Raw genomic sequence first — 71,675 nt, forward strand, 5'->3', positions numbered from 1 at the left:
ACTCTGTTTCACACCTTCCCTCCAAAACCTTCAAAGGGGAGGGGATTTTTAAATTAATGGTGGTGTCCTCCTGTTGTTCTTTTTAGAGTTTTGCCAGGTACCCAACAACCTTCAAGTTTATCATGTTTTCTTTAAGCTCTTTGAGTGAAGTCTTGATCTCCTTAAGGAATTGTTGGGGGTATGCTTCGTAGCCGAAGATCCTAAAGAAAGAGAACACCTTCGGAAGATTCTCTCAGGAGCATGTGCCGAAGCTATTACCTATAGAGCTTCGGCACAATGACAGATCTCAAGACGAAGGGTCGAACCGACTTAAAGATGGATTGACTTAAAGACCCATGATGTTTTGTGTCATTATTGTAGTCGATTGTAAAGGACATAAATGTAATTTTACACAGGTTGCACCCTGTGCCTATAAATAGGTGAACAGTACCCCGACACTGTTCACGGAATTCTGTAATCGCTATCACATTGCGCTGGAATTATTGTTTCCCGCCAAGACAAAGGTATAAATGTATCTAACTACTATGTTTTAATATTTAAGTTCATATAATAAAATGTTTGAATAATGTAATTCATACTCGGTATGTCTTTCTATAACGTCTTATGTTTTATATCTTATTTCATATTGTCTCTTAAGATTAACCACGAAGATATGACCTTCGTTATATTTTTGCTCATGGCCTTCGTCCGAAGCTCATTAAATCCTTGGGGAGATAATGCTTCAGCGGACGAAGGGCATTAATATTTAACATTTTATGTTGCCTTGTTTATAATTCATAGCATTCGAGAACAAGTCCCCAACAGGAATGATGACACAAATTTATTTTCATCTCTAAGTTCGTCACTAGCTTTTTCCTCTATGTCATATTTAGCACTAAGAGATTTATTCTCATGTTTTAGATTTTTTTATCTCTTGCCTTTCTTATGATTTGAGTGTATTGGTTTAAAAAGGTCATGGGCTCATCATAAGTAGGAGCGACGAATACCTTAGCACTATCACTATCACTAATATCACCATAACTTTCTACCTTCAGATCACCCTTAGACATAATGCATAGGTGTGTATAGGATGATGGTAGTGATGGTGAGGGGAAGAGAAACCCCGATAGCAAGCACAACCACCTTATCTTCTTTATCACCACTATCTCATGAAGATGAGACACTTAAACATTCAGTGTCAGAGAGCCAATCACCAACAATGTAATCCTTGGCACCTTTATTCTTATTTTGGAAGTGCTTCTTGACATATATATATTCTTGCTGGCTTGTCATTTCTCTTCTCATCATCACTTGTGTCACCTTTCTTTCTCTTGAATTTATCCTTATTTGGCTTGGAGCAATGGTGAGCAAGATGACCAAGTTCACTATAATTGAAGCAATTCATCTTCGAGATGGGATTCCTCTTACTACTACTAGTGAAGAATTCCTTTATTCTTGAATCAAATTTGATGCCTTCTTTGTTGATCTTCTTGACCATTTTGCTACCTTCTTCACCATTAGAGCTAGCTTCACATCATCATTTTCATCGTCAGTTGAGCTCTTAAGATCTTTCTTGAGTTTGGCTTTGTCCTTCTTCTCATGATTAGCTTTGAGGGCTAAGTATTTCTTCTTATTTTATGAGGAACCATCTTGAGTTGTGATGTGCATATACATCTCATGGACATTGATATTTTCCAATATTTATGTTGTGTGGTGGTGAAAATATCAACTTGATGAAGCATGGTGATAATGTGCCCATACTTGTCAATAAGGACACTTAGGATCTTACTCACAAGTCACAACATCCAAATGTGTCAATTGAGTGAGTCATGACCCATTGACTTCCTCTACAAGAACATCCAATCAAGAGTAAATGTTGTTAGCATTTTCATGAGGAAGCGTCTCAAAAGAATTTTGCTTTTTCATGACTAGATGACATTGTTTCTCAAGCTTACTCTTGGTCCCCTCATAGGGTGCATAAATGTCTGACCATAGTGCATATGTGTATTTATGATTTTGCACTCGGTTGATCACATCCTTTCAAATACCTATATAGCAGGTGTTTTAGCATTTCCATTCCATTTTTCGTAGTGTATCTCATCACCACTTAAATTAGTGGGATCCTTAGGTTTTGGGAGGTGTTGAGTGGCGTCTATACAAACTTCAATGTCCATTTACCCAAGACATGTATCCATATGGTTTTTCTAATATGAAAAGTTGCCTACCTTGAACATATAAGGGGGTCCATCCCCATGGAATATCTTTACTCTAGCGGTGAAGCCTAATCTAATGAGGATGATGCTATGATACCAATTGAAAGGATCAAGATGCCTAAGAGGGGGTGAATTAGGCTTCTCTAAAATATCTTGCACAAATAAAAGCCTATCAACAAGCCCTATTCACCCATTGCGCCTAGAAGGTTTTTAACCTTATGAACAAGTTTGCATCCTAGGTTCCAATCCTATTATATCATGAAAATTCTAGTGATTTAAATAAAATGATTGCACAAATATAAATTCTCAAAGTAAAGCAAGGAATCAGGAAGCCCTTGATATTTCCTCAAGGTATCAGAGAGTCGACACTCCCCCTAGTCCTCTCCTCATTGGAGCACCCATGCAAAGATGTCGCTCCCCTTGATCCATGCAAGGACCAAGTGCTCTCTATGGGCTAGTTCTTTGTCACTTCAATACAGTGAACCAGACATAATTATGTACACATTAAGTTGGGTTATCCACAAGCTCTCTGGGTGATCATTGAACTCTTGATCACCACCAAGCCATTTAAGCGATGCCAATCACCAAGAGTACCGAGCACTAACTATGACTTGATTAAACCAAGTCTGATTGAATGGTGGATACACACTTGCTTCTCTCAATATACTAATGAGGCCTTTAATCACGTGATAATCAACTCTCAAGTCCTTCATTAGGCAAAGGCTCTTTCTCACACTCCAAAGGGTTTCTTCAACTGAACAAGGTAAAAGACCTCAAATTGACAAAGTTGAGAGGTACAAATACCCCAAGCCAAGGAACTAGACATTGGCACTCCACTCAACTTTTACGAGTGCATAATACATGTTCAGTGCAACTTCAACAACTAATTTTATGAACTATTCGTTACTACATGAGTATCTAGTGTTTTGTTCGGTGCCACATCGAACAAGTCTTGATAGTACTCAACCTCTCATACTCACTTTGCATCCTATCTAGGTGTCCTATCCGGTGTCATGTCCAATGAGTGTTAGGCTTCAAATCCTTGTCTGTATAGCTCTTTGGGTGCCCGTGTTCTATGCACATCAAACACGTTGGTGTATATGATCTCCTAAATAGGGAAATCCCCTATCTGGTGCACATGCTTGGTGCATAGTGGGAACGCCTAGTGCCTCTATAACACCACCAACTTGATTGTTTCAAATGCTTTTCAAGTTGGGTTTGTTCTCAAACTTCTTATGGGATTTCATATGATTTACTAGCACTAGTTTTCACAAGTGTGCATCACCATTCTACACTAGACTTATCTAGTACGCATCTATGTACCATTTATAGTATAGCCAAAGAAAAAGGATGTCCAACATCTCCTTGACACTTAGAACTAGTCAATCCTTAACCTTTTTGCCCATCCTTAGAAAACTGAGAATTGGTTATGCAAAATACATGGTACTCACAAATAATCTTGTGTTTCCATTAATCACTAAAACTCAACTAGGGGCCTAGATGCTTTCATATGCCCTTTATTGAAGGTGTTGTTGTTGGAACCTACTACTATATCTCCTCTCGCCTTGCATATGCTTTTATCATCAAGGTTGCTTTGACCTTCTTGAATGGATGCTTCGCCACCATTGTTGCTAGTTTCTTGTTTCTTCTTCTCTAGGTGGATGCTTTGCCACCGTGACTTGGTACACTCTGTAGGCAACCCTTTCGCTAATGTATCTTCTTCTCGTTGGTCAGACTAGTAGGGCTTTGGGTTGTGGGTTCTTCTCCTTCACTGCTCTTTCCCTTTTTCTTTTCTTTCTCTCTTTGCTCGGCTTTAGATCACTTGCCAATCTCTTTGTGGTTTATAACCTATGGGATGAAGACTCTTTTGTAGCGTTATCATGTAAATTTACTCCTCTTAAAAAATACTAGTCAAAGAATGTTCATGAAAAACATGACACAATCAAGCATAGGAGGATATGACCACATAAATCCAATCCACCATAACATATATATCCAAAATCAAGCTCCCTACAGTTTGAGTCGACATTGTCACCACCAGATCATCAAGCAAGCCTTTCTCCCACATGAATCACCCTCGTCGTCGCTTGCATGGAACTTTTTTCTCCGATAAGAGTAAACATGCAAGTACATGCAGACGATCATGTAGACTTACTTCTTCGAACAAATGTACACGCACAACTTATCTCTATAAACACTTACAAAATACTAGATAAATAAATTTTAAGATCAACAAAATCACCATAAACACATAGTTGTATTTTTATTAAAATTTATTTAGTCGTTTATTTTTATGAAATCATATATTTTTTCATGCACAAGCAAACCAACTTGATATATAGGATGAATTAATAACACAACAATGACAAAAAGCATATACTAGTGAAACAAAATTGATCTATTTCTAGAATGTTATGTGTCATGTGTGAAAGTCGCCTAGAGGGGGTGAATAGACAAATCTAAAATTTATAAACTTTAAGCACAACTACAAGCCAGGGTTAGCGTTAGAAATATAATTAAGTCCGAAAGAGAGGATGAAAACAAATCACAAGCAAATAAGGCGGATGACACGGTGATTTATTTTACCGAGGTTCGGTTCTTGCAAACCTACTCCCCGTTGAGGTGGTCACAAAGACCGGGTCTCTTTCAACCCTTTCCCTCTCTTAAACTGTCACTTAGACCGAGTGAGCTTCTCTTCTCAATCAATTGGGACACTAAGTCCCCACAAGGACCACCACACAATTAGTGTCTCTTGCCTTAATTACAATTGAGTTGGAAACAAGAAAAAAGGAAGAAGAAAAACAATCCAAGCACAAGAACTCAAATGAACACAATTGTCACTCACACTAGTCACTATTTGATTGGAATGATCTTTGGAGGATTTGATCTCTTGTTTGTGTCTTTGAATGAAGTCTAGAGCCATTGTATGAGGTTTGAAGGCTGAAAACTTGGATGCCATGAATGGTGGGTGGTTGGGGGTATTTATAGCCCCAACCACCAAAGTGATCGTTGGTGGGGGCTTCTGTCGCATGGCGCACCGCACAGTTCGGTGCGCCACCGGACACTGTCCGGTGCGCCAGCCACGTCACCCGGCCGTTGGATTCTGACCGTTGGAGCTTCTGTCAGGTGGGCCACCGGACAGTCCGGTGGTGCACCGGACAGTCACTATTCACTGTCCGGTGCGCCTTCTAGCGCTGCTCTGACTTCTGCGCGTGCAGGCGCGCAATGTAGCGTTGCACTGTAGCGTTGCAGTCGACCGTTGGCGCTTGGAGCCGTTGCTCTGCTTGGCACAACGGACAGTCTAGTGCTACACCGGACAGACCGGTGAATTATAGCGGAGCCGCCTCCCAAATTCCCGAAGCTGAGCAGTTTGGAGTTGAGCTCCCTGGTGCACCGGACACTGTCCGATGCGCCAGACCAGGGCAGCCTTTGGGTGTCTTTTGCTCTCTTTATTTGAATCCTTTCTTGGTCTTTTTATTGGTTTGTTGTGAACCTTTGGCACCTGTAAAACTTATAATCTAGAGCAAACTAGTTAGTCCAATTATTTGTGTTGGGCAATTCAACCACCAAAATCAATTAGGAAAAGGTGTAAGCCTATTTCCCTTTCAATCTCCCCCTTTTTGGTGATTGATGCCAACACAAACCAAAGCAAATATATAAGTGCATAATCGAACTAGTTTGCATAATGTAAGTGCAAAGGTTACTTAGAATTAAACCAATATACATTTCATAAGATATGCATGGATGCTTTCTTCATATTTAAAATTTTGGACCACGCTTGCACCACTTGTTTTGTTTTTTTGCAAATTCTTTTGTAAATTCTTTTCAAAGTCTTTTTGCAAATAGTCAAAGGTAAATGAATAACATTTTGAGAAGCATTTTCAAGATTTGAAATTTTCTCCCCCTGTTTGAAATGCTTTTCCTTTGACTAAACAAAACTCCCCCTCAATAAAATCATCGTCTTAGTGTTCAAGAGGGTTTTAGATATTATTTTTGAAATGGGTCATACTAATTTGAAATTGAATCAAAAATAAGATACCAATTTGAAAACACTTCTTTAAATACAAATGGAAAGACTAAATTTTTGAAATTGGTGGTGGTGCGGTCCTTTTGCTTTGGGCTAATACTTTCTCCCCCTTTGGCATGAATCGCCAAAAACGGATACTTGTGAGTGAAATATAAGCCCTGTTTACTACTTTCTCCCCCTTGGTAAATAATATACGAGTGAAGATTATACCAAATTGGAGAGCGGTGTGGAGCGACTACGAAGGATGAATAATTCGATGGAGTGGAGTGGAAGCCTTGTCTTCGCCGAAGACTCCAATTCCCTTTCAATCTATGACTTAGCATGAAATTTACTTGAAACCACATTAGTCATATCACATGAAAGAGATATGATCAAAGGTATATAAATGAGCTATGTGTGCAAAATATCAATCAAAATTCCTAGAATCAAGAATATTTAGCTCATGCCTAAGTTTGGTAAAAGTTTGCTCATCTAATGGCTTGGTAAAGATATCGGCCAATTGTTCTTTGGTGTTAATATAAGCAATCTCGATATCCCCCTTTTGTTGGTGATCCCTTAAAAAGTGATACCGAATGGCTATGTGTTTAGTGCGGCTATGCTCAACGGGATTATCCGCCATGCGGATTGCACTCTCATTATCACATAGAAGAGGAACTTTGGTCAATTTGTAACCATAGTCCCTTAGGGTTTGCCTCATCCAAAGCAATTGCGCGCAACAATGGCCTGCGGCAATGTACTCGGCTTCGGCGGTAGAAAGAGCTACAGAATTTTGCTTCTGAGAAGCCCAAGACACCAGAGATCTTCCCAAGAACTGGCAAGTCCCTGATGTGCTCTTTCTATCAAATTTACACCCTCCCCAATCAGCATCAGAATAACCAATTAAATCAAATGTGGATCCCCTGGGGTACCAAAGGCCAAACTTAGGAGTATAAACTAAATATCTCAAGATTCGTTTTACGGCCCTAAGGTGAACTTCCTTAGGATCGGCTTGGAATCTTGCACACATGCATACAGAAAGCATAATATCCGGTCGAGATGCACATAAATAGAGTAAAGAACCTATCATCGACCGGTATACCTTTTGATCTACGGATTTACCTCCCGTGTCGAGGTTGAGATGCCCATTGGTTCCCATGGGTGTCTTGATGGGCTTGGCATCCTTCACCCCAAACTTGGTGAGTATGTCTTGAATGTACTTCGTTTGGCTAATGAAGGTGCCCTCTTGGAGTGGCTTCACTTGAAATCCTAAAAAATACTTCAACTCCCCCATCATAGACATCTCGAATTTTTGAATCATGATCCTACTAAATTCTTCACAAGTAGATTTGTTAGTAGACCCAAAAATGATATCATCAACATAAATTTGGCATACAAACAAATCATTTGCAATTGTTTTAGTGAATAGAGTAGGATCGACCTTTCCGACTTTGAAGCCATTAGCGATAAGAAAATCTCTTAGGCATTCATACCATGCTCTTGGGGCTTGCTTGAGCCCATAAAGCGCCTTAGAGAGTTTATAGACATGGTTAGGGTACTCACTATCTTCAAAGCCAGGAGGTTGCTCAACATAGACCTCCTCCTTGATTGGTCCATTGAGGAAGGCACTCTTCATGTCCATTTGATAAAGCTTGAAGCCATGGTAAGTAGCATAGGCAAGTAAAATGCGAATTGACTCAAGCCTAGCTACGGGTGCATAGGTTTCACCGAAATCCAAACCTTCGACTTGTGAATATCCCTTGGCCACAAGTCGGGCTTTGTTCCTTGTCACCACACCATGCTCATATTGTTTGTTGCGGAAGACCCACTTGGTTCCTACAACATTTTGGTTAGGACGTGGAACTGAATGCCACACCTTGTTCCTCGTGAAGTTGTTGAGCTCCTCTTGCATTGCCAACACCCAATCTGAATCCCTTAATGCATCTTCTACCCTGTATGGCTCAATAGAAGACACAAAAGAGTAATGTTCACAAAAATGAGCAACACGAGATCGAGTGGTTACCCCCTTTTGAATATCGCCTAGGATGGTGTTCACGGGGTGATCTCGTTGTATTGCTTGCTGGACTCTTGGGTGTGGTGGTCTTGGACCCTCATCGTCTTCCTTATCTTGATCATTAGCATCTCCCCCTTGATCATTGTCCTCCTCTTGAGGTGGCTCCTCTTGATCTTCATTATCATCATCTTGAGCTTGATCCTCATCTTGAGTTGGTGGAAATGCTTGCATGGAGGAAGATGGTTGATCTTGTGCTTGTGGAGGCTCTTCGGATTCCTTAGGACACACATCCCCAATGGACATGTTCCTTAGCGCGACGCATGGAGCCTCTTCATCATCTAGCTCATCAAGATCAACTTGCTCTACTTGAGAGCCGTTAGTCTCATCAAACACAATGTCACAAGAAACTTCAACTAGTCCAGTGGACTTGTTTAAGACTCTATATGCCCTTGTGTTTGAATCATAACCAAGTAAAAAGCCTTCTACAGCCTTAGGAGCAAATTTAGATTTCTACCTTTTTTAACAAGAATAAAACATTTGCTACCAAAGACTCTAAAATATGAAACATTGGGCTTTTTACCGGTTAGGAGTTCATATGATGTCTTCTTGAGGATTCGGTGAAGGTAGAGACGGTTGATGGCGTAGCAAGCGGTGTTGATTGCTTCCGCCCAAAACCGGTCCGAAGTCTTGTACTCATCAAGCATGGTCCTTGCCATGTCAAGTAGAGTTCTATTCTTCCTCTCCACTACACCATTTTGTTGTGGCATGTAGGGAGAAGGGAACTCATGCTTGATGCCCTCATCCTCAAGGAAGCCCTCTATTTGTGAGTTCTTGAAGTCCGTCCCGTTGTCGCTTCTAATCTTTTTGATCCTTAAGCCGAACTTGTTTTGAGCGTGTCTCAAGAATCCCTTTAGAGTCTCTTGGGTTTGAGATTTTTCCTGCAAAAAGAACACCCAAGTGAAGCGAGAATAGTCATCCACAATAACTAGACAGTACTTACTCCCGCCGATGCTTATGTAAGCAATCGGGCCGAATATGTCCATGTGGAGTAGCTCGAGTGGCCTGTCAGTCGTCATGATGTTCTTGTGTGGATGATGAGTACCAACTTGCTTTCCTGCTTGACATACGCTACATACCCTGTCTTTCTCAAAATGAACATTGGTTAGTCCCAAAATGTGCTCTCCCTTTAGAAGCTTATGAAGACTCTTCATCCCAACATGGGCAAGTCGGCGGTGCCATAGCCAACCCATGTTAGTCTTAGCAATTAAGCAAGTGTCGAGTTCAGCTCTATCAAAATCTACCAAGTATAGCCGACCCTCTAACACTCCCTTAAATGCTACTGAATCACTTCTTCTAAAGACAGTAACACCTATATCCGTAAAGAGACAGTTGTAGCCCATTTTGCATAATTGAGAAACAGAAAGCAAATTGTAATCTAAAGAATCTACAAGAAAAACATTGGAAATAGAGTGGTCAGGAGATATAGCAATTTTACCAAGTCCTTTGACCAAACCTTGATTTCCATCCCCGAATGTGATAGCTCTTTGGGGATCATGATTTTTCTCGTAGGAGGAGAACATCTTCTTCTCCCCTGTCATGTGGTTTGTGCACCCGCTATCGATGATCCAACTTGAACCCCCAGATGCATAAACCTACAAAACAAATTTAGGCCTTGTTCTTAGGTACCCAAATGGTCTTGGGTCCTTTCACATTAGAAACAATCACCTTGGGTACCCAAACACAAGTCTTTGAGCCCTTGTGTTTGGTCCCAACATATTTGGCAACTACTTTGTCTGATTATTAGTTAAAACATATGATGCATCAAAAGTTTTAAATGAAATACTAGGCTCATTTGATGCAATAGGAGTTTTCTTCTTAGGCAATTTAGCACAGGTTGATTTCCTAGAACTAGATGCCTCACTCTTATTGTCGGGGACCATAATTAGGGGTACCCTCAAGACTCCTAATTCTCAGCTGGTAACCCCCATCAGCACAATGCTGCAAAGGCCTGATGGGTGCGACTAAGTCAGGGATCGGTCCATTCGAGGGACTCAATCAAGCCTCGCCCGAGCCCAGCCTCGGGCAAGGGCAGCCGACCCTGGAGGATCTCCGTCTCGCCCGAGGCCCCCCTCCAGCGACGAACATACTTCCGGCTCGCCCGAGGCCCAGTCTTCGCCAAGAAGCAACCCTGGCCAAGTCGCCATGCCAACCGACCAAATTGCAGGGGCATTTAATGCAAAGGTGGACTGACACCTTTATCCTGACACACATCCTCCAGTCGACAGAGCCGAAGTGACCGCAGTCACTTTGCCGCTCCACTGACCGGCCTGACAGAAGGACAGCGCCACCTGCGCCGCTCCGACTGCTGCGCCACTCGACAAAGTGAGGCTGACAGGCAGTCAGGCCCGGCTTCAGGCACCATAGGAAACTCCGCTCCGCCCAACCCAGGGCTTGGACTCGGGCTCAGCCCCAGAAGACGGCGAACTCCGCTCCGCCCGACCCCAGGGCTCGGACTCGGGCTCAGCCCCGGAAGACGGCGAACTCCGCTCCGCCCGACCCGGGGCTCAGACTCGGGCTCAGCCCCGGAAGACGGCGAACTCCGCTCCGCCCGACCCAGGGCTCGGACTCGGGCTCAGCCCCGGAAGACGGCGAAACTCTGCTCCGCCCGACCCAGGGGCTCGGACTCGACCTCAGCCGACGGAAGACAGACTCAGCCTCGACCTCGGAGGAGCCTCCACATCGCCCAACCTAGGGCGCGGACCGACCACGTCAACAGGAGGCGCCATCATTACCCTACCCCAAGCTGACTCAGGCTACAGGGAACAAGACCGGCGTCCCATCTGGCTCGCTCCGCCAGACAAGTAATGATGGCGCCCCGCACGCTCCATGACGACGGCGGCTCTCAGCCCCCTTACGGAAGCAAGAGGACGTCAGCAAGGACTCTACAGCCCCGACAGCTGTCCCTCTGCCAGGTTCCAGCGCTCCTCCGACGGCCACGACGCCACACGAACCAGGTGCCAAGACCTCTCCGGCCGCCACGATGGTGTGTACTTAGGGCGCTAGCTCTCCTCCGCTAGACACGTAGCACTCTGCTACGCCCCCCATTGTACACCTGGATCCTCTCCTTACGCCTATAAAAGGAAGGACCAGGGCCCTCTTACAGAGGGTTGGCCGCGCGGGAGGACAAGACGACGTGTAGAGTCCCTCGCTCTCTCCCCCGCGGACGCTTGTAACCCCCTACTGCAAGCGCACCCGACCTGGGCGCAGGACAACACGAAGGCCGCGGGTTTCCCCTTTCCGCTTGTCTCCCTCTTTTGGATCCCCCTTCGTGCTCCGTCTCGCACCGACCCATCTGGGCTGGGGCACGCGGCGACAATTTACTCGTCGGTCCAGGGACCCCCCGGGGTCGAAACGTCGACAGTTGGCGCGCCAGGTAGGGGACTGCTGCGTGTTGACGAACAGCTTCCCGTCAAGCTCCAGATGGGCAGTCTTCAGCAACCTTTCCAGCCCGGGACGGTGCTCCTTTTCGGGAGTCTTGAGTTCATGTCCCTCGACGGCAGCTACGACATGATACTCCTTCCCCCAACGTGCGACAACGACAATGGCGGCCGACAGCCCGCCCGCCGGCGGCGGAATCGACGACGTCTTCCCCGCGTGGTGGAAGAACAACATTTGAGCTCACCCCGTCCTCTCCCCCGCCAACGGAGGAGGAGGCAGGGCAACCAAGGCCAAGCAGGAGGCAGCGCCTCGTCGGCTGTCGAGCGAGTCGACGGCGCCAGCGCCCCATCGGGGGGCGCGTCGGGCATCGACCTCGCGTTTGAGACGAAGACGAGCGCCGTCTCCCCGCAACACGCCAATTCCGAGCAAACGGACGACGCCAGCACGCTCGCGAAAGGCTTGTTGGGCGTCACCCTCGTACCTGAGACGACGGCGCAGTCAGTCCCTGACGTGACTTCATCACCGCCCGTCGACCAAGAGGTACCGATCGATTCCCATCTCACGCCTCTTGGATTCAGCCTCGACCCGCCAAGCGACTTCGCTTTGGCGGACGCCCTCGTAGAGGCGAGTCCAAACCCTCTGGGGTTTCGTATGCGGTCACCCTGGGACCGGCTGACGGACGTCTCGACCTACGGGCCCTCTGGGTTCGAGGAAGACGACGTGCCCGATTTCTGTTGGGATTTCTCCGGACTTGGTAACCCCAGTGCCATGCGGGACTTCATGACCGCATGCGACTTCTGCCTTTCCGACTGTTCCGACGGTAGCCGCAGCCTCGGCGACGAGGACTGCGGCCCGAGTCGCGAATGTTTCCACGTCGATCTAGGGGGTCCCTCTGAAGGCAACCATCTTGGTATGCCGGGGAACGGTGATCTCCCTAGGCCTGTGCCTCGCGTTGACATCCTACGGGAGCTAGCAATGGTCCCCGTTCAGGCGGGGGGTCATGTCCCACAGCTCGAGCAAATCCGTGGGGTGCCGGCCAGGCTCGACGAGGGAGCAGGAGCACTTGAGCCGATCCGCCGGGACGTCGGGCAGGAATGGGCGGGCCAACCTCCGGCCGGAGAAATGCGTCATCTACCCTAGGGCTTCCAGCACCGCATCGCCGACGATGTCAGGATGAGGCCACCACCCGCTTCCAGTGGGGTCGGCCAGAACCTGGCTACAGCGGCAATGCTCCTTCGCGCGATGCCGGAGCCATCCACCACCGAGGGGCGGCGAATCCAGGGAGAGCTCAAGAATCCTGGAGGACGCCGCGGTCCGACAGGCCGAAAGCTCCACCTTCCGAAGGCAGGGGTACCCCTCGGAACATCGCGCCGAGACTTCCCGATTCATGCGGGAAGCCTCGGTCCACACCGGGCGCACGCGCAACACAGCGCCTGTGGCCCCGGGTCGCCTCGGCAACGAGCACCATCACCGCGACCGTTGGGCCCACCTCGACGAGAGGGTGCGCCGAGGCTACCACCCTAGGCGTGGGGGACGCTACGACAGCGGGGAGGATCGGAGTCCCTCGCCCGAACCACCTGGTCCGCAGGCTTTCAGCCGCGCCATACGACGGGCGCCGTTCCCGACCCGGTTCCGAACCCCGACTACTATCACAAAGTACTCGGGGGAGACGAGACTGGAACTGTGGCTCGCGGACTACCGGCTGGCCTGCCAACTGGGTGGAACGGACGATGACAACCTCATCATCCGCAACCTCCCCCTGTTCCTCTCCGATACCGCTCGCGCCTGGCTAGAGCACCTGCCCCCGAGGCAGATCTCCAACTGGGACGACCTGGTCCAAGCCTTCGCCGGCAATTTCCAAGGCACGTACGTGTGCCCTGGAAACTCCTGGGACCTCCGAAGCTGTCGACAGCAGCCGGGAGAGTCTCTCCGGGACTACATCCGGCGATTCTCGAAGCAGCGCACCGAGCTGCCCAACATCACCGACTCGGATGTCATCGGCGCATTCCTCGCCAGCACCACCTACCGCGACCTGGTGAGCAAGCTGGGTCGCAAGACCCCCACCAGGGCGAGCGAGCTGATGGACATCGCCACCAAGTTCGCCTCTGGCCAGGAGGCAGTTGAGGCTATCTTCCGGAAGGACAAGCAGCCCCAGGGCCGCCCACCGGAAGATGCCCCCGAGGCGTCAACTCAGCGCGGCACCGAGAAGAAGGGCAAGAGGAAGTCGCAAGCGAAACGCGACGCCGCCTACACGGACCTTGTCGCCGACGCCGAGTACAAGAACCCTCGGAAACCCCCCGGAGGTGCCAACCTCTTCGACAAGATGCTCAAGGAGCCGTGCCCCTATCACCAGGGGGCCCGTCAAGCACACCCTTGAGGAGTCGCCATGCTTCGGCGCCACTTCCACAGGGCCGGGCTACCCGCGGAGGGTGGCAGGGCTCGCGACGATGACAAGAAGGAAGATCACCAGGCAGGAGAGTTCCCCGAGGTCCGCGACTGCTTTATGATCTACGGTGGGCAAGCGGCGAACGCCTCGGCTCGGCACCGCAAGCAAGAGCATCGGGAGGTCTGTTCGGTGAAGGTGGCGGCGCCAGTCTTCCTAGACTGGTCCGACAAGCCCATCACCTTCGACCGAGCCGACCACCACGACCACGTGCCGAGCCCGGGGAAATACCCGCTCGTTGTCGACCCCGTCATCGGCGACGTCAGACTCACCAAAGTCCTCATGGACGGAGGCAGCAGCCTCAACATCATCTACGCCGAGACCCTCGGGCTCCTGCGTGTTGATCTGTCCTCGGTCCGGGCAGGCGCTGCGCCTTTCCATGGGACCATCCCCGGGAAGCGCGTCCAGCCCCTCGGACAACTCGACCTTCCTGTCTGCTTCGGAGCACCCTCCAACTTCCGAAGGGAGACCCTCACGTTCGAGGTAGTCGGGTTCTGAGGAACCTACCACGCAGTACTGGGGAGGCCATGCTATGCGAAGTTCATGGCCGTCCCCAACTACACCTACCTCAAGCTCAAGATGCCGGGCCCCAACGGGGTCATCACCGTCGGCCCCACGTATCGACACGCGTTCGAATGCGATGTCGAGTGCGTGGAGTACGCCGAGGCCCTCGCCGAATCCGAGGCCCTCATCGCCGACCTAGAGAGCCTCTCTAAGGAGGTGCCAGACATGAAGCGCCATGCCGGCAACTTCGAGCCAGCGGAGACGGTTAAGTCCGTCCCCCTCGACCTCGGCAGCGACGCCTCCAAGCAGATCCGGATCGGCTCCGAGCTCGATCCCAAATAGGAAGCAGTGCTCGTCGACTTTCTCCGCGCGAACGCCGACGTCTTCGCATGGAGTCCCTCGGACATGCCCAACATACCGAGGGATGTCGCCGAGCACTCGCTGGATATCCGAGCCGGAGCCCGACCCGTCAAGCAGCCTCTGTGCCGATTCGATGAAGAAAGGCACAGAGCCATAGGCGAGGAGATCCACAAGGTGATGGCGGCAGGGTTCATCAAAGAGGTATTCCATCCCGAATGGCTTGCCAACCCTGTGCTTGTGAGAAAGAAAGGAGGGAAATGGCGGATGTGTGTAGACTACACTGGTCTAAACAAAGCATGTCCGAAGGTTCCCTACCCTCTGCCTCGCATCGATCAAATCATGGATTCCACTGCTGGGTGCGAAACTCTGTCTTTCCTCGATGCCTACTCAGGGTATCACCAAATCAGGATGAAGGAGTCCGACCAACTCGCGACTTCTTTCATCACGCCCTTCGGCATGTACTGCTATGTCACCATGCCGTTCGGCTTGAGGAATGCGGGTGCGACGTACCAGCGGTGCATGAACCATGTGTTCGGCCAACACATTGGCCGGACGGTCGAGGCCTACGTCGATGACATCGTAGTCAAGACGAGGAAAGCCTCCGACCTCCTTTCTGACCTTGAAGTGACATTCCGATGTCTCAAGGCGAAAGGCGTGAAGCTCAATCCCGAAAAGTGTGTCTTCAGTGTACCCCGAGGCATGCTCTTGGGGTTCATCGTCTCCGAGCGGGGCATCGAAGCCAACCCGGAGAAGATCGCAGCCATCACCAGCATGGGACCCATCAAGGACTTGAAGGGCGTACAGAGGATCATGGGATGTCTTGCGGCTCTGAGCCGCTTCATCTCACGCCTCGGCGAAAGAGGTCTGCCTCTGTACCGCCTCTTAAGGAAGGCCGAGTGCTTCACTTGGACCCCTGAGGCCGAGGAAGCCCTCGGGAACCTGAAGGCGCTCCTCACGAATGCACCCATCTTGGTGCCCCCTGCTGCCGGAGAAGCCCTCTTGATCTATGTCGCCGCGACCACCCAGGTGGTTAGCGCCGCGATTGTGGTTGAGAGACGAGAAGAGGGGCATGCATTGCCCGTCCAGAGGCCAGTCTACTTCATCAGCGAGGTACTGTCCGAGACCAAAATCCGCTACCCACAAGTTCAGAAGCTACTCTACGCGGTGATCCTGACGCGGCGGAAGTTGCGACACTACTTCGAGTCTCATCCGGTAACTGTGGTGTCATCCTTCCCCCTGGGGGAGATCATCCAGTGCCGAGCGACCTCGGGTAGAATCGCGAAGTGGGCGGTGGAAATCATGGGCGAAACGATCTCGTTCGCCCCTCGGAAGGCCATCAAGTCCCAGGTCTTGGTGGACTTCGTGGCTGAATGGGTCGACACCCAGCTCCCAACAGCTTCGATCCAACCGGAACTCTGGACCATGTTCTTCGATGGGTCGCTGATGAAGACAGGGGCAGGCGCGGGCCTACTCTTCATCTCGCCCCTCGGAAAGCACCTACGCTACGTGCTACGCCTCCATTTCCCGGCGTCCAACAATGTGGCTGAGTACGAGGCTCTGGTCAACGGGTTGCGGATCGCCATCGATCTAGGGGTCCGACGCCTCGACGCTCGCGGTGACTCGCAGCTCGTCATCGACCAAGTCATGAAGAACTCCCACTGCCACGACCCAAAGATGGAGGCCTACTGCGATGAGGTTCGGTGCCTGGAAGACAAGTTCTACGGGCTCGAGCTCAACCACATCGCCCGGCGCTACAACGAGACTGCGGACGAGCTGGCTAAAATAGCCTCGGGGCGAACAACGGTTCCCCCGGACGTCTTCTCCCGAGACCTGCATCAACCCTCCGTCAAGATCGACGACACGTCCGAGCCCGAGGTACCCTCGGCTCAGCCCAAGGCACCCTCAGCTCGGCCCGAGACACCCTCGGTTCAGCCCGAGGTACCCTCGGCCCCCGAGGGTGAGCCACTACGCGTCGAGGAGGAGCAGAGCGGGGTCACACCTAATCAAGCTGGCAGACCCCGTACCTGCAATATCTCCACCGAGGAGAGCTACCCCTCGACCGAGCCGAAGCTCGGCGGTTGGCGCAGCGCGCCAAGTCGTTCGTCTTGCTGGGAGATGGGAAGGAGCTCTACCACCGTAGCCCCTCAGGCGTCCTCCAGCGATGCATTTCCATCGCCGAGGGTCAGGAACTCCTGCGAGAGATACACTCGGGGGCTTGCAGCCATCACGTGGCACCTCGAGCCCTTGTCGGAAACGCATTCCGACAAGGTTTCTACTGGCCAACGGCGGTGGCCGACGCCACTAGAATTGTCCGCACCTGCGAAGGGTGTCAGTTCTACGCGAGGCAGACCCACCTGCCCGCTCAGGCTCTACAGACGATACCCATCACCTGGCCTTTTGACTGTGTGGGGTCTGGACCTCGTCGGCCCCTTGCAGAAGGCACCCGGGGGCTACACGCACCTGTTGGTCGCCATCGACAAATTCTCCAAGTGGATCGAGGTCCGACCCCTAAACAGCATCAGGTCCGAACAGGCGGTGGCGTTCTTCACCAACATCATCCATCGTTTCGGGGTCCCGAACTCCATCATCACCGACAACGGCACCCAGTTCACCGGCAGAAAGTTCCTGGACTTCTGCGAGGATCACCACATCCGGGTGGACTGGGCCGCCGTGGCTCACCCCATGACGAATGGGCAAGTGGAGCGTGCCAACGGCATGATTCTACAAGGACTCAAGCCTCGGATCTACAACGACCTCAACAAGTTCAGCAAGCGATGGATGAAGGAACTCCCCTCGGTGGTCTGGAGTCTGAGGACAACACCAAGCCGAGCCACGGGCTTCACGCCGTTCTTTCTAGTCTATGGGGCCAAGGCCATCTTGCCCACAGACTTAGAATACGGTCCCCCGAGGACGAGGGCCTATGCTGACCAAAGCAACCAAGCTAGTCGAGAAGACTCGCTGGACCAGCTGGAAGAGGCTCGGGACATGGCCTTACTACACTCGGCGCGGTACCAGCAGTCCCTGCGACGCTACCACGCCCGAGGGGTCCGGTCCCGAGACCTCCAGGTGGGCGACCTGGTGCTTCGGCTGCGACAAGACGCCCGAGGGCGGCACAAGCTCACGCCTCCCTGGGAAGGGTCGTTCGTCATCGCCAAAGTTCTGAAGCCCAGAACGTTCAAGCTGGCCAACAGTCAAGGCGAGGTCTACAGCAACGCTTGGAACATCCAACAGCTACGTCACTTCTACCCTTAAGATGCTTTCAAGTTGTTCATATACCTCGCTCCCACGCAAAGTTTAGTCGTCAAGGAAGGGTCAGCCTTGCCTCGGCAAAGCCCGACCCTCCCTCGGGGGCTAAAAGGGGGGAACCCCCTCTGCGTCGAAATTTTTCCTCGAAAAAAGATCCTTTCTGCCAGAATATCTTTCGTGCTTTTCGACTACTTCAAAAGTGGATCCTGAAAACGACGGAGTACATGTAAGAAGCCAAGGCTGACCGAGCCGAGGGACTCCTACGCCTCCGGGATACGGATACCTCACTCATCACCTTCTGCGATAAGTAACTCGCGTTCGGATAAGTGATTCCGCGGACCGAGCAAGTCTTCACGCTCGAAAGCTCTTCTGCTGAAGCGATTCTTCGGGCCTTCTCGACTGCGTCGGTGGCAGAACCCTATGGACGGGCAAGAGCGCGCGTAAGCGGCAAGGCCGACCGAGACGAGGGATTCCTACGCCTCCCGGATACGGATACCTCACTCATCACCTTCCGTGAAAAGCAACTCTCGCTCGCACAAACAATTCTGTTACCGACGAAAAAGTCCAGATACTCAAAACAAGAGGAAAAGAAGTGCAGCTTTACAACACGGCGAGGGTGTGTTTGGGCCTCGGCGGCCGCAGAAAACACACACTACAAGATAATCCGATCCTGCAGGGCCGGATCTTGACGGTTGAAGGGAGCAGCAGCACCCTCGGCGTCAACTGCACCTTCGGCGAGGTCCGACCTAGCCTCGGACGGCGACACGGTCCGAGGATCTCCACTCTGAAGGACGACGTCATCATCATGTCCGGGCCATCGCCGCCAGAGTCTTCTCCGAGAATCTGGCTCGAGCAGGCGGCTCGGCTGGTCACCCCGAGGCCTCGGCCAGCTGTCCCCCGAAGACATCAGCCCGGCCCGAGGCCTCGGCAGATCAACTCCGGCGTCGGTCCCGCTAACGGACGACCCGGCCAGGCTCCGGCCGACCAAGTCTTCTTTTTGAGACGACTCTGCCTCTGCCCATGCTGACACCGCTACCCCTGGCCTCGGCTCATCGAAGAGCGGTCGAGGGGTTCCTTTAACTAAGCAAGAGAAGCCTCGGACAGCAAGGTCGACCGAGCCGAGGGACTCCTACGCCTCCGGGATATGGATACCTCACTCGTCACCTTTGCACGGGGCGACTCACGCTTGGTGAAGCGGTTCAGACAACCAACAGGCGAGTCTTAGTGCTCGAAAATGAGGAAAAAACACGGCTCCGCACCAAAAATACATACATGTTCAGGCCCCGACAGCCACAATGAACAAAAGACCGGCATTCAAGGTGCCATTACAAATGGAACTCCGGTTCTACCTCCGCAGGTACGAACAACCCCACTCGATTGGGGGGCATGCGGAGTAACAGAAGACTGACGGATGGCTCGCCGTCGCCCGCTCCGGCAGCAACGACAACGGCCCCCGCTCCGGGTGGCCGAACTGCAGCAGCGATGGCCTCAGGGCGAACGCCGCTGCAACCTTGCCCTCGCCCACGCCGACGCCCGAGGGGCGAGGACAAGTACAAAGAGCCGGAGGCCCGAAGCGCGGATGGTGGCGGTGATCCCGTCGGCGACGGGGGCTTCTCGAGCCGCCTCCGCCTCGGCACCGACGACAGGGGCCGTCAGCCCACCGGCAGATCCCCACTCGGATCCTCCCGGACGAGCGGAGCATCGACCTACGCGCGGGGGCGCCGTACCGGTGCAAAGGCAGGACCGCCCCAGAACACGAACGCCGCCCTGGCAGCGCGCGACGTCTTGGGTGGTCCTCCCGTGCGCACGGCGCGACAATCGCCCTTCCGGCAGGAGGGGGCACCGGGAGCCAAGCTGGCGAGCCCGACGCGCTGAGGCTGACGACGCCCGCCGTCGACCAGCCCCGCGTTGTCGAAGTCCAACCCGCCTGCAGGGCCAGTGAGCGCCCTCTCCCTCGAACGCCGAAGGAGAAGCCGACCAGCTGGCCCACGCAGGAGATAGAGCCCCGGCTCGCCTCGCTCTCCGCCCCAGCAAGGATGATGAACATCCTTGAAGCTGAGGGCGGGACCAAGATCGCAGCCCGACTTGCTTCTCCCCATCCAGGGGCTGGTGGTCGCCATCTCGGGTGACCACCGGCGAGGGGATGCAGTCGGGCCGCGTGATGAAAATCCTTGAAGCCGAACGATGGCTGAAAGGTACCAACTCCCGCGGAGTTGCGTTCCTCCAACGACAAGGCGGAAGCACTGCGGGCATCCCCCATCCGGGGGCTCGGAAGGTGGAAAGACACGATGCATAAGGGAGCACGAAGACATGGTCACCTTTCAAGGGGGTCACCCTCCTTTTAAAGGCGACTCTCCCTACTTGCGTCCCCAGCCGTCGTGGGCTGAGTCTTCTCCAACACGCTCCAAGGCCCTCCCCCTACGGCGCGGGGGCTGGGTCCCACGCGTCATGCAAGCTAGCCCAGGGCAGAAGAAGACAAACCGCCGCGTGCGGTGCATGCAACCGTCCAGCGGTTACAAACGTCCCTCCACTTTCGCCCAGACCAGCGGGTGAAAGGGCGGGCAGCCATGCAGGCAGCATGCAACCGCGCCAAGTGGGCGCACTTCTCCGACTTCCAACACGCCCAGCATGGGGGCCCAGGCCCACGCGTCATGCAACCGGCGCACCGGATGCTACGTGCGAGCAACTACACCGCCACTCGCGCCACTGCCACGCCTCCTTGACTGCGGAACCGGTACCACGACTCGAGGCAACCCTACGCATGACCCAGCAGCGCCAGCCTGGCGCGACGGTCAACACGACCAAAAATGGGCCGGCAGTAATGGCGGTGGCAGCGGGCAGGAGCAGCGGTCACGTCGTCAGCAAAGCTTACGTCCCATCCGGTGGCAGCGAGAGAACCCTCTCTCACGGCATGAAGACGGCGCGCCCGTGTTCCGTTCCTCGAACGGCTCGCGCACGCACAACGGCCACCTCGCGAACCGCCCGCTCCGTCGCATTAACTCCGCGGCGCGACAGGCGGCGCCCCTGGCAGGAGAAGCAAGCGACGCTTCGCCTTCACCGTAATGACCGCGTCAAAAAAGGTACGCCACGTCATTCGATTTCGTATCCTTTTCCTTTTCCTCTTTCTCTCTCTTACAACAGGGACCGGGAAAGGGGGATACCCCGAAAAGGATCCTTCTCCGTGAAGGAACCAGGCTCCGAGCCTCCCTACTGATCAGAGGTTCAAAGGCTGGCCCCTCGGAGGGGTTCAACAGCCGCCTCAGAGCGTGTGGGCTCCACACCCACTACTTGTCAGAGGTTCGAAGGCCGGCCCCTCGGAAGGGTTCAACGGCCGCCTCAGGCCACTCGGGCTCCACACCCACTACTGATCAGGGGTTCGTAGGCTGGCCCTCGAAGGGTTCACAGCCGCCTCAGACATAGAGCGAGGGATGACCATGGGTACGTTCGATACATAACCAAGGCTCGGGATGTGCTCCCGAGGTACCCTAGGACATTTCCGAGACCAACGGGAACGATCTTGTAACGGAATCCCATCAGAGGGAGACATCGAGCCCTCGGACCCCGTCGACAGGGGACCGGGTCCGGCAGATCACCCGCAGGTACTTTTGGGCGCGCCTCTGGGCCTCTAGCCGACCCCTAGCAAATGGGGCACGGACGTCCGCTCGGATTACCCGCCAGGAGCTCACTGGAGACACCATGTTTGGCGCCCTCCGAGGGCAACGTGGTGCTTCCCCCCCTCCTCCTTGCGGAAAGGCGACGCAGGGGCGTATGTAAAAAAGTCGAGTCTGTCCTTGACCGTCCTCTCGCCCTGTGCAGAGGCTCGGGGGCTGCTCTCGCAAACCCGGCTCCGGCCAAACCGTTGACAGCGTCAACATACCAGCCCGAGAACTTGGGACCCGACCGTGCACCCGGGCTACGGCCAGCTCGCATGAGGGAACGACCAGACCAGCCGAAGCATTGCGCGAGGCATTAAGACCTCGGAGGAGTCAAACCACTCCTCCGAGGCCTCGGGGGCTACACGGGAGGGTTGGCCGCACGGGAGGACGGGACGACGCGTAGAGTCCCTCGCTCTCTCCCCCGCGGACGCTTGTAACCCCCTACTGCAAGCGCACCCGACTTGGGCGCAGGACAACACGAAGGCCGCGGGTTTCCCCTTTCCGCCTGTCTCCCTCCTTTGGATCCCCCCTTCGTGCTCCGTCTCGCGCCGACCCATCTGGGCTGGGGCACGCGGCGACAATTTACTCGTCGGTCCAGGGACCCCCCGGGGTCGAAACACTGACACTTATACATAAAAGCATGATGAGAGCCAGAGTGAGACTTCCTAGAGTGAATTCTCCTAATTTTGTGTTCGGGATAACCGGCAGGGTATAAAATGTAACCCTCGTTATCCTGAACCATGGGAGCTTTGCCCTTAACAAAGTTAGACAATCTTTTAGGAGGGGCATTAAGCTTGACATTGTCTCCCTGTTGGAAGCCAATGCCATCCTTAATATCAGGGCGTCTCCCACTATAGAGCATGCTTCTAGCAAATTTAAATTTTTCATTTTCTAAGTCATGCTCATTGATTTTAGCACTAAGTTGAGCTATGTGATCATTTTGTTTCTTAATTAAAGCTAAGTGATCATGAATAGCATCAACATTAATGTCTCTACACCTAGTGCAAATAGTAACATGTTCAACGGTAGATGTAGAGGGTTTGCAAGTTTTTAATTCAACAATCTTAGCATGTAATATAGCATTCTCATCTTTAAGATTGGAAATATAAACATTGCAAACATTTAAATCTTTAGCCTTAGCAATTAATTTTTCATTCTCAATTTTAAGGCTAGAGAGTGATGCATTTAACTTGTCAATCTTAGTAATCAAACTAGCATTATCATTCCTAAGACTAACAAGAGAATCATCACAAACATTTAAATTCTCAACCCTAGCAATTAATTTAGCATTCTCGTCTCTAAGGTTGGAAATAACATCATGGCAAGTGCTTAGCTCACTAGTTAATTTTTCACATTTTTCTACCTCTAGAGCATAAGCATTTTAACTTTAACATGCTTTTTGTTTTCTTTAATAAGGAAGTCCTCTTGGGTATCCAAGAGTTCATCCTTGTCATGAATAGCACTAATTAATTCATTCAATTTTTCTTTTTGTTGCATGTTTAAGTTGGCAAAAAGGGTGAGCAAATCATCCTCATTATCACTAGAGCTAGCCTCATCACTAGCATACTTAGTGGAAGCTCTAGATTTTACCTTATTCTTTTTGTTGTCCTTTGCCATGAGGCACTTGTGGCCGATGTTGGGGAAGAGAAGGCCTTTGGTGACGGCGATGTTTGCGGCGTCCTCGTCGGAGGAAGAGTCGGTAGAGCTCTCGTCGGAGTCCCACTCCCAGCAAACATGGGCATCGCTGCCCTTCTTTTTGTAGTATCTCTTCTTTTCTCTTCTCTTTCCCTTCTTGTCGTCGCCCCTGTCACTATCACTAGATAATGGACATTTAGCAATGAAATGACCGGGCTTACCACACTTGTAGCACACCTTCTTGGAACGGGGCTTGTAATCTCTCCCCTTCTTTTGCTTAAGGATTTGGCGAAATCTTTTGATGATTAAAGCTATCTCCTCGTTGTCGAGCTTGGAGGCGTCGATGGGAAGCCTACTCGGTGTAGACTCTTCCTTCTTCTCCTCCATCGCTTTGAAGGCGACGGTTTGCACCTCGAGTGTGGAGGTGGCGCCTCGCTCGATGATTTGTTTGGAGCCTTTGATCATTAGTTCAAAGCTCACAAACTTTCCTATTACTTCCTCGAGAGACATTAGTTTATATCTTGGATCACCACGAATTAATTGTACTTGAGTAGGGTTAAGAAAAACAAGTGATCTAATAATAACCTTGACCATTTCATGGTCATCCCATTTGGTGCTCCCGAGGTTGCGCACTTGGTTCACCAAGGTTTTGAGCCGGTTGTACATGGCTTGTGGCTCCTCTCCTTGGTGAAGCATGAAGCGACCGAGCTCCCCCTCGATCGTTTCCCTCTTGGTGATCTTGGCCACCTCGTCTCCTTCGTGCGCGGTCTTGAGCACGTCCCAAATCTCCTTTGCACTCTTCAACCCTTGCACCTTATTATACTCCTCTCGACTTAGAGAGGCGAGGAGTATAGTAGTGGCTTGGGAGTTGAAGTGTTGGATTTGTTCGACCTCCTCTGAATCATAATCCTTGTTCCCCTTCTTTGGTACATGCGCTCCATACTCAACAATATCTCGTATGCTTTTGTGGAGTGAGGTTAGGTGATGCCTCATTTTATCACTCCACATAGAACAATCTTCACCTTCAAACATAGGTGGTTTGCCTAATGGGACGGAAAGTAATGGAGTGTGTTTTGAAATGCGAGGATAGCGAAGGGGCATCTTACTATACTTCTTGCGCTCATGGCGCTTAGAAGTGGCGGATGCCGATTCCGAGCCGGAGGTGGAGGGTGACGAAGAGTCGGTCTCGTAGTAGACCACCTTCTTCATCTTTTTCTTCTTGTCACCCTTCCGTTGGGACTTGATGGAGGAAGAGGATTCCTCCTTGTGCTTGTGGGCGAACTCCCTTGAGTGTGTTCTCCCCGAGCTTGCGGATTTGTCGCCGGTCCCGATCTCCCTCATGGCGGATGCTCCCGATATCACTTCGAGCGGTTAGGCTCTAATGAAGTACCATGCTTTGATATCAATTGAAAGTCACCTAGAGGGGGGTGAATAGGCAAATCTGAAATTTATAAACTTTAAGCACAACTACAAGCCGGGGTTAGCGTTAGAAATATAATTAAGTCCAAAAGAGAGGGTGAAAACAAATCACAAGCAAATAAGGCGAATAACACGGTGATTTGTTTTACCGAGGTTCGGTTCTTGTAAACCTACTCCCCGTTGAGGTGGTCACAAACACCGGGTCTCTTTCAACCCTTTCCCTCTCTCAAAAGGTCACTTAGACCGAGTGAGCTTCTCTTCTCAATTAATCGGGACACTAAGTCCCCACAAGGACCACCACACAATTGGTGTCTCTTGCCTTGATTACAATTGAGTTGGAAACAAGAAAGAAGGAAGAAGAAAAACAATCCAAGCGCAAGAACTCAAATGGACACAATTGTCACTCTCACTAGTCACTATTTGATTGGAATGATCTTTGGACTTGGGAGAGGATTTGATCTCTTGTTTGTGTCTTTGAATGAAGTCTAGAGCTCTTGTATGAGGTTTGAAGGCTGAAAACTTGGATGCCATGAATGGTGGGTGGTTAGGGGTATTTATAGCCCCAACCACCAAAGTGACCGTTGGTGGGGGCTTCTGTCGCATGGCGCACCGGACACTGTCCGGTGCGCCAGCCACGTCACCCGACCGTTGGATTCTGACCGTTGGAGCTTCTGACAGGTGGGCCACCGGATAGTCCGGTGGTGCACCGGACAGTCACTATTCATTGTCCGGTGCGCCTTCTGGCGCTGCTCTGACTTCTGCGCGCGCAGGCGCGCACTGTAGCGTTGCAGTCGACCGTTGGCGCTTGGAGCTATTGCTCCGCTTGGCACACCGGACAGTCCGGTGCTACACAGGATAGTTCGGTGAATTATAGCGGAGCCGCCTCCCAAATTCTCGAAGCTGAGCAGTTTGGAGTTGAGCTCCCTGGTGCACCGGACATTGTCCGGTGGCACACCGGACAGTCCGGTGCGCTAGAACAGGACAGCCTTCGGGTGTCTTTTGTTCTCTTTATTTGAATCCCTTCTTGGTCTTTTTATTGGTTTGTTGTGAACCTTTGGCACCTGTAAAACTTATAATATAGAGCAAACTAGTTAGTCCAATTATTTGTGTTGAGCAATTCAACCACTAAAATCAATTAGAAAAAGGTGTAAGCCTATTTCCCTTTCAATGTGCAATCGGTCATGTTGGTGGAACCGTGCAATCAAATGATCTGGTGCGCCCAAGCAAAATTCAACATCGACTGTCATTTTATATTTAACGTCTCTACCTAAAACCTAGTAGCTATTTTACACTTAACCCTATTCGTCTAAAATGATTTGATACACCAAATTGCTTTATTGAACGATTGTACTAAGATAACTGACTGCACTGAATATGTTCTGTAGAACCAAACATCATATCTGAACTAGAAAAAAAACTTACAATTAAATAAATGGAAGGTGGGCGGGAGGAATTTCGGGAATCCACCGTTTTTTTGTAACTGGGAATCTACTGTTGTGTGCCTCAATCAATCCTCGAGAAGTGTCGGCGTTTCGAGACCGGGGGGTCCCTGGGCCGACGAGTGAAATGTCGCCGCGTGCCCCAGCCCAGATGGGTCGGTGCGAGGCCGAGCGCGAACGGGGGAGAAAGGTGGCCAGAGACGGGCGTGAGAGAGGTGGAAATCCCGCGGCCTTCGTGTTCGTCCCGCGCCCAGGTCGGGTGCGCTTGCAGTAGGGGGTTACAAGCATCCACGCGGGAGAGGGAGCGAGCGGCCTTACGCGAGCGCCTGTCTCGTCCTCGTCCCCGCGCGGCCAACCCCCTCTAAGAGGGCCCTGGTCCTTCCTTTTATAGGCGTAAGGAGAGGATCCAGGTGTACAATGGGGGGTGTAGCAGAGTGCTACGTGTCTAGCGGAGGAGAGCTAGCGCCCTAAGTACACGCCATCATGGCGGCCGGAGAGGTTTTGGCGCCCGGTTCGTGTGGTGTCGTGGCCGTCGGAGGAGCGCTGGAGCCTGGAGGAAGGACAGCTGTCGGAGCTGTCGAGTCCTTTCTGCCGTCCTCTTGCTTCCGTAAGGGGGTTGAGAACCACCGTCGTCACAGAGTGTGCGGGGCGCCATCATTGCCTATCTGGCGGAGCGAGTCAGATGGGACGCCGGTCTTGTTCCCCATGGCCTCAGTCAGCTTGGGGTAGGGTGATGATGGCGCCTCCTGTTGACGTGGCTGGTCTGCGCCCTAGGTTGGGCGATGTGGAGGCTCCTCCGAGGTCGAGGTCGAGTCTGTCTTCCGTGGCCGAGGTCGAGTCCGAGCCCCCGGGTCGGGCGAGGCGGAGACCGTCAGCTGAGGCCAGGGCTGAGTCCAAGCCCTGGGGTCGGGCGGAGCGGTGTTCGTCGTCTTCCGGGGCTGATCCCAAATCCAAGCCCTGGGTCGGGCGGAGCGGAGTTCGCCGTCTTCCGGGGCTTAGCCCGAGTCCGAGCCCTGGGTCGGTGTGACGGAACCTCCCAAGTAATTAGGCCCACCTACAGTTGTCCTTGTCCAACGGACCCCAGACAACCCTGTAGGTGCCCCTGAACTACTTGACAAGTTCGGTATTTTTCCTTACCTTTCCAGGAACGTCTCACCCGTCTTGCAGACATTACAGAACATCGGAGATAAAGAAATGCGGAAGCCATTACATAAACTTACATTTATTTAGAAAGTAAGATCAAGTTACTTATTACAGACCAGGGGTATAAAGCGAGTGCTGAGTAGTATTATTACACATACCAAGGGAGGCAAAAACTCCTCCCGATAGTTTTAAAACAAAAAGTCCTATATGGAGGACCACGTCCTCCCGCATCTTCACTCTTGTATTTCTTCATTTGATACCACCTTGGAGCAAAAGCAACAAAAATTTGTCGCTTCCTCACCTAAAAACAATGAAGGGATAAACCTTGAGTATGGAATTACTCAGCAAGCCTTACCCGACTAAGGAAAAGACTCCCAAGGGTATGCTGGATAAATAGGAATCAAGAAGAGGCTTTAGCAAGAATCAACTTAGATACTTTTGCAGAAATAGCTTACTAAAGTGAGTCCTTACTTTCAATATTTTAACGCCAGATTAAATATCAATAGACTCTGTTTGCATCTAGTCTAATTTCATCATCTCATCAATACAACATCCTTTTTATTCATAATGTTCACATCCTGACTTAGGTTGCAGGGCAGTGACCAAGTCTTCATAACTGCGAAGGTACGGCGATCCGAATCGATTATACTCAGCTGAGGATCTCCAATCACACGACATATGTAGCACTTAACCCTTGCATATGTCAACCCGCCACCGGGGTTCTTAAGACCAGATCAGATTCACGCAAACCGAGAGCACAGATACACCACCGTCCAGCCTCTTGCCACGGAGGGTACACGCTACTCTCGCCACCGCTCCACGCCCATTTCGTGTTATCTTATTCTGGCCTTAGTCTGCCCGAGGCAAGGCTTACCCATGACGAGGCATGTGACCAGTTAAAGGGTCCTCGATCATCAAGCCTACATACGCATCAATCCTTAATCAACTTGGGTAGAACATCACCTGTTCCTAACCCAAATCTCGATTTACGTACTTCCATCCTTAGGATTGTTTCTGTTCCCAAGGATGAAAAGAGCATCACAGGGAACTTTGCAGTAAGATCCCACCATTGCTCCAAGTGAAAATATTCTTGCAGGTAAAAGCCATCCTTTCTCGAGCTAAGCTAAGGACAACCTCTATCCACAAGATCTAAGCAGGGCTAAGCATTTTTGTAAATCATATTTTGATACTTCACAGAAGTATCTATAACGGTATGGATATCAAGGGAAGGAATGCATCAAAGGGTTTCAAGCAACTCCTATAAACCTAATGCACATTTCACTAGACTTAAAGTGTGCGAAAATTATTTAAAAACACAAGGAAAGGGGTTGCATGCACCGGGGCTTGCCTTTGTTTGTAGGTGAGTCAGGCTCGGACTCGCAGACGTCGAAGTAGAGCCAAGTCCCTGCCTGAGATTCCAAAGGTGGTGGTGTCTTCTCTTGAGTCACCTCACTCTCTTCTTCGTTTTCTAAATATAACCATATAGGTATATATATAAGAATGAATGCCATGTAATGCTCATGAGAGTGCGAAGATAATAAAGATTTATTATCTAAGTCTTGAATACAACTTTCCTTCACGGAACTCCAAGAACTTAGGGTTTCCGGAGTCGGTAAAGGAGTTCAAAGGGCAGGGGGGGTGGTTTTGGGTTCTAGTTATCAAACATGGTCCAAATCAATTCAAACTCTACCCAAGGCTTCTAAATATTGTTTTAAGTTCATATAAAAAGTTTGGGCATTTTTGGACTTATCATCTATTTTCTAAAAATCCATAACTAACACTTTTAATTACTTTAAATGCCCTAAAATTCCTTATTTCCACTAAAAATTACAAAACTATTTTTATTAAATTCTAGGGAAAATAACAAGTCTAGGAAAATTGGTTTCATAATTTTAGGATTTTTCTACAATTTTGAACAAATTTCTAAAGCTCTATTGTAAAAGAAAAAGGAAAAGCTTCAATAGTGCTGGGCCAATTCTAGCCCAAGCGGCCCAACACCAGAGAGAAAACGCGCCCACGCCCGCGCGCTCTGGCATCTTTGCAGAAGGGCCCTCGACTTAACGGTTAACCTGAAGTGGGTTCCTTTACTGTTTTCCCAGGTCGCTGACAACTCACAAAAAGACCCTCAAATTTCTAATTCTTCGCAGAACGGGATCCCCGACGGCAAACAGTGCTCGGTTGATTTCCGATGAGCCTGTTCCAGTCGGATACTGCCATGGCAGGAGCTCCCGAGCGACAGAGATTGAATTAGACTCCTACCGAATACTTCCCCTCAACCAATTTCATCATTGGGACAATGAATCTACCGGTCCACGGTGACAGGGCGGGTGTTCAAGTGAATTATGTGTTCCGGATCACCAAAGGCCGGGCTGGATAAATTGAAGCTAGGGAGAGGTTCCTGGGTTCACCAGGGATCCTGGACACGCTTTGGTTTGGGCAATACAAGACCCGAAGAGCAGGTCGACGGTGAGGGTGGGTTACGGCGGTGTTCTTCAGAGCAAGCACACGTTCTGGTGAAAGGCTTCGGCCGAATTTCAATTGGTTGATACCGGGGGAAATAGGAGGCTAACAGCAAGCAAAAACATGAAACAATTGAATAGGTACTCACCCGAGGACTGCTGGCCACGGGGGGGGGGGGGGTTCTTTGCGGCGGAGCAAGAATAGAGGAAGAGGGAAACTGGGGGCTACGTAGGCTTTCCGGTGAGCTCGAGTCGAGCGCCTAAGAGTTTGTGCGCGGGATGCAATGAAGAAGCAGGACCCGAGCGCCATTTATAGGCCGACGACCGGATTTGGATGGAATTCGTGGATTTGGGATGTGCTGGCAAGGCTACCGCGCGGCGGATCCTGGTGAGGGCACGGTGGCCGCCGATTAACCGGAGCTTGCCACTTCACTGCTTTAACGCCACGTCGCAGGATTCCTTTACCGTGGCCGCCGACGACCCATCCCGAACGGCGGTGGCGTTCTTATCGCCGGCGACGAGCGTCTGAGCTGGCATTCTGATCCTCATATTGTACCATGTGAATTGCAAGCAGCCGGTCTGACAGAGCACTTTGGAGCCAGATTTTATCTTAATTCCAAATGGCAACATAAGTCAAGCTCTGCAGCAAACCTGTAGAGCATTATACCATCTACAATGTTGCCATATGATTCTGCCACAAAAACACATTGGAGCATGCTTAAAATTAAGCCCTAAGTTCATGTCATCCCACTGTTAATCTGAATTTCAGACAATATTAGCCTGACAGCCTGACTTCAGGCTAATTATCTCCAATATTTTCTTAACAACTGTGCTCACACTCTCAAGCAAAGTTGTTCTCCTTTGGTTGCTCTACAGATTTGGTGGGGTGACCTAGGGCAAAGATCCCATATTTTAACAGTTACAAGGCTCCAAAGTTGAGCCCATAACACTGAAATCAGACTTAGACTATTAAGGACTTAAGAGGTGAGTTTTGCAAATAAGCCCAAAACTTAGGGTTTAACTTGCAAATTCACACATTTGTGATTCAAATGACTTAAGATACTTATTTAACTTGGTTTTTGCACTTTAGTCCAAAAGTGGACTAATTTTGCACATAGGTCCCTAGGGTTTGGACTTAGGGTTTTCCAGGGTTTCAATTAGGGTTTTTTTTGGTACCTTAGGGGTATAAAGGTAATTCAAGTTTATTCTTGGGGTCATTTTATGACTTTTCTCCTAAAGTTTTTAGGTTTTCTCAACTTGGGTTAGGTTTTACCCCTTTAATCCCTATTTAGGGTTAAGTTCCCTATTCAGGGTTCTATTTGCAAAACACTAAAACAATACAACTTGTTTGAAATTTTTGCCTACTGAATGCACTCTTGGTGTATCAAACATATGCAATGCCAATGCTTATGATGTCATGCTCAAGTTTTAGTTATAGTAACACCAGGGGTGTTACATCCTTCCCCCCATAAAAGAATCTTGTCCCGAGATTAAAAGTCCTAGGGTAAGTAATGGAAAAGGAAACGCGGAATACTCTTATTTCCTTATTTCTGGTACAAGGCAGGGGTGATGTGGGGGTCACTTCTTTATTACACAGTTATACAGGCTTTATAATTTACAAGAGGCTAAAAAGTTTGGGAAATTCTTATCTAAAAAGTCTTGAGTTTCCCATGTAGCCTCATCTTTAGAATGCTGGTTCCACTGTATCTTATAAAACTTGAGAGTTTTTCTCCGGGTAACCCTGTCCTTTTGGTCCCAGACTCGAATGGGATGCTCAGAAGATGTCAAGTCCGGTTCAAGGACAACATCTGTCACTTCAATGGTTCGATCGGGAACCCGAAGTCACTTCTTCAATTGTGACACGTGGAACACATTATGCACGGCAGACAATGTTTCGGGGAGCTGAAGTCGATACGCCACTGGCCCATATCTTTCAAGTATAGGAAATGGACCAATGTACCTGGGTGCAAGCTTTCCTTTTATCCCGAAACGTGATACTCCCTTCATTGGTGAAACCTTCAAGTAGACGTAGTCCCCTTCAAGAAAATACAAGGGCCTTCGCCGTTTGTCCGCATAGCTCTTCTGCCGAGCTTGGGCTTTCTTCATATTATGAATAATTTTCTGAACCTTTTCCTCGGCCTCCTTCACCATATCAGGCCTAAAGAAATACCTTTCCCCAGGTTCAGGCCAATTTAGCGGAGTACGACATCGTCGTCCATATAAAGCTTCAAAGGGTGCCATCTTGATACTTTCTTGATAGCTATTATTATATGAAAACTCCGCTAAGGGCAAACATTCATCCCATTTCGGTGGGAATTCCAGAACACATGCCCGTAGCATATCTTCCAGTATTTGGTTCACTCTCTCAGTCTGTCCACTGGTTTGAGGATGATAGGCCGAATTGTGGAGCAACTTAGTACCCAGGGATTTATGAAGTTCTTCCCAAAATTTGGATATGAATTGCGATCCACGATCCGACACTATGGTCTTCGGAACACCGTGCAGACTAAGAATACGAGCAATGTACAATTGGGCATAGACAGTAACTGGGTAATCTGTCTTGACTGGCAGAAAATGAGAAATTTTCGTAAGCCGATCAACAATAACCCAGATAGAGTCATACCCATTTTTTAGTCCTGGGTAATCCCACAATGAAGTCCATACAATATCTTCCCATTTCCATACTGGGATAGGTAAAGATTGTAATGGACCAGCAGTCTTTATGTATATGGCCTTGACACGTTTACAAGTGTCACATCTAGCCACATAACGCAATTTCAATTTGCATCTTTGCCCACCAGAAGAACACATAAGGTTCCATGTGTGCAACTTGCTTTTTCTGATGACACTGTACTATCTGAGTCTGTTCGGTGGCAATTATGCAACTTTACCCAAATAGAATCAGATGCACCATCTTGGGTAAAACACACAAGAAGAGGTTTACCAACAAGTGGTTACAGTAAGTTCATAGCACACGAGACGGGTGTGAATGTCGAATAACATCACGGTCAACTCGTGTTAGCCAGGGAATCCAAGTTCATGGAAGGTGATATAGATTCAAGAAAAATCACCAGCGGAGGGATCTAAAAATGCGGACTTTGCAACCAGTCCATGTTATCCAGCACTAGTCATGGATCGGCATGATCACACATGCAGGAAAAGCATGAGTGAGACGGTCGAGGCGCGACTAGAGCGGTAATTAAGTGGTTACTGGTCGACTTAATTTGATTTTGGTAAACACTTTCTTTAGGGTGGGTTGAACCTAAGTGAGTTTAGACAACTCGATAAAACGACCTCTAAACTCAGCCTTTGTTCCATGTGCAGTTACAAGTTAGTCAAAACCAACTTGTTGAACTACTTTTGGCATTGAGCAAATCCTCTCAGTACCATTGATAAGCCAAGGGTTGAGAGTTCACATTTGCTAACAAGAAATCCTGCACTTGGTTAAAAATCTATTTGGTCATGTTGTTCATCCATTTTTTCTCATGCGAGATGAGTTATCCACTTGTTTAGGGAATACCTGAATTAAACAAGAAAGCGAATGAACAAACTCCTGCATTTCAACAACAAGGAAAACAGATCTCCATTTTGGGAGCTAATCAGTTGTTTTCTTACACTAAAAAGCTCCAGGGCTTCACCTTTACACAAAGGATGTAAAGGGAACTTATATGAGTAGTCACTACCAAGAGCAAAAGAAATAAGACCACACATGAAAGTGGTATGCCCTTTTAATCCAACAGAGATGATAGATGTTGCTTGATCTCCTCACAATCAACATAGAAATTGTTTTTAAGGAAGGAGTCCACAGAAAATCACACATCAGTGTAGTTTCACAATGGATCATGACCAGAGACCTCGATACCAACATGCGCCAAGCAGCAAAATCTTGTGTGTACATTCACAGGAGGCTCTCAGTTTCGCCGCGGTACCATAAGTTCTTAACCATGACACCATTACAAAACTGGCACCGATAATGGATCTCATGTGGTAAGAACAATTTGCGTAGAGATAACATATTGATATAATCTCATAATGGATTATGACTACTAACTGTGATACCAGCGCGCATCGAGCAGCACAACCTTGTGTGTATACCCACAAGAGGCCCTCAGTTTTGGCGCGGCATCATCAATTTTAGTCATAACGCCAATACCAGACATAACCAATAAGGAATCTCGCACAACACAAATAGACTGGTCAAGGATGACAAGGTACAAAAGAGACTCCACCTATAAGAACGATTACAAGTAGAGATCCAAATAGATCATGGCCCAAGGAAGTGAACAAGGCATGGCCATAACTTAATGGAAGAAGTATGATGGGAGACTGTTAATTCAGCCCAAGCATATTTCTATGCCCATCGCAGAGAGCACAAGGTCAAGGATTAAGTTGGTATGCCTTCGATAGATATGAAGGAACCAAAGGCATGAAATTTAAGGAAATGGTCGGACATGTCTTTCCTAGGTTGGGTTAGCAACATGGCGATTCGCAAGGAGAGGCCAACTATACTAGAGACTGCAACCTGTATCAACAGAACAAGAGAATGGTTCTAAAGGAAGACATGACTTGAGATCCTTGTTTGAAGTCTAGGTACTCTTTAGGTCCGACAAAGAAATTATCTAGGCATTGATTTGTATCAGTGTTCAGCTAGGCGCCGACTAGGCGGCGATTAGGCCCGCCTAGGCGCTAGTCGGCAGCCTGCCGCGTAGACTAGCGCCCTGTGCGTCTTCTAGGCGGCCGCGGCGCCTAGGCGGCGCTCAGCCGCGCCTAGGCGGCGAGTGGGCGGCGCGCAGCGCCTAAGCGGGCGTGCAGGCGGGCGCGCAGGACGGGCGCGCGGGCGCGCATGCGGGCGCGCAGGCGGGAGAGCGCGCGTTTTAGCGCGCGCAGCGCGCGTTAGTTTTTAGCGCGCGTGAGTTTTAGCGCGCAGGGCAGTTTTAGCGCAGTCTCCCTGCCGGCTCCCTGCTCCACCGCCCGGCTCCCTGCTCCACCGCCGGCTCCGCCGCCGGCGCCCTGCTCCCCCGCCGGTGAGATCCCCTCCTGCTGCTCCCCCGCCGGTGAGTTCTCCTCCCCCGTCGGCTGCTCCCCTCCCTGCTCATCCCCCTCCCCTGCTTTCCTCCCCTGCTTTCCTGCTTTCCTCCCCTGCTTTCCTCCCCTGCTGAAACTGCTTTCCTCCCCTGTGCAGTGTACAAGTGAAAGAAATCAAAGGATTAAGGTTTAAGGATGTCATCAGAAAATGCAGCTACACCTTCTGAAACTGAAGCAGCTAGAGCGAATCTCCTAAAAAGAAATTCAGATGATGTTGGATGGGAATATGGTGTTCTTGTTGATGCTAACAACAAAGACAAGGTGAAGTGTAAGTTCTGTGACAAGGAGATGAGGGGAGGGATTTATAGGTTGAAGGAACATCTTGCCCATGTTGGAAAGAATGTGAAGAAATGCACGTCTGCAACACCGCAGGCTCTAGAGGCTAAAGAGAAGTGCAAGAAAGCAATAGAGGCTGCAAAAAGGAAGAGGGAGGAGAAGACTGTTCGTGAGCTAGAACTTAGAGAGGAAGTGAATGTATCTAGGGTTGGAGAGGAGTCAGAAGAAGTCACTTGTGTTGGAAGCTCACAGCCTCACAAATTAGGGCCAATTGACAAATGGACACGTGCTATTGATCCTACCAAGGCTGATTCATTCAAACAACAGCAGCTGAACAAGGAACTATGGAAAGAAAGAGAGCATGAGGTGCACAAGTTTATTGCAAGATGGGCCTATAATCATGGTAAATTGCTAGTATACGATGCTGTTTTCACATTTTAAAATTCATGAACTTTGAACTGAACACATTTTAAAATTAGACTTCATTTTTTAATCATTGGCAGGAATACCTTTCAATGCATGTGACAATGATGAGTTCAAGCAAATGTGTGAAGCAATTGGACAATTTGGACCAGGACTTACACCTCCAACTCAAGATGCCTTTCGAGGTAGTTTGCTGGAAGAAGAATATGAAAGAACCAAGTGTTTGCTGCAGGAACGTGAAGCCGAGAAGATGAAAAATGGTTGCTCTATTATGACCGATGCTTGGTCAGATAGGAAGAGGAGAAGCATAATGAATATATGCACTAATTGTGCTGATGGAACCTCCTTCATCAGCTCAAAAGAGATGTCAGATGTGTCACACACAAGCGAAGTCATTTTTGAATTAGTGGACAAAGCAATTGAAGACATTGGTGAAGAAAATGTGGTGCAAGTAGTCACTGACAATGCCTCTAACAACATGGGAGCAAAGAAGCTATTGCTTGAGAAGAGACCACAAATATTTTGGACCTCTTGTGCAGCTCACACAATCAACTTGATGCTCCAAGGAATTGGCAAATTGCCTCGGTTCAGGAAAGTGATTGACCAAGCAAAGTCATTTACCATATTTGTGTATGGCCACACAAGAACATTGGAGTGCTTGAGATACTTCACAGAGGGGAAAGAGCTAGTGAGGCCAGGAGTGACTAGGTTTGCTTCATACTTTCTCACTTTGAACAGTATGCAAGAGAAGAAGGACCAGTTAAGGAAGATGGTAGTTCATAGCAGGTGGGACTCATTAAAGGATGTGAAATCAAAGAAAGGAAAAGAGGCCACAGCTACTATATTGAGTCCAGCCTTTTGGAAGGATGTGAAGCTAATGTTGGCTGTTTTTGAGCCATTGGTCAAAGTCCTCCGTTTGGTTGATGGGGATGTGAAGCCATCCATGGGTTTCCTTTATGGAGAGCTACTAAAAGCAAAAAGAGAGATCAAAGAGGCCTTTGGCAATGTTGAGTCTCGATTCAAAGATGTTATGGCTGTAATTGAGAAGAAGATGAATGGAAGACTTGATTCTCCATTGCATTTGACAGCTTTTTTGCTGAATCCACACTATAGCTATGCTAACCCATCAATATTTGATGAGCCCAAAATGAATGAAGCCTTCATATCTTGTGTCGAGCAATTTTATTATCATGATGAGGACCAACAAGAACAGGCTGCCAACTTTGAATTGAAAAAATTTCAGAATAGAGAAGGACCATTTAGCAAGAAGCTTGCAAGAACTTTTCAAAACTATGATTACAATCCAGGTAGAGGTACTTAACTACTTATTATATGGTTGTTTGTTGTTTTCTACCATGGTTGTTTGCTGTTTTTTAAACTAATAGAGGTGTTTCTAATTTATTTCAGCATCATGGTGGCGGTTATATGGAACTGAAACACCAGCTTTACAAAAGATGGCTACAAGGATATTATCTTTGACATCAAGCTCTTCTGGTTGTGAAAGAAATTGGAGTGGGTTTGAAGGGGTTAGTACCTATGACCTATCTATTAATCATTTCAGCAGTACTATGATTAAATTTCAGAACTGAAAATGCTTTTGTTTCTAATTTATAGATACACACTAAGAAGAGAAATAGGCTGACTACAACCCGCCTCAACAAGTTGGTCTATATTCAGTTCAATAACAGGCTGATGAATAACAGAGAAAAGATTAAGTCAAAGAAAATCACTGATGTTCTCTTGTCTAGTGATACAACTGAAGCTCAAGGTTTTCTCCAAGACGGTGGAGATGATTGTGCACAAGTTGTCTTTAGAGATGAGGAGGAAGATGAGATGGAAGGTACAGGGATACCTTGGTCTGTTATTGGAGAGGCAGTGGGAGCAGAAGAACAGCTTGAGCCTCGTAGAAGTGCAAGAGTGAGAGAGCTCTATGAAGGAGAAGAGTTTGAGTCTGAAGAAGAAGAGTATGAAGATGAAGATTTGTGCTACAGTGAAGATGAAATATGATCTGGACCATCTCCATGTAGTAGTGAAGCCTTTTGTGATGCCCTGGTCTTATGAACTGCAGCTGTGTCACTTTGTGTCTGTGTGTCTTCTTTTGTGTGAGACCTGAACTAAGAACTATGTGCTTGTGTTGTCCTTTATTTATAAATTGTGTTCTGCACTTGTATTACTGTCCTATCCACTTGTGTTGTAATTACCAGCTGCTGATATGGTGTGCAGTGTGCTCAACTGCTCATGAATGGGAGGCTGCTGAAATCATCCAGATAAGTCACAATTTAGTGTTTTCTATTTTTTATGAACAGGAACAGCTAGCTGTCTATTGACTAATTTACTAACTACTAGCTGTCAAAATGTGTTGCAGCCTTGCAGGAGCTAGGAACATGCAAGACAGCAAGAGTAAGCTCAGCTAGGAATCAGATATGTCTACTGGCCTTCTTTTTATACTTACTGTGAGTCTGTGACTCATATAGTCATATATAGTAGTTATATACGTATATATAGTTATATACATAATATATATAATTTATGGCTATATTGCCAAAACGCCTAGAAAAGCGCCTAGAAGCGCCTAAGACCGAGTACTCCCGACTAGGCGCTAGGCAATGGGTCACCGCCTAGATTCCGCCTAGCGCCTAGCTGAACCTTGATTTGTATGTGTTTGATCATGGAGTGATATCAGAAAATTCAACTTTGGGTTGGGTCATGGTTCACTAAATACCAATATAGCCTAATTCTTGGGTTTAGGCATTCAAGTCACCAACTCTCTATTGGTCATAACTCAACCTGATGGTTCTCAGATCAGGATTGAGAATTGCTTTTTGCTGGGCTAACCAGTTCATGCCCAAGATAACATCTATGTCTTGGCCTTTCAGAACGATCATATTAGTAGGAAAGTTCCGTCCGGGCAATGTTACGGGCACTTGGTAAGCCACTTTTTTTACTTTTGGTAGCTTTACTGTCGGGCGTAGAAGACCATTCGTCAACCAACGTCATAGAGGGAGGGGGCCTGAAAAGGTCCAGTTCACCACCAAGTGCTTCTCCCGCTACATGAGAAGGTCCGGCTTCCATTCCGACAGGATTCACAGGGACGTTTGGGTGCAGTTGTGAATACAACACATGAACTTCTTCATGTAGTGTATTTTAATAGACCTGCAAGTTATCCACGGCTAAGCTAAGCGCCTCCACACGGGCTCGAGCTTTGGCTTCCTTAGCCCAGGCGAGTAAACGAGAGTTAACCGTCCAATCGAGCGCCAGATCTCGTTTCGCGAGTTGGTCTTGCAAGTAGCGGATGGCTGCATCCGCGACCCATAGATCATTCCTGTGACAGAGTTCTGACTGAAGCAGTTCGACTTGTGCTTCCAGATCTCGATAGGATCATTGCTACCACTGCTACTTTCTTCATGTCTTGGGGTAAGTTAATGGCAGGGTACGCCAATGGGTCTAGTAGATTTGCGTGCGGTCTTTCTGATGCGCGACAGCATTTCTCTAAGGGGGAAATTTATTAATATAATGCTTAGCATGATGCATGTATAATTACAGAATCAACCTTAGTTGATTCAACCTTCTATTCATCGCACTCTTCCTATCTGGTCTTTAAGATAGACTCTTCAGAATACTTAGGTAAGAAGGGAAAAGAATTTCTAGGTAAGACTTTTAGAAAATCCTTTTGAAGATGCCTCATAATATCTGCAAAGAAGGGCTACGCTCCGATACCAGCTGTGACGGAACCTCCCAAGTAATTAGGCCCACCTACAGTTGTCCTTGTCCAACGGACCCCAGACAACCCTGTAGGTGCCCCTGAACTACTTGACAAGTTCGGTATTTTTCCTTACCTTTCCAGGAACGTCTCACTCGTCTTGCAGACATTACAGAACATCGGAGATAAAGAAATGCGGAAGCCATTACATAAACTTACATTTATTTAGAAAGTAAGATCAAGTTACTTATTACAGACCAGGGGTATAAAGCGAGTGCTGAGTAGTTGTTGGGTCTATGCTTCGTCGCCGAAGGTCTTATAGAAAGAAGTGATCCTCGGATGAAGCTGTTTGTATAAGATAGCCGAAGGTTCCTCTTCGTAAAGCTTCGGCATTGCAAACCGACTTAAAGATAGAATGACCTTTTAGTCCATAAAAGTCTGAGTCAATGTTGTAAGTTTTTATAAGGGGCATATTTGTAATTCCTCACAGGCTGCGTCCTGTGCCTATAAATAGTGAACAGTATTCCGTTACTGTTCACGCATTCTGGTATTTGCAATCGCATCTCTCGGAATACAACTTTTGTCAAGGCATAGGTATTTAATGATTCAATATATTAAGTAAATATAATATGATACATCTGTGATTCATTCATCCATTTTGTACCTTTTATTTTACATTATTTTACAATGTTTATTGAAGGTTTATTACGAAGGTTCGACTTCGTAATAATACTCTCATCAACCTTCGTCCAAGACCCATTATCCTCAAAGGAATAATGCTTCACGGACGAAGGACAGTATCATTTAACATTTTATGTTGCCTTGTTCTTAATTCATAGCATTTGAGAACAAGTCCCCAACATTGGCGCCCACCTCCGGTGAACTCACTTCCACTTTTTGAGCTGATGGCTTCGTTCAACGACCAAGCTGGAGCTGCTTCGGACCCGAAGCTGGTGCTCCCGATCACAGGTGGCTCGTCCTCAGAGCCAGCTAACAAGAAACAGAAGAAGGAAGCACAGAGAAGGGTACAGCATGTTGGGGTGCAAGGACCCTTCATCAAGTCAAGATGGTCTCACATTCCTATTACCTTCTCCCAAGAGGACCTTCAGCTCAAAGATTACCCACACAACGATGCCATGGTTATCTCTTGTGTTATCAAAGGATTTCTGGTCCACAATGTCTTGGTTGACACAGGCAGTGCAGCTGACATCATATTTGCTAAGGCCTTCAGACAAATGCAAGAGCCAGAAGATAAGATTCATGATGCTACACATCCTCTCTGTGGCTTCGGAGGAAGACAGATTGTAGCACTGGGCAAGATCACCATGTCAGTGACCTTCGGATTCATCAACAACACTAGAACTGAGCAAGTTGTGTTTGACATTGTTGACATGGAATACCCTTACAATGCAATTATTGGTCGTGGTACTCTTAATGCCTTCGAAGCAATCCTTCATCCTGCTTATCTTTGCATGAAGATACCTTCGGATCAGGGACCCATTGCTATCCATGGAAGTCAGGAAGCTGCAAGAAGGGCCGAAGGCAATTGGACTGACTCAAAAGCAATCCATAACATAGATGGAGCTGAAGCTTGTGAACAGTACAAATTCAGAAGGGAGAAAGCAGCTTCAGCAGATCAGCCGAAGCCTATGCTCTTGTGTGAGGACATAGCAGAGCAGAAGGTGCTGTTAGGCTCTCAACTATCTGAAGAGCAGGAAAAAACCTTGATAAGGTTTTTGTTCAATAACAAAGATGTTTTTGCATGGTCAGCCAATGATCTATGCGGAGTTAATAGGGATGTTATTGAGCACTCGCTCAATGTCGACCCATCCTTCAGACCCAGAAAGCAAAGGCTTCGGAAAATGTCAGATGATAAGGCCGAAGGTGCTCGCAACGAAGTCAAAAGACTCCTCAGTGCAGGAGTTATCAGAGAAGTGAAGTACCCAGAATGGCTGGCTAACACTGTTATGGTAAAAAAGGCCAATGGCAAGTGGCGGATGTGCATCGATTTTACAGATCTTAACAAGGCTTGTCCGAAGGATGAATTCCCACTACCAAGGATAGACTCTTTAGTTGATGCAGCAGCTTCGTCAGAGCTCATGAGTCTGTTAGACTGCTATTCAGGCTATCACCAAATTTGGATGAAGAAGGAAGATGAGCCGAAGACTAGCTTCATAACTCCAAGTGGCACATATTGCTATCTTCGGATGCCTGAGAGGCTCAAAAACGCTGGAGGAAGTTTCAGCCGAATGACTGCGAAGGTTCTCCAATCTCAAATAGGCAGAAACGTGTTAACTTATGTTGATGACATCATTGTCAAAAGCACGAAGCAGGAGAATCATATTGCTGATCTGCAGGAGACCTTCGCCAGTTTCAGGCAAGCTGGCCTAAAGTTAAATCCAGAAAAATGCGTCTTCGGAGTGAAGAAGGGGAAATTTCTTGGATGCTTGGTTTCAACAAAGGGAATTGAAGCCAATCCAAGTAAAATTGAAGCTATACTTCGGATGGAGCCACCAACTACAAAGAAGGGGGCTCAAAGATTGACAGGAAGATTGGCATCTCTCAATAGATTCATATCCAGATCAGCAGAGAGAAACTTACCATTCTTCGAAGTACTGAAGTCAGCAGAAGTCTTTCAATGGGGACCAATTCAGCAGAAGGCTTTTGAAGAACTAAAACAGTATTTAATAGATCTAACAACATTGACTCCACCAATGCCAGGGGCTCCTTTATTACTATATGTGGCAGCTTCGCACTCAGCGGTAAGTGCAGCGCTTGTCCAGGAGAAGCTTGATGGTCAAGTCAAGAGGCAGGCCCCAATATATTTTGTTTCCGAGGTCCTTAGTTTATCAAAGAAAAATTATACAGAGTTGGAGAAGGTACTGTATGCTGTCTTGATGGCCTCCAGGAAGCTTCGGCACTATTTCCAAGCTTACAACATAATTGTTCCTTCTTCACAACCTCTGAAGGATATTATGAGGAACCGAGAAGCTACTGGAAGGATTGGAAAATGGGCTGCAGAGCTCAATGAATTTTGTATTGAATATGTTCACAGATCTTCGATTCAGTCCCAGGCATTGGCAGACTTCATTGCTGACTGGACGCCAGGGGCTCAGAAGGAGGAAACGAACAAAGATAACGAAGCATGGACAGTGTTTTGTGATGGATCTTGGGGAACCTTCGGAGCAGGAGCGGCTGCTGTGTTGGTTTCACCTTCCAAAGTCAAAACTTGTTATGCGGCAAAGCTTGATTTTAATTGCACAAATAACATTGCTAAGTACGAAGCGTTGATTCTAGGTCTTCGGAAGTTAAAAGCAATGGGAATCAGAAGGGCCATACTTAAAACTGATTCCCAGGTTGTTTCGGGTCATATTGACAAGAGTTGCAAGGCTAAGGATCCGAAGCTTGAAAAATATCTGGATATGGTTCGAAGAGTCGAAGCTTCCTTCGAAGGGTTTTTTGTCAAAAATATCCCTCGAGGACAAAATGAGCATGCTGATTTGCTAGCTAAGTCAGCAGCACAGGGGCTGCCTCTACCTTCGGATGTGTTCTTCGAAACAATAAAAGCACCTTCGGTGGAACTTCTTGAAAGAGCAGTCCTTAACATATCTCCTGTTTTTAGCGAAGATTGGAGAACCGAGATCATTTCTTACCTTCAGGGTAAATTCCTTTCAGATGACGAAGCTTATAACAAGAGGATAGAGGCAAGAGCTCGTCCATATGTCATGATAGAAGGGGAGTTGTACAAACATGGAGTTTGTGCTCCGCTGCTCAAATGCTTATCCAGAACCGAAGGTATAGAGTTAATGAAAGAAATACATGCAGGCCTGTGTGGATCTCACATCGGATCTAGGCCGTTACTTGGAAAAATTTTCCGACAAGGGTTTTATTGACCGAAGGCAGCTTCGGATGCAGCAGAATTGGTTCAAAAGTGCGAAGGTTGTCAGAAATGTGCAAGAGATCAAAAACAACCTTCGTCCTTAACACAGCTCATACAACCCACTTGGCCATTGCAAAGGTGGGGCCTTGACTTGTTAGGTCCGTTACCACCGGCCCAAGGGAACCTGAGATATGTTGTAGTAGCTGTGGAATATTTTTCTAAATGGATTGAGGCGAAGCCTTTAGCCACAATAACTTCGGCTACCGTCCAAAAGTTTTTCTGGCAGAATATTGTTTGTCGTTTCGGGGTGCCAAAGGCTATCACTGTGGACAATGGAACACAGTTTGACTCCGAAGCTTTCAGGGATTTCTGTGACCAAATTGGTACGAAGATCCATTTTGCATCAGTTAGGCACCCGGAGTCAAATGGACTCGTTGAAAGAGCCAACGGCATTATAATGACAGGAATAATGAAGTTAATCTTCAATCAACCCAGAGGGAAATGGCCAGATCAGTTAACCAAAGTGGTGTGGAGCCACAACACGACAACATCAAGGTCTACAGGTTTCACTCCATTCAAGTTGTTATTCGGTGACGAAGCAATAACTCCAGAGGAAGCTAAAACCGGATCAATAAGGATAGTAGCTTCGGCAGAATCAGATTCCGAAGCTGCTTATTCTATAGAAAAAGATGCTTTAGAAGGGATCAGACTGCAAGCCGTGGAGAATATCAATAAATATCAAGCTGAAACAGTCAAATGGCGGGATAGAAAGGTTCGGTTAAAAAATATTGCGCCAGGGCACTTAGTGCTTCGAAGGGTGGCCAACCCGGAAACAGTGGGCAAATTGCAGTTGAAATGGGACGGGCCTTTCTTAGTAGCATCTTCGTCAAGACCCGGTTCATACAGATTGAAAGATATGGACGGCAATGACATTCCTAGATCTTGGAATGCGGATGAGCTTCGGCGATATTATGTATAATTCGATGTAATTTTCCATATTTTTTATTTTTTCTTTCATGGCACCCTTTTCCTTTCCAAAGGGGGAGAAAGGTTTTTAATGGGGCCAGCATATGTAATTTCCTTTTTTAGTCTTATAAGACCAAAATCCCCCAAAGCATGTAAATGTAAAAGCTGAGAGTGCACCATCGAGTGCCCAAAAGTAAAAACGAAGAAGCTCCAAAGACGTTCCTAAGGGAATGCAGAGCTTACAGCGAAAAGTCAACGCTGATTCCGCCAAAAGTAAAGGCGAAGAAGCTCCAAAGACGTTCCTAAGGGAATGCAGAGCTTACAGCAAAAAGTCAACGCTGATTCCGCCAAAAGTAAAGGCGAAGAAGCTCCAAAGTCGTTCCTAAGGGAATGCAGAGCTGAGGTGTGATTGTTTTTAAGAAAATAATGGCTATGAATATGGCTTCGGATACGTGTTTGGCCATTCATTTGCACATCACATTACATCATAGCATTTGCATTCATAAACATTCATCTAGGCATATGTAGGATAATCATCTTCATCGCATAAAATGGTTGCTTCGGCAAGAAGAGAAAAAAGAAAGGGAAAGAAGAGCTTCGTGCACAAAGAAGAAGGGAAAATGTTGTTTTCTATGAAGGAGAGCTTCGGAAAAAAGGAAAATGTTGTTTTCTATGCTTCGTTGCGTACGAAAAGAAGGGAAGGTGTTTTTTCGCCTTCGGCTCAAAAAAGGAAATTTCGTCCACATCAAAGCATTTCTCATACATCAGTGAAAGGTTAAGGATATATTACAAGGTATGAACAGCATACATTAAAAACAAGTTTTGTTTACATTTACTAAAGTTATCTCAAAAGTTTTTCAAGTACTGTCTGCAGTCTACTATCTAAATCTCCAAGGAGCTTCGGCTTCGGCGTTATTTTTGATCATCAGCTTCGGCTTCGTCATCCTACATGAATAAGGTCGTTGGAAGTCAAAATCAAGTTTACAGGAAAAGGTAAGCACAAGGTATGATTTCTTACTGGATCAAGGTGGCTACGAGCTTCGTCTCCAGCTTTCTCTCGACCACCTTTTGTCCATATCATTTTTACAAATCGATTCGAGATGCTTCGGGCGAGATCAGGGATGTCATCCAGGATTGATGGTGACAAAGTGAAATTTGGCCTGTTGACAATTTTTCCATGATCACAGCCAGCCTTCAGGAAGGCTGCAGCAGTCCCTCGAGAAGCCACCCAGGCACAGAAGTCACCATGCCCAGCTATGACTTCGTCGAGCTCGTCAATCTCCCCCTCAATGTGTTCGAAGGTTTTTGGTAGATCTTCAGCTGAGGGGGTAAATTTTTCGCTGCTGGCTCCAACTGAGTAAAAAATCTTTCTTAGTCGTTGAATGCACTTGTTGCTAAATTCCAGGCATTTTTCTTGAAGATTTGTCAGTAGTTTTCTCAAATCCGAATTTTGCTGAGCTTCGGCTTCAAGTTTTGCATTGAGATCTTGTTTTTCTCGTTCGAACTGCTCGGACTGGCGGAGAAGCTTCGTGTTCAGTTCTGATATTTTTGCTTCAGCTTCCGCCAGTAAGCCTTCAGCTGCCTGGAGCTCAAAGTTCTTTTTCTCAAAAGCATCTGATTGCTCCTTTATTTTGTTTTCCAAATTTCCAATTATAACTTCATGCTTTTTATCTTCAAGATCTTGCTGCATTTGCAAGGCTTTGCTCAATAGCATACTCTACACAAACACAACCTTCGTCAGACATGTTTTTATTAGAAGCAATCAAAGTTAAGGGACAAGTCATTTACCTTGAAGTTGGAGTAAAATAAACTACCAACGACATGTTGTCGTCGGTAGCGGCTGATGTCTGTTTCTAGCTTCGGGAATCCAATACTCTTGGACAGAGTACTGATAACTTTGGCCCCTGTTTGGTCTCGAATACACTCTAATTTCTCATCATCAACGCCTCCGAAGAGGAGTGCCCCAGGTTTGTATCCACAGGATTGGGCATACTCTTTAAGCTCTTCTATTTCAGCTTTTGTTAGATGTTCTCCAACTAAGTTTTGGAACGCGAAGGCTTCGTTTTCTGAAGCTTCATCAGCAATCTCTTTTCCTTTCTTTGACGCTGCGGTCACGACCTCTTCGGCAGCAGTGGTAGCTTCTTCTGCGGCCATGTCCAGCAGCATTTGGTCAATATGTTCAATTGTGCTCTCCAAATTCAAATCTTCAGCTGAGGTAACTTCGGCGGCGGCGGCCTCCGAAGGTGCAATTTCAATATCTGCCCCCTCTGCAGCCGCTCGTGTTTTTTGGGCCGAAGCTCTTGGCGGCGTTTTGTCAATTACCTCTGTCACGGTAATGATTCTTTGTTTCTTTGCCTTGATTGTTTTTCTCGATTTCTCGGGCTCCTTGTCCTTCTGAAAAAACTTTGTCAGTTGAGGACCCAGTGGACTTAGCTTTGCAGGTAAGGATTCAGTCATTACCTTCAGAATTTCCTCAACAACAGCAGCAGAAGGTGATGCGGGGGTTTCTTCTGCTTCGGATGTTTGTTGCTTCGGAGAAGAAGCTTTCCTTTTCTTCGGAATTTTCTTCGTTACTGGCTCTTTTTCACCTTCATCTAAGGCTTCAGTTACCCTTTTCCTTTTTTGGCCTCCGGCACCTTTGTTCAGATTTTCGTAGTCTGGGTATTCGAAACCCAAGGCGTCCAACACTCGATTTAGCCTTCGTTTCGGATGGGTGCCGAAGGCTGCGGTCATCAATTGATCTTCCTTTTTGGAATAATTGCCAAGTATCTCGTTGCACATCACTTCAATCGTATCCAGCCACTCTTGGCAAGGAGTTTTAAAGTATTTCTTAAATTTGAAGTAGTAAGGCAAACGTACAAGTTCACCTTTTTTCTTCTCCCCCTTCAGCTTCGGCATTTCCCACTCTTTTACACTAGGAAAAACCTTGAAAGCCAAGAATTCCTGGACCAAGTCCCTTGTACTGATATTCTCTACAATTATTTTGAATTCATACATTGCTTTTTGAGTCGGACCCTCTGGTAACATGTGGCACTGGGGGCGGGTTTCTCCGAAGATTAGTGCAAGAGGACTTTGCACAAGCTTTTCCTTATCATCATCAACCTTGACATAGAACCATTCTGATTTCCACCCTGCTGCCCATTTGCTTCGGTAGCTAATCACAGGATACTTCGTAGTTTTCCGATAAGCAAAATTATAGCAACCAAAATTCTCATGTAATCCATCCTTTCTAGCCTTTGTCTGATAGTGCAGTTCGTGAACTCGGCAAAAGCTGTCCGCAAACGGTTCCACCGCCTGGCTTCGGAGTGCCCAGATATAAACACTAAGTCTAACGATAGCATTAGGGGTTAGCTGGTGAAAATAAATTCCGAAGTTCTTCAGTATCTCTGCAATAATCCCATGAAGGGGGAATCTTAATCCAGCCTTTAGGAAGCTTTTAAAAATAACAATTTCATCTTTCTCCGGCTTTGGGGTAGTCTCTTCTCCCCCGAAGCGTAATAGCTTCTTTTGATTTTCAGTAAAATAGCCTGACTTTACCATCTTGGACAGATCAGCCTTCGAAACAGTAGATTTCCCGAAGTCCAAATGGCTGGGTTTGCTTGGTGTGGCAAGGTGATAATCATCTTCGGGGTCAGTTTCCTCAGCATCTTCTCCTTCTGCTTCAGCGATTGCTTGTTCTGCATCATCAATAGGAATCTTTTCCGAAGTCACTAGCCCGGATCGTTGCATGGCTTTGGAGATAGGGACAGTCTCCGAAGCTTCCGTTTCATCCCCCTCACGTTCAACCCTGGCGGTAGAGCGGACTCTGGCCATTTAACTATGAACTTGTGAAACTTTAATACTTTTCTCCTCCGAAGCAGGTTTCAAGATGGAGCTTCGTACGATTCTGACAAACAAGCTTCGGCGACGGTTAAAAATTTTGGCAGCAAAACAGTGCAAATAGCAGTAAATGTTGTGGTAACTTCACACCTACTCGTCTGTTTATATAGTGCCGCAGGTAAGAAGGCGAAGCGCCAGAAGTTTTACACCAGGCGGACACCCGCTCGCACTCGCTGTATGGTGGACCGCAGAGACCGAACAGTAATTCTGCAAGGTGGGGCCGCTACGCGCAGGGAAATTGAATCGTTTCTCGACAACGAGCTCAGGGAAGGTGTTTTTGAGACCTTCGGCGCTCCGAAGCTTAAGAAACTTTTTTCACGGATCAAGCTCGTTACGAAAAACGATCTAGCACCGCGAAAGGGGCTATTGTTGGGTCTATGCTTCGTCGCCGAAGGTCTTATAGAAAGAAGTGATCCTCGGATGAAGCTGTTTGTATAAGATAGCCGAAGGTTCCTCTTCATAAAGCTTCGGCATTGCAAACCGACTTAAAGATAGAATTACCTTTTAGTCCATAAAAGTCTGAGTCAATGTTGTAAGTTTTTATAAGGGGCATATTTGTAATTCCTCACAGGCTGCGTCCTGTGCCTATAAATAGTGAACAGTATTCCGTTACTGTTCACGCATTCTGGTATTTGCAATCGCATCTCTCGGAATACAACTTTTGTCAAGGCATAGGTATTTAATGATTCAATATATTAAGTAAATATAATATGATACATCTGTGATTCATTCATCCATTTTGTACCTTTTATTTTACATTATTTTACAATGTTTATTGAAGGTTTATTACGAAGGTTCAACTTCGTAATAATACTCTCATCAACCTTCGTCCAAGACCCATTATCCTCAAAGGAATAATGCTTCACGGACGAAGGACAGTATCATTTAACATTTTATGTTGCCTTGTTCTTAATTCATAGCATTTGAGAACAAGTCCCCAACAGTAGTATTATTACACATACCAAGGGAGGCAAAAACTCCTCCCGATAGTTTTAAAACAAAAAGTCCTATATGGAGGACCACGTCCTCCCGCATCTTCACTCTTGTATTTCTTCATTTGATACCACCTTGGAGCAAAAGCAACAAAAATTTGTCGCTTCCTCACCTAAAAACAACGAAGGGATAAACCCTGAGTATGGAATTACTCAGCAAGCCTTACCCGACTAAGGAAAAGACTCCCAAGGGTATGCTGGATAAATAGGAATCAAGGAGAGGCTTTAGCAAGAATCAACTTAGATACTTTTGCAGAAATAGCTTACTAAAGTGAGTCCTTACTTTCAATATTTTAACGCCAGATTAAATATCAATAGACTCTGTTTGCATCTAGTCTAATTTCATCATCTCATCAATACAACATCCTTTTTATTCATAATGTTCACATCCTGACTTAGGTTGCAGGGCAGTGACCAAGTCTTCATAACCGCGAAGGTACGGCGATCCGAATCGATTATACTCAGCTGAGGATCTCCAATCACACGACATATGTAGCACTTAACCCTTGCATATGTCAACCCGCCACCGGGGTTCTTAAGACCAGATCAGGTTCACGCAAACCGAGAGCACATATACACCACCGTCCAGCCTCTTGCCACGGAGGGTACACGCTACTCTCGCCACCGCTCCACGCCCATTTCGTGTTATCTTATTCTGGCCTTAGTCTGCCCGAGGCAAGGCTTACCCATGACGAGGCATGTGACCAGTTAAAGGGTCCTCGATCATCAAGCCTACATACGCATCAATCCTTAATCAACTTGGGTAGAACATCACCTGTTCCTAACCCAAATCTCGATTTACGTACTTCCATCCTTAGGATTGTTTCTGTTCCCAAGGATGAAAAGAGCATCACAGGGAACTTTGCAGTAAGATCCCACCATTGCTCCAAGTGAAAATATTCTTGCAGGTAGAAGCCATCCTTTCTCGAGCTAAGCTAAGGACAACCTCTATCCACAAGATCTAAGCAGGGCTAAGCATTTTTGTAAATCATATTTTGATACTTCACAGAAGTATCTATAATGGTATGGATATCAAGGGAAGCAATGCATCAAAGGGTTTCAAGCAACTCCTATAAACCTAATGCACATTTCACTAGACTTAAAGTGTGCGAAAATTATTTAAAAACACAAGGAAAGGGGTTGCATGCACCGGGGCTTGCCTTTGTTTGTAGGTGAGTCAGGCACGGACTCGCAGACATCGAAGTAGAGCCAAGTCCCTGCCTGAGATTCCAAAGGTGGTGGTGTCTTCTCTTGAGTCACCTCACTCTCTTCTTCGTTTTCTAAATATAACCATATAGGTATATATATAAGAATGAATGCCATGTAATGCTCATGAGAGTGCGAAGATAATAAAGATTTATTATCTAAGTCTTGAATACAACTTTCCTTCACGGAACTCCGAGAACTTAGGGTTTCCGGAGTCGGTAAAGGAGTTCAAAGGGCAGGGGGGTGGTTTTGGGTTCTAGTTATCAAACATGGTCCAAATCAATTCAAACTCTACCCAAGGCTTCTAAATATTGTTTTAAGTTCATATAAGCTTGTGCGCGGGATGCAATGAAGAAGCAGGACCCGAGCGCCATTTATAGGCCGACGACCGGATTTGGATGGAATTCGTGGATTTCGGATGTGCTGGCAAGGCTACCGCGCGGCGGATCCTGGTGAGGGCACGGTGGCCGCCGATTAACCGGAGCTTGCCACTTCACTGCTTTAACGCCACGTCGCAGGATTCCTTTACCGTGGCCGCCGACGACCCATCCCGAACGGCGGTGGCGTTCTTATCGCCGGCGACGAGCGTCTAAGCTGGCGTTCTGATCCTCATACTGTACCATGTGAATTGCAAGCAGCCGGTCTGACAGAGCACTTTGGAGCCAGATTTTATCTTAATTCCAAATGGCAACATAAGTCAAGCTCTGCAGCAAACCTGTAGAGCATTATACCATCTACAATGTTGCCATATGATTCTGCCACAAAAACACATTGGAGCATGCTTAAAATTAAGCCCTAAGTTCATGTCATCCCACTGTTAATCTGAATTTCAGACAATATTAGCCTGACAGCCTGACTTCAGGCTTAATTATCTCCAATATTTTCTTAACAACTGTGCTCACACTCTCAAGCAAAGTTGTTCTCCTTTGGTTGCTCTACAAATTTGGTGGGGTGACCTAGGGCAAAGATCCCATATTTTAACAGTTACAAGGCTCCAAAGTTGAGCCCATAACACTGAAATCAGACTTAGACTATTAAGGACTTAAGAGGTGAGTTTTGCAAATAAGCCCAAAACTTAGGGTTTAACTTGCAAATTCACACATTTGTGATTCAAATGACTTAAGATACTTATTTAACTTGGTTTTTGCACTTTAGTCCAAAAGTGGACTAATTTTGCAAATAGGTCCCTAGGGTTTGGACTTAGGGTTTTCCAGGGTTTCAATTAGGGTTTTTTTGGTACCTTAGGGGTATAAAGGTAATTCAAGTTTATTCTTGGGGTCATTTTATGACTTTTCCCCTAAAGTTTTTAGGTTTTCTCAACTTGGGTTAGGTTTTACCCCTTTAATCCCTATTTAGGGTTAAGTTCCCTATCCAGGGTTCTATTTGCAAAACACTAAAACAATACAACTTGTTTGAAATTTTTGCCTAGTGAATGCACTCTAGGTGTATCAAACATATGCAATGCCAATGCTTATGATGTCATGCTCAAGTTTTAGTTATAGTAACACTAGGGGTGTTACAGTCGGGCGGAGCGAAGTTCGCCGTCTTCCGGGGCTTAGCCCGAGTCCGAGCCCTGGGTCGGGCGGAGCGGAGTTCGCCGTCTTCCGGGGCTTAGCCCGAGTCCGAGCCCTGAGTCGGGCGGAGCGGAGTTCGCCGTCTTTTGGGGCTTAGCCCGAGTCTGAGCCCTGGGTCGGGCGGAGCGGAGTTCGCCGTCTTCCGGGGCTTAGCCCGAGTCCGAGCCCTGGGTCGGGCGGAGCAGAGTTTGCCGTCTTCAGGGGCTGAGCCCAAGTCCGAGCCCTGGGTCGGGCGAAGCGGAGCTTCCTATGGTGCCTGAGGCCGGGCCTAACTGCCTGTCAGCCTCACTCTGCCAAGTGGCACTGCAGTCGGTACAGCGCAGGCGGCGCTGTCCTTCTGTCAGGCCGGTCAGTGGAGCGGCGAAGTGACTGCGGTCACTTCGGCTCTGTCGACTGAAGGGTGCGCGTCAGGATAAAGGTGTCAGGCCACCTTTGCATTAAATGATCCTGTGATTTGGTCGGTTGGCGCGGCGAGTTGGTCAGGGTTGCTTCTTGGCGAAGACAGGGCCTCGGGCGAGCCGGAAGTATGTTCGTCGCTGGAGGGGGACCTCGGGCGAGGCGGAGATCCTCCGGGGTCGGCTACCCTTGCCCGAGGCTAGGCTCGGGCGAGGCATGATCGAGTCCCTCGAATGGACCGATCCCTGACTTAATCGCACCCATCAGGCCTTTGCAGCTTTGTGCTGATGGGGGTTACCAGCTGAGAATTAGGAGTCTTGAGGGTACCCCTAATTATGGTCCCCGACAGTAGCCCCCGAGCCTCGAAGGGAGTGTTAACACTCGCTTGGAGGCTTTTGTCGCACTGTTTTGCAAGGGGACCAGCCTTTCTCGGTTGCGTTTTGTTCCAGTGGGTGCGCGCGAGCGCACCCGCCGGGTGTAGCCCCCGAGGCCTCAGAGGAGTGGTTTGACTCCTCCGAGGTCTTAATGCCTCGCGCAATGCTTTGGCTGGTCTGGTCGTTCCCTCATGCGAGCTGGCCGTAGCCTGGGTGCACGGTCGGGTCCCAAGTTCTCAGGCTGGTATGTTGACGCTGTCAACGGTTTGGCCGGAGCCGGGTTTGCGAGAGCAGCCCCCGAGCCTCTGCACAGGGCGAGAGGACAGTCAGGGACAGACTCGACTTTTTTACGTACGCCCCTGTGTCGCCTTTCCGCAAGGAGGAGGGGGGAAAGCGCCATGTTGCCCTCGGAGGGCGCCGAACATGGTGTCTCCGGTGAGCTGCTGGCGGGTAATCCGAGCGGACATCCGTGCCCCGTTCGCTAGGGGTCGGCAAGAGGCCCAGAGGCGCGCCCAAAAGTACCTGCGGGTGATCTGCCGGACCCGGTCCCCTGTCGACGGGGTCCGAGGGCTCGATGCCTCCCTCTGATGGGATTCCGTTACAAGATCGTTCCCGCTGGTCTCGGAAATGTCCTATGGTACCTCAGGAGCGCAGGCCGAGCCTTGGTTATGTATCGAACGTACCCATGGTCATCCCTCGCTCTGTGTCTGAGGCGGCTGTGAACCCTTCGAGGGCCAGCCTTCGAACCCCTGATCAGTAGTGGGCGCGGAGCCCGAGTAGCCCGAGGCGGTCGTTGAACCCTTCTGAGGGGCCGGCCTTCGAACCTCTGACCAGTAGTGGGTGTGGAGCCCACGCGCTCTGAGGCGGCTGTTGAACCCTTCGAGGGGCCAGCCTTCGAACCTCTGATCAGTAGGGAGGCTCGGGGCCTGGTTCCTTCACAGAGAAGGATCCTTTTCGGGGTATCCCCCTTTCCCGGTCCCTGTTGTAAGAGAGAGAAAGAGGAAAAAAGGGAAAGGATACGAAATCGAATGACGTGGCGTACCTCTTTTGACACGGTCATTATGGTGAAGGTGAAGCGTCGCTTGCTTCTCCTGCCAGAGGCGCCGCCTGTCCCGCCGCGGAGTTAATGCGACGTGGCGTGTGGTTCGCGGGGCGGTCGTTGCGCGTGCGTGAGCCGTTCGAGGAACGGAACACGGGCGCGTTGTCTTCACGCCGTGAGAGAGGGTTCTCTCGCTGCCCCCGGATGGGACGTAAGCTTGGCTGACGACGTGACCGCTGCTCCTGCCCGCCTGCCACCGCCATTACTGCCGGCCCATTTTTGGCTGTATTGACCATCGCGCCAGGCTGGCGCTGCTGGGTCGTGCGTAGGGTTGCCTCGAGTCGCGGTACTGGTTCCGCAGTCGAGGAGGCGTGGCAGTGGCGCGAGTGGCGGTGCAGTTGCTCGCACGTAGCATCCGGCGCACTGGTTGCATGTCGCGTGGGCCTGGGCTTTCATGCTGGGCGAGCTGGAAGTCGGAGAGGTGCGCCCACTTGGCGCGGTTGCATGCCGCCTGCATGGCTGCCCGCCCTTTCACTCGCTGGTCTGGGCGAAAGCGGAGGGATGCTCGTAACCGCTGGGCGGTTGCATGCACCGCGCGCGGCAGTTTGGCTTCTTCTGCTCTGGGCCAGCTTGCATGACGCGTGGGACCCAGCCCCCGCGCCGTAGGGGGAGGACCTTGGAGCGTGTTGGAGAAGACTCAGCCCACGACGGTTGGGGACGCAAGTAGGGAGAGTCGCCTTTAAAAGGAGGGTGACCCCCTTGAAAGGCGACCATGTCTTCGCGCTCCCTTATGCATCGTGTCTTTCCACCTTCCGAGCCCCCGGATGGGGGATGCCCGCAGTCCTTCCGCCTTGTCGTTGGAGGAACGCAACTCCGTGGGAGTTGGTACCTTTCAGCCATCGTTCGGCTTCAAGGATTTTCATCACGCAGCCCGGCTGCACCCCTCCGCCGGCGGTCACCCAAGGCGGTGACCACCAGCCCCTGGATGGGGAGAGGCAAGCCGGGCTGTGATCTTGGCCCCGCCCTCAGCTTCAAGGATGTTCATCATCCTTGCTGGGGCGGAGAGCGAGGCGAGCCGGGGCTCTACCTCCCGCGCAGGCCGGCTGGCCACCTCCTCTTCCAGCTTCTGGTGGTGGAAACCATCCTCCAGCTCTGCGGAGGAGGCGTCCTCCAGCCATGCCGGGGAAGGCGAACTGTTGCTGCCCAGCTAGGATGCAACATTCCGCCCTCTTCCTCGCTTTCGTGGCGAGGACGGGAGCGAGGGCCTGCCTGTGCGCTTTGGAGTGGCCCGCTCTTTGTCTTTGATGGCTGGTTCGCGTCCCTTGAACGGGAACGCGAACGGGAGCCTTCTGGTGGCCGCGTCCGCCCTAGGACCATGGCTGCTGCTGCAGAGGTCGCTGGCGAGCCGCCCAGAACCCGTCGCCCCGCAGGCTCCCCGGTGTGGAGGTTGTTCATACCCGCGGGGACGGAACCGGAGTTCCGTTTGTAATGGCACCTTGAATCCCGGTCTTTTGTTCATTGTGGCTGTCGGGGCCTGAACATGTATGTACTTTTTCCTCATTTTCGAGCACTAGGACTCGCCTGTTGGTTGTCTGAACCGCTTCACCAAGCGTGAGTTGCCTCGTGCAAAGGTGACGAGTGAGGTATTCGTATCCCGGAGGCGTAGGAGTCCCTCGGCTCGGTCAGCCTCGCTGTCCGAGGCTTCTCTTGCTTAGTTAAAGGAACCCTTCGGCCGCTCTTCGATGAGCCGAGGCCAGGGGTAGCGGTGTCAGCATGGACAGAGGCAGAGTTGGCTCGAAAAAGAAGACTTGGTCGGCCGGAGCCTGGCCGGGTCGTCCGTTAGTGGGACCGACACCGGAATTGATCTGCCGAGGCCTCGGGCCGGGCTGATGTCCTCGGAGGACAGCTGGCCGAGGCCTCGGGGTGACCAGCCGAGCCGCCTGCTCGGGTCGGATCCTCGGAGAAGACCCTGGCGGCGATGGCCCGGGCGTGGTGATGACATCGTCCTTTAGAGTGGAGATCCTCGAACCGGGTCGCCGTCCGAGGCTAGGTCGGACCTCGCCGAAGGTGTAGTCGACGCCGAGGGTGCTGCTGCTCCCTTCAGCCGTCAAGATCCGAGCCTGCAGGATCAGATTGTCTTGTAGCGTGTGTTTTCTACGGCCGCCGAGGCCCAAACACACCCTTGCCGTGTTGTAAAGCTGCGCTTCTTTTCCTCTTGTTTCGAGTATCTGGACTTTTTCGTCGGTAACAGAATTGTCTGTGCGAGCGAGAGTTGCTTTTCACGGAAGGTGATGAGTGAGGTATCCGTATCCCGGAGGCGTAGGAATCCCTTAGCTCGGTCGGCCTTGCCGCTTACGCGCGCTCTTGCCCGTCCATGGGGTTCTGTCACCGACGCAGTCGAGAAGGCCCGAAGAACCGCTTCGGCAGAGGAGCTTTCGAGCGTGAAGACTTGTTCGGTCCACGGAATCACTTATCCGAACGTGAGTTACTTATCGCAGAAGGTGATGAGTGAGGTATCCGTATCCCGGAGGCGTAGGAGTCCCTCGGCTCGATCAGCCTTGGCTGCTTACGTGTACTCCGTCGTTTTCAGGTTCCACTTCTGAAGTGGTCGAAAAGCACGAAAGACATTCTGGCAGAAAGGATCTTTTTTCGAGGAAAAAATTCAACGCAGAGGGGGTTCCCCCCTTTTAGCCCCCGAGGGAGGGTCGGGCTTTGCCGAGGCAAGGCTGACCCTTCCTTGATGACTAAACTTTGCATGGGAGCGAGGTATATGAACAACTTGAAAACATCTTAAGGGTAGAAGCGACGTAGTTGTTGGATGTTCCAAGCGTTGTTGTAGACCTCGCCTTGGCTGTTGGCCAGCTTGTATGTTCTGGGCTTCAGAACTTTGGCGATGACGAATGGCCCTTCCCAGGGAGGCGTGAGCTTGTGCCGCCCTCGGGTGTCCTGTCACAGCCGAAGCACCAGGTCGCCCACCTGGAGGTCTCAGGACCGGACCCCTCGGGTGTGGTAGCGTCGCAGGGACTGCTGGTACCGTGCCGAGTGTAGTAAGGCCTTGTCCCGAGCCTCTTCCAGCTGGTCCAGCGAGTCTTCTTGACTAGCTTGGTTGCTTTGGTCGGCATAGGCCCTCGTCCTCGGGGAACCGTATTCTAAGTCTGTGGGCAAGATGGCCTCGGCCCCATAGACTAGAAAGAACGGCGTGAAGCCCGTGGCTCGGCTCGGCGTTGTCCTCAGGCTCTAGACCACTGAGGGGAGTTCCTTCATCCATCGCTTGCCGAACTTGTTGAGGTCGTTGTGGATCCGAGGCTTGAGTCCTTGTAGGATCATGCCGTTGGCACGCTCTACTTGCCCATTCGTCATGGGGTGAGCCACGGCGGCCCAGTCCACCCGGATGTGGTGATCCTCGCAGAAGTCTAGGAACTTTCTGCCGGTGAACTGGGTGCCGTTGTCGGTGATGATGGAGTTCGGGACCCCGAAACGATGGATGATGTTAGTGAAGAATGCCACCGCCTGCTCGGACCCGATGCTGTTTAGGGGTCGGACCTCGATCCACTTGGAGAATTTGTCGATGGCGACCAACAGGTGCGTGTAGCCCCCGGGTGCCTTCTGCAAGGGGCCGACGAGGTCCAGACCCCACACAGCAAAAGGCCAAGTGATGGGTATCGTCTGCAGAGCCTGAGCAGACAGGTGGGTCTGCCTTGCGTAGAATTGACACCCTTCGCAGGTGCGGACAACTCTAGTGGCGTCGGCCACCACCGTCGGCCAGTAGAAACCTTGCCGGAAGGCGTTTCCGACAAGGGCTCGAGGTGCCGCGTGATGGCCGCAAGCCCCCGAGTGTATCTTTCGTAGGAGTTCCTGACCTTCGGTGATGGAAATGCATCGCTGGAGGATACCTGAGGGGCTGCGGTGGTAGAGCTCCTTCCCATCTCCTAGCAAGACAAACGACTTGGCTTGTTGCGCCAACCGTCGAGCTTCGGCTCGGTCGAGGGGCAGCTCTCCTCGGTGGAGATATTGCAGGTACGGGGTCTGCCAGTTTTGATTAGGCGTGACCCCGCTACGCTCCTCCTCGACGCGCAGTGCCTCACCCTCGGGGGCCGAGGGTACCTTGGGCTGAACCGAGGATGCCTCGGGCCGAGCTGAGGGTGCCTCGGGCCGAGCCGAGGGTGCCTCGAACTGAACCGAGGGTGCCTCGGACTGAGCCGAGGGTACCTCGGGCTGGGCTGAGGGTGCCTCGGGCTCGGGCGTGTCGTCGATCTTGACGGAGGGTTGATGCAGGTCTCGGGAGAAGACGTCCGGGGGAACCGTTGTTCGCCCCGAGGCTATTTTAGCCAGCTCGTCCGCAGTCTCGTTGTAGCGCCGGGCGATGTGGTTGAGCTCGAGCCCGTAGAACTTGTCTTCCAGGCACCGAACCTCATCGTAGTAGGCCTCCATCTTCGGGTCGTGGCAGTGGGAGTTCTTCATGACTTGGTCGATGCCGAGCTGCGAGTCACCGCGAGCGTCGAGGCGTTGGACCCCTAGCTCGATGGCGATCCGCAACCCGTTGACCAGAGCCTCATACTCGGCCACATTGTTGGACGCCGGGAAATGGAGGCGTAGCACGTAGCGTAGGTGCTTCCCGAGGGGCGAGATGAAGAGTAGGCCTGCGCCGGCTCCTGTCTTCATCAGCGACCCGTCGAAGAACATGGTCCAAAGCTCCGGCTGGATCGGAGCTGTTGGGAGCTGGGTGTCGACCCATTCAGCCACGAAGTCCGCCAAGACCTGGGATTTGATGGCCTTCCGAGGGGCGAAGGAGATTGTTTCGCCCATGATTTCCACCGCCCACTTTGCGATTCTACCCGAGGCCTCTCGGCACTGGATGATCTCCCCTAGGGGGAAGGATGACACCACAGTTACCGGATGAGACTCGAAGTAGTGTCGCAACTTCCACCGCGTCAGGATCACCGCGTACAGCAGCTTCTGAACTTGCGGGTAGCGGGTTTTGGTCTCAGACAGTACCTCGCTGATGAAGTAGACCAACCTCTGGACGGGCAATGTATGCCCCTCTTCTCGTCTCTCAACCACAATCGCGGCGCTAACCACCTGAGTGGTCGCGGCGACGTAGATCAAGAGGGCTTCTCCGGCAGCTGGGGGCACCAAGATAGGCGCATTCGTGAGGAGCGCCTTCAGGTTCCCGAGGGCTTCCTCGGCCTCAAGGGTCCAAGTGAAGCACTCGGCCTTCCTTAAGAGGCGGTACAGAGGCAGACCTCTTTCGCCGAGGTGTGAGATGAAGCGGCTCAGAGCCGCAAGACATCCCATGACCCTCTGTACGCCCTTCAAGTCCTCGATGGGCCCCATGCTGGTGATGACTGCGATCTTCTCCGGATTGGCTTCGATGCCCCGCTCGGAGACGATGAACCCCAAGAGCATGCCTCGGGGTACCCCGAAGACACACTTTTCGGGATTGAGCTTCACGCCTTTCGCCTTGAGACATCGGAATGTCACTTCAAGGTCGGAAAGGAGGTCGGAGGCTTTCCTCGTCTTGACTACGATGTCATCGACGTAGGCCTCGACCGTCCGGCCAATGTGTTCGCCGAACACATGGTTCATGCACCGCTGGTACGTCGCACCGGCATTCCTCAAGCCAAACGGCATGGTGACATAGCAGTACATGCCGAAGGGCGTGATGAAAGAAGTCGCGAGCTGGTCGGACTCCTTCATCCTGAATTGGTGATACCCTGAGTAGGCATCGAGGAAAGACAGGGTTTCACACCCAGCAGTGGAATCCACGATCTGATCGATGCGAGGCAGAGGGTAGGGAACCTTCGGACATGCTTTGTTTAGACCAGTGTAGTCTACACACATCCGCCATTTCCCTCCTTTCTTTCTCACAAGCACAGGGTTGGCAAGCCATTCGGGATGGAATACCTCTTTGATGAACCCTGCCGCCATTAGCTTGTGGATCTCCTCGCCTATGGCTCTGCGCTTTTCTTCGTCGAATCGGCGCAGAGGCTGCTTGACGGGTCGGACTCCGGCTCGGATATCCAGCGAGTGCTCGGCGACATCCCTTGGTATGCCGGGCATGTCTGAGGGACTCCACGCGAAGACATCGGCGTTCGCGCGGAGAAAGCCGACGAGCACTGCTTCCTATTTGGGATCGAGCTCGGAGCCGATCCGGACTTGCTTGGAGGCGTCGCCGCTGGGGTCGAGGGGTGATAGTCGCCTAGAGGGGGGGGTGAATAGGGCGAAACTGAAATTTACAAATATAAACACAACTACAAGCCGGGTTAGCGTTAGAAATATAAATGAGTCCGCGAGAGAGGGCGCAAAAACAAATCCCAAGCGAATAAGCAAGTGAGACACGGAGATTTGTTTTACCGAGGTTCGGTTCTTTCAAACCTACTCCCCGTTGAGGAGGCCACAAAGGCCGGGTCTCTTTCAACCCTTCCCTCTCTCAAAACGGTCCCTCGGACCGAGTGAGCTTCTCTTCTCAAATCAAAGCCGGGAACAAAACTTCCCCGCAAGGGCCACCACACAATTGGTGCCTCTTGCCTTGATTACAATGGAGTTTTGATCACAAGAACAAATGAGAAAGAAAAGAAGCAATCCAAGCGCAAGAGCTCAAATGAACACGGCAAATCACTCTCACTATTCACTAGGGTTTTGTGAGGAATTGGAGAGGATTTGATCTCTTTGAATGTGTCTAGAATGTGTCTAGAATTGAATGCCTAGCTCTTGTAAGTGGTTGAGAAGTGGGAAAACTTGGATGCAATGAATGGTGGGGTGGTTGGGGTATTTATAGCCCCAACCACCAAACTTGACCGTTGGCTGGGTTGTCTGTTCGATGGCGCACCGGACAGTCCGGTGCACACCGGACAGTCCGGTGCCCCCTGCCACGTCATCACTGCCGTTGGATTCTGACCGTTGGAGCTTCTGACTTGTGGGCCCGCCTGGGTGTCCGGTGCACACCGGACAGGTACTGTTTGCTGTCCGGTGTGCCAGCATGGGCGTGCCTGCCATCTGTGCGCGCAGAGCGCGCATTAAATGCGCGGCAGAGAGCCGTTGGCGCGGAGATAGCCGTTGCTCTGGAGACGCACCGGACAGTCCGGTGCACACCGGATAGTCCGGTGAATTATAGTGGATGAGCCGTTGGCTTTTCCCGAAGCTGGCGAGTTCCTGAGGCCGACCTCCCTTGGCGCACCGGACACTGTCCGGTGTACACTGGACAGTCCGGTGAATTATAGCGGAGTCGCCTCTGGAAATTCTCGAAGGTAGCGAGTTCGAGTCTGAGTCCCCCTGGTGCACCGGACATGTCCGGTGGCACACCGGACAGTCCGGTGCGCCACACCAGGGGTGCCTTCGGTTGCCCCTTTGCTCCTTTGTTGAATCCAAAGCTTGGTCTTTTTATTGGCTGAGTGTGAACCTTTTACACCTATATCATCTATACACTTGGGCAAACAAGTTAGTCCAAAGATTTGTGTTGGGCAATTCAACCACCAAAATTATATAGGAACTAAGTGTAAGCCTAATTCCCTTTCAATCTCCCCCTTTTTGGTGATTGATGCCAACACAAACCAAAGCAAATATAGAAGTGCATAATTGAACTAGTTTGCATGATGTAAGTGTAAAGGTTGCTTGGAATTTAGCCAATATTATTACTTACAGGATATGCATGGATTGTTTCTTATTAATTTTAACATTTTGGACCACGCTTGCACCACATGTTTTGTTTTTGCAAATTCTTTTGTAAATCCATTTCAAAAATCTTTTGCAAATAGTCAAAGGTAAATGAATAAGAGTTTGCAAAGCATTTTCAAGATTTGAAATTTTCTCCCCCTGTTTCAAATGCTTTTCTTTTGACTAAACAAAACTCCCCCTAAAGGAGATCCTCCTCTTAGTGTTCAAGAGGGTTTTGATATATCATTTTTGAAATACTACTTACTCCCCTTTTTGAACACAATAGGAAAATCAATTGATAAATATTCAACACTAAGTTTTTGAAATTGATGGTGGTGCGGTCCTTTTGCTTTGGGCTCTTTTCTCCCCCTTTTTGGCATGAATCGCCAAAAACGGAATCATTAGAGCCCTTGAAGTAGTTTCTTCCCCTTTGGTCATAAACAAATGAGTTAAGATTATACCAAAGACGAAGTCCTTTTGCTTTCTCCCCCAAGGATGGAGAGTGGTATGTAGCGACGACGAAGGTTGAGTTACGGAGTGGAAGCCTTTTTGTCTTTGCCGAAGACTCAATTTCCTTTCAATACACCTATGACTTGGTTTGAAAAAGGCTTGAAAACACATTAGTCATAGCATATGAAAGAGATATGATCAAAGGTATATAAATGAGCTATGTGTTCAATCTAGCAAAAGAAGTTTCTAGAGTCAAGAATATTTAGCTCATGCCTAAGTTTGTTAAAAGATTGTTCATCAAGAGGCTTGGTAAAGATATCGGCTAATTGATCTTTAGTGTTAATGTAAGAAATCTCGATATCTCCCTTTTGTTGGTGATCCCTAAGAAAATGATACCGAATGGCTATGTGTTTAGTGCGGCTATGCTCGACGGGATTGTCGGCCATTTTGATTGCACTCTCATTATCACATAGCAAAGGGACTTTGGTTAATTTGTAACCGTAGTCCCGCAGGGTTTGCCTCATCCAAAGCAATTGCGCGCAACAATGGCCTGCGGCAATATACTCGGCTTCGGCGGTGGAAAGAGCGACCGAATTTTGCTTCTTTGAAGCCCAAGACACCAAGGATCTTCCCAAGAACTGGCAAGTCCCTGATGTGCTCTTTCTATTGATTTTGCACCCCGCCCAATCGGCATCGGAATAACCAATTAAATCAAATGTGGATCCCTTAGGATACCAAAGCCCAAACTTAGGAGTATAAGCCAAATATCTCAAGATTCGTTTCACGGCCGTAAGGTGAGCTTCCTTAGGGTCGGCTTGGAATCTTGCACACATGCAAACGGAAAGCATAATATCTGGTCGAGAGGCACAAAGATAGAGTAATGAACCTATCATCGACCGGTATACCTTTTGATCCATGGACTTACCTCCCGTGTCGAGGTCGAGATGCCCATTGGTTCCCATGGGTGTATTGATGGGCTTGGCATCCTTCATTCCAAACTTGGTTAAGATGTCCTGAGTGTATTTCGTTTGGCAAATGAAGGTGCCCTCTTGGAGTTGCTTCACTTGGAATCCTAGAAAATACTTCAACTCCCCCATCATAGACATCTCAAACTTCTGTGTCATGATCCTACTAAACTCTTCACATGTAGACTCGTTAGTAGACCCAAATATAATATCATCAACATAAATTTGGCATACAAACAAGTCATTTTCAAGAGTTTTAGTAAAGAGTGTAGGATCGGCTTTATCGACTTTGAATCCATTTGCAATAAGAAAATCTCTAAGGCATTCATACCATGCTCTTGGGGCTTGCTTGAGCCCATAAAGCGCCTTAGAGAGCTTATAGACATGGTTAGGATACTCACTGTCTTCAAAGCCGGGAGGTTGCTCAACATAGACTTCTTCCTTGATGGGTCCATTGAGGAAGGCACTTTTCACGTCCATTTGATAGAGCTTAAAGCCATGGTAAGTAGCATAGGCTAATAATATGCGAATTGACTCAAGCCTAGCTACGGGTGCATAGGTTTCACCGAAATCCAAACCTTCGACTTGGGAGTATCCCTTGGCCACAAGTCGAGCTTTGTTCCTTGTCACCACACCATGCTCGTCTTGCTTGTTGCGGAAGACCCATTTGGTTCCTACAACATTTTGATTAGGACGTGGAACTAAATGCCATACCTCATTTCTAGTGAAGTTGTTGAGCTCCTCTTGCATTGCCACCACCCAATCCGAATCTTGGAGTGCTTCCTCTACCCTGTGTGGCTCAATAGAGGAAACAAACGAGTAATGTTCACAAAAATGGGCAACACGAGATCGAGTAGTTACCCCCTTATGAATGTCGCCGAGGATGGTGTCGACGGGGTGATCTCGTTGGATTGCTTGGTGGACTCTTGGGTGTGGCGGCCTCTGCTCTTCATCCTCCTTGTCTTCCTTATTTGTATCTCCCCCTTGATCATTGCTATCATCTTGAGGTGGCTCATTTGCTTGATCTTCTACTTCATCAACTTGAGCTTCATCCTCATTTTGAGTTGGTGGAGATGCTTGCATGGAGGAGGATAGTTGATCTTGTGTATTTGGAGACTCTTCGGATTCCTTAGGACACACATCCCCAATGGACATGTTCCTTAGCGCTATGCATGGAGCCTCTTCATCACCTATCTCATCAAGATCAACTTGCTCTACTTGAGAGCCGTTAGTCTCATCAAACACAACGTCACAAGAAACTTCAACAAGTCCTGAGGACTTGTTAAAGACTCTATATGCCCTTGTGTTTGAGTCATATCCTAGTAAAAAGCCTTCTACAGTTTTAGGAGCAAATTTAGATTTTCTACCTCTTTTAACAAGAATAAAGCATTTGCTTCCAAAAACTCTAAAGTATGAAATGTTGGGCTTTTTACCGGTTAGGAGTTCATAGGATGTCTTCTTGAGGATTCGGTGAAGATATAACCGATTGATGGCGTAGCAGGCGGTGTTGACCGCTTCGGCCCAAAACCGGTCCGGTGTCTTGTACTCATCAAGCATGGTTCTTGCCATGTCCAATAGAGTTCGATTCTTCCTCTCCACTACACCATTTTGTTGAGGTGTGTAGGGAGAAGAGAACTCATGCTTGATGCCCTCCTCCTCAAGGAAGCCGTCAATTTGAGAGTTCTTGAACTCCGTCCCGTTGTCGCTTCTTATTTTCTTGATCCTTAAGCCGAACTCATTTTGAGCCCGTCTCAAGAATCCCTTTAAAGTCTCTTGGGTTTGAGATTTTTCCTGTAAAAAGAATACCCAAGTGAAGCGAGAATAATCATCCACAATAACAAGACAGTACTTACTCCCGCCGATGCTTATATAAGCGATCGGGCCGAATAGATCCATGTGCAGGAGCTCTAGTGGCCTGTCGGTTGTCATTATGTTCTTATGCGGATGATGAGAGCCAACTTGCTTCCCTGCCTGGCATGCGCTACAAATCCTGTCTTTCTCAAAATGAACATTTGTTAATCCTAAAATGTGTTCTCCCTTTAGAAGCTTGTGAAGATTCTTCATCCCAACATGAGCTAGTCGGCGGTGCCAGAGCCAACCCATGTTAGTCTTAGCAATTAAGCAAGTGTCGAGTTCAGCTCTATCAAAATCTACCAAGTATAGCTGACCCTCTAACACTCCCTTAAATGCTATTGAATCATCACTTCTTCTAAAGACAGTGACACCTACATCAGTGAATAGACAGTTGTAGCCCATTTGACATAATTGGGATACGGAAAGCAAATTGTAATCTAAAGAATCTACAAGAAAAACATTGGAAATAGAATGGTCAGGAGATATAGCAATTTTACCCAAACCTTTGACCAAACCTTGATTTCCATCCCCGAATGTGATCGCTCTTTGGGGATCTTGGTTTTTCTCATAGGAGGAGAACATCTTCTTCTCCCCTGTCATGTGGTTTGTGCACCCGCTGTCGAGTATCCAACTTGTGCCCCTGGATGCATAAACCTACAAAACATGTTTAGTTCTTGACTTTAGGTACCCAAATGGTTTTGGGTCCTTTTGCATTAGACACAAGAACTTTGGGTACCCAAACACAAGTCTTTGATCCCTTGTGCTTGCCCCCAACATATTTGGCAACTACTTTGCCGGATTTGTTAGTCAAAACATAAGATGCATCAAAAGTTTTAAATGAAATGTTATGATCATTTGATGCACTAGGAGTTTTCTTAGGCAACTTAGCACGGGTTGGTTGCCTAGAACTAGATGTCTCACCCTTATACATGAAAGCATGATTAGGGCCAGAGTGAGACTTCCTAGAATGAATTCTCCTAATTTTGCTCTCGGGATAACCGGCAGGGTATAAAATGTAACCCTCGTTATCTTGAGGCATGGGAGCCTTGCCCTTAACAAAGTTGGACAATCTCTTAGGAGGGGCACTAATTTTGACATTGTCTCCCCTTTGGAATCCAATGCCATCCTTAATGCCCGGGCGTCTCCCATTATAAAGCATGCTACGAGCAAATTTAAATTTTTCATTTTCCAAGTTGTGCTCGGCAATTTTAGCATCTAGTTTTGCTATATGATCATTTTGTTGTTTAATTAAAGCCATATGATCATGAATAGCATTAATATCAACATCTCTACATCTAGTACAAATAGATACATGCTCAACAATAGATGTAGAGGGTTTGCAAGAATTAAGTTCAACAATCTTAGCATGAAGAATATCATTTTTATCTCTAAGATCGGCAATTGTAACGTTGCAAACATCTAGTTCTTTAGCTTTAGTAATCAACTTTTCATTTTCTACTCTAAGGCTAGCAAGAGATACATTCAATTCATCAATCTTAGCAAGCAAATCAACATTATCACTTCTAAGATTGGGAATTGAAACATCACAAACATGTGAATCAACCTTAGCATTCAAACTAGCATTTTCATTCCTAAGGTTGTCAATAATCTCATGGCAAGTGCTTAGCTCACTAGACAATTTTTCACATTTTTCAACTTGTAGAGCGTAAGCATTTTTAACTTTAACATGTTTTTTATTTTCCTTGATTAGGAAGTCCTCTTGGGAGTCCAAGAGATCATCCTTCTCATGGATGGCACTAATTAGTTCATTTAATTTCTCCTTTTGTTCCATGTTAAGGTTGGCAAAAAGAGTACACAAATTATCTTCCTCACCACTAGCATTATCATCACTAGAAGACTCATATTTAGTGGAGGAGTTGGATTTAACCTTCTTCTTTTTGCCGTCCTTTGCCATGAGGCACTTGTGGCCGACGTTGGGGAAGAGGAGTCCCTTGGTGACGGCGATGTTGGCGGCGTCTTCGTCGTCGGAGGAGTCGCTAGAGCTTTCGTCGGAGTCCCACTCCCGACAAACATGAGCATCGCCGCCCTTCTTCTTGTAGTATCTCTTCTTTTCTCTCCTCTTGCCCTTCTTGTCGTCGCCTCGGTCACTGTCACTAGATACAGGACATTTAGCAATAAAATGACCGGGCTTACCACATTTGTAGCAAACCTTCTTGGAGCGGGACTTGTAGTCTTTCCCCCTCCTTTGCTTGAGGATTTGGCGAAAGCTCTTGATGACGAGCGCCATTTCCTCATTGTCGAGCTTGGAGGCGTCTATTGGTTGTCTACTTGGTGTAGACACCTCCTTCTTCTCCTCCGTTGCCTTGAATGCAACGGGTTGGGCTTCGGATGGGTCGCCAAGCTCGTTGATTTTCCTCGAGCCTTCTATCATGCACTCAAAACTTACAAAATGCCCGATAACTTCCTCGGGGGTCATTTTAGTATATCTAGGATTACCACGAATCAATTGAACTTGAGTGGGATTAAGAAAAATGAGAGATCTTAAAATAACATTTACCACTTCGTGGTCGTCCCACTTCTTGCTCCCGAGGTTGCGCACTTGGTTCACCAAAGTCTTGAGCCGGTTGTACATGTGTTGTGGCTCCTCCCCTTTGTGAAGCCGGAACCGACCGAGCTCCCCCTCGATCGTTTCCCGCTTGGTGATCTTGGTGAGCTCATCTCCCTCGTGCGCGGTTTTGAGCACATCCCAAACCTCCTTGGCGCTCTTCAACCCTTGCACTTTGTTATACTCCTCTCTACTTAAAGAGGCGAGGAGTATCGTTGTCGCTTGAGAGTTGAAGTGCTCGATTTGGGCCACCTCATCCTCATCATAGTCCTTATCCCCTACCGATGGTACCTGTGCACCAAACTCAACAACATCCCATATACTTTTGTGGAGTGAGGTTAGATGAAATCGCATTAAATCACTCCACCTAGCATAATCTTCACCGTCGAAAGTTGGTGGTTTGCCTAATGGGACGGAAAGTAAAGATGCATGTTTAGAAATGCGAGGGTAGTGTAGGGGGATCTTACTAAACTTCTTACGCTCTTGGCGTTTAGAAGTTACGGAGGGCGCGTCGGAGCCGGAGGTCGATGTTGATGAAGTGTCGGTCTCGTAGTAGACCACTTTCCTCATCCTCTTTTGTTTGTCTCCGCTCCGATGCGGCTTGTGGGAGGAAGATTTTTCCTTCTTCTCTTTGTGGTGAGAAGAAGATTTCTTCTCCTTCCCTTTGTTGGAGGAGATCTTCTTCTTCTCCCTCCTCTTGGTGTGATCTCCCGACATCACTTCGAGCGGTTAGGCTCTAATGAAGCACCGTGCTCCGATACCAATTGATAGTCGCCTAGAGGGGGGGTGAATAGGGCGAAACTGAAATTTACAAATATAAACACAACTACAAGCCGGGTTAGCGTTAGAAATATAAACGAGTCCGCGAGAGAGGGCGCAAAAACAAATCCCAAGCGAATAAGCAAGTGAGACACGGAGATTTGTTTTACCGAGGTTCGGTTCTTTCAAACCTACTCCCCGTTGAGGAGGCCACAAAGGCCGGGTCTCTTTCAACCCTTCCCTCTCTCAAAACGGTCCCTCGGACCGAGTGAGCTTCTCTTCTCAAATCAAAGCCGGGAACAAAACTTCCCCGCAAGGGCCACCACACAATTGGTGCCTCTTGCCTTGATTACAATGGAGTTTTGATCACAAGAACAAATGAAAAAGAAAAGAAGCAATCCAAGCGCAAGAGCTCAAATGAACACGGCAAATCACTCTCACTATTCACTAGGGTTTTGTGAGGAATTGGAGAGGATTTGATCTCTTTGAATGTGTCTAGAATGTGTCTAGAATTGAATGCCTAGCTCTTGTAAGTGGTTGAGAAGTGGGAAAACTTGGATGCAATGAATGGTGGGGTGGTTGGGGTATTTATAGCCCCAACCACCAAACTTGACCGTTGGCTGGGTTGTCTGTTCGATGGCGCACCGGACAGTCCGGTGCACACCGGACAGTCCGGTGCCCCCTGCCACGTCATCACTGCCGTTGGATTCTGACCGTTGGAGCTTCTGACTTGTGGGCCCGCCTGGGTGTCCGGTGCACACCGGACATGTACTGTTTGCTGTCCGGTGTGCCAGCATGGGCGTGCCTGCCATCTGTGCGCGCAGAGCGCGCATTAAATGCGCGGCAGAGAGCCGTTGGCGCGGAGATAGCCGTTGCTCTGGAGACGCACCGGACAGTCCGGTGCACACCGGACAGTCCGGTGAATTATAGTGGATGAGCCGTTGGCTTTTCCCGAAGCTGGCGAGTTCCTGAGGCCGACCTCCCTTGGCGCACCGGACACTGTCCGGTGTACACCGGACAGTCCGGTGAATTATAGCGGAGTCGCCTCTGGAAATTCCCGAAGGTAGCGAGTTCGAGTCTGAGTCCCCCTGGTGCACCGGACATGTCCGGTGGCACACCGGACAGTCCGGTGCGCCACACCAGGGGTGCCTTCGGTTGCCCCTTTGCTCCTTTGTTGAATCCAAAGCTTGGTCTTTTTATTGGCTGAGTGTGAACCTTTTACACCTATATCATCTATACACTTGGGCAAACAAGTTAGTCCAAAGATTTCTGTTGGGCAATTCAACCACCAAAATTATATAGGAACTAAGTGTAAGCCTAATTCCCTTTCAAGGGGGACGGACTTAACCGTCTCCACTGGCTCGAAGTTGCCGGCATGACGCTTCACGTCTGGCACCTCCTTAGAGAGGCTCTCCAGGTCGGCGATGAGGGCCTCGGATTCGGCGAGGGCCTCGGCGTACTCCACGCACTCGACGTCGCATTCGAACGCGTGCCGGTACGTGGGGCCGACGGTGATGACCCCGTTGGGGCCCGGCATCTTGAGCTTGAGGTAGGTGTAGTTGGGGACGGCCATGAACTCCGCGTAGCATGGCCTCCCCAGTACCACGTGGTAGGTTCCTTGGAACCCGACCACCTCGAACGTGAGGGTCTCCCTTCGGAAGTTGGAGGGTGCTCCGAAGCAGACGGGAAGGTCGAGTTGTCTGAGGGGCTGGACGCGCTTCCTAGGGATGATCCCGTGGAAAGGCACAGCGCCTGCCCGGACCGAGGACAGATCGACACGCAGGAGCCCGAGGGTCTCGGCGTAGATGATGTTGAGGCTGCTGCCTCCGTCCATGAGGACCTTGGTGAGCCTGACGTTGCCGATGACGGGGTCGACAACGAGCGGGTATTTCCCCGGGCTCGGCACGTGGTCGGGGTGGTCGGCTTGGTCGAAGGTGATGGGCTTGTCGGACCAGTCTAGGTAGACTGGCGCTGCCACCTTCACCGAACAGACCTCCCGACGTTCTTGCTTGCGGTGCCGAGCCGAGGCGTTCGCCGCCTGCCCACCGTAGATCATGAAGCAGTCGCGGACCTCGGGGAACTCTCCTGCCTGGTGATCTTCCTTCTTGTTGTCGTCGCGGGCCCTGCCACCCTCCGCGGGTGGCCCGGCCCTGTGTAAGTGGCGTCGAAGCATGACACACTCCTCAAGGGTGTGCTTGACGGGCCCCTGGTGATAGGGGCATGGCTCCTTGAGCATCTTGTCGAAGAGGTTGGCACCTCCAGGGGGTTTTCGAGGGTTCTTGTACTCGGCGGCGGCGACAAGGTCCGCGTCGGTGGCGTCGCGTTTCGCTTGCGACTTCTTCTTGCCCTTCTTCTTGGCGCCGCACTGAGTTGACGCCTCGGGGGCATCTTCCGGTGGGCGGCCCTGGGGCTGCTTGTCCTTCCGGAAGATAGCCTCAACCGCCTCCTGGCCAGAGGCGAACTTGGTGGCGATGTCCATCAGCTCGCTCGCCCTGGTGGGGGTCTTGCGACCCAGCTTGCTCACCAGGTCGCGGCAGGTGGTGCAGGCGAGGAACGCGCCGATGACATCCGAATCGGTGATGTTGGGCAGCTCGGTGCGCTGCTTCGAGAATGGCCGGATGTAGTCCCGGAGAGACTCTCCCGGCTGCTGCCAGTAGCCTCGGAGGTCCCAGGAGTTTCCAGGGCGCACGTACGTGCCCTGGAAATTGCCGGCGAAGGCCTGGACCAGGTCGTCCCAGTTGGAGATCTGCCCCGGAGGCAGGTGCTCCAACCAGGCGCGAGCGGTGTCGGAGAGGAACAGGGGGAGGTTGCGGATGATGAGGTTGTCATCATCCGTTCCACCCAGTTGGCAGGCCAGCTGGTAGTCCGCGAGCCACAGTTCCGGTCTCGTCTCCCCCGAGTACTTTGTGATAGTAGTCGGGGGTCGGAACCGGGTCGGGAACGGCGCCCGGCGTATGGCGCGGCTGAAAACCTGCGGACCGGGTGGTTCGGGCGAGGGACTCCGATCCTCCTCACTGTCGTAGCGCCCCCCACGCCTGGGGTGGTAGCCTCGACGCACCCTCTCGTCGAGGTGGGCCCGACGGTCGCGGTGATGGTGCTCGTTGCCGAGGCGTCCCGGGGCCGCAGGCGCTGTGTTGCGCGTGCGCCCGGTGTAGACCGAGGCTTCCCGCATGAATCGGGAAGTCGCGGCGCGATGTTCCAAGGGGTGCCCCTGCCTTCGGGAGGCGGAGCTTTCGGCCCGCTGGGCCGCGGCGCCCTCCAGGAGATCCTTGAGTTCTCCCTAGATTCACCGTCCCTCGGTGGTTGATGGCTCCGGCATCGCGCGGAGGAGCATTGCCGGTGCAGCCAGGTTCTGGCCGACTCCACTGGAAGCGGGTGGCGGCCTTACCCTGACATCGTCGGTGATGCGGTCCTGGATACCCTGGGGTAGATGACGCATTTCTCCGGCCGGAGGCTGGCCCGCCCATTCCTGCCCGACGTCCCGGCGGATCGGCTCAAGTGCTCCTGCTCCCTCGTCGAGCCTGGCCTGCACCCCGCGGATTTGCTCGAGCTGTGGGTCATGACCCCCCGCCTGAACGGGGACCACTGCTAGCTCCCGTAGGATGTCAACGCGAGGCACAGGCCTAGGGAGATCACCGTTCTCCGGCATACCAAGATGGTTGCCTTCGGAGGGACCCCCTAGATCGA

The 71,675-nt window shown here is 49.5% G+C and overlaps 1 protein-coding gene across 2 annotated transcripts; it reads left to right on the plus strand.

Annotated features, from left to right (window-relative positions):
• The first annotated feature begins 35,052 nt into the window (after nucleotides 1-35,052).
• Nucleotides 35,053-37,908, plus strand: LOC103630145 (hAT transposon superfamily protein). Of its 2 annotated transcripts, none has more exons than XM_008651229.3 (4): nucleotides 35,053-35,715; nucleotides 35,816-37,048; nucleotides 37,143-37,261; nucleotides 37,350-37,908. In XM_008651229.3, exons 1-4 carry the CDS (start codon nucleotides 35,172-35,174, stop codon nucleotides 37,740-37,742), a joined length of 2,289 nt encoding a protein of 762 aa, XP_008649451.1. In that variant the 5' UTR covers nucleotides 35,053-35,171; the 3' UTR covers nucleotides 37,743-37,908. The 2 variants fall into 2 exon arrangements, with proteins under 2 accessions (XP_008649451.1, XP_008649452.1); XM_008651230.3 differs by having other exon boundaries at nucleotides 35,054-35,715; nucleotides 35,816-37,042.
• The last annotated feature ends 33,767 nt before the right edge of the window (nucleotides 37,909-71,675 follow it).

The sequence above is a fragment of the Zea mays genome, chromosome 6 (genome assembly GCF_902167145.1).
Source record: "Zea mays cultivar B73 chromosome 6, Zm-B73-REFERENCE-NAM-5.0, whole genome shotgun sequence".
Lineage (NCBI taxonomy): Eukaryota > Viridiplantae > Streptophyta > Magnoliopsida > Poales > Poaceae > Zea > Zea mays.

Coding starts and splice junctions, on each gene's coding strand:
- LOC103630145 (XM_008651229.3), top strand. CDS start 35,172: ATGTCATCAGAAAATGCAGCTACACCTTCTGAAACTGAAGCAGCTAGA. Junction 35,716..35,815: donor AAGATGGGCCTATAATCATG/GTAAATTGCTAG, acceptor AATCATTGGCAG/GAATACCTTTCAATGCATGT. Junction 37,262..37,349: donor ATTGGAGTGGGTTTGAAGGG/GTTAGTACCTAT, acceptor TCTAATTTATAG/ATACACACTAAGAAGAGAAA.